Genomic DNA, 72,089 nt, shown 5'->3' on the forward strand with positions numbered 1-72,089 from the left:
GGGGAAAAATTGCCGCCAAACTTCAGACGTCCGATCCGGGCGCGTCCGGCGGCTGTTCGCCGTGAAATTTGGAGGTTTTGCCGGAAATGAGGTGGGCAATCTGGCTGGCCGGCGCGTGTACAGTAACTAGGCCGGAAAAACGTGAAAATGACCGGCGGCCGGCGGGTCCTCTCTCTCTCTTTCTCTCTCCTCTCTCTTTCTCTCTCTTCTCTCTCTTTCTCTCTCTTCCCCGAGAGTTTTTCAAAATTAAAACCCTGTGTGACACTGTTCATGCCACGTGGACCACTCAGAAGCTGACACGTGGCATTTCACTGTTCACGACCCAAAAACATTAAAATAATACGGTATCCGGTAAACTTCAAACGTCCATAACTTTTTAACCACATGTCCGATTTAAGCGTGCCGCTAGTCTATGAACTCGTATCGACGAGTACTTTACAACCATACAAGAGTCAACTCACAATTACATCACAAGAAAAAGTCAACTCCCGGCACCTTTTAGACAGTTTACACTTCAACTTGTTTTGCCCATAACTTTCAAACCGTAGCTCCGTTTTCGACGTGCTACTAGTCTACGAACTCAGGGCGTCATGCACTTCGCCACGGTACCCTGGTCAACTCGAAATTCCCACCGAGTCAAAAAGTCAACTTTTGACCCCCTTCGGTCAACGGTCAACGGTCAACCTCGGTCAACGTGCACGGATTCCGGTGCGATTCGGGACGGGGTGTTACACTTGCAATGCTTGAAATTTATTTCTCCTTACTTGACAATATCTTGTATTAAGTGATATCGAATCCTAATATTTCTGCTTGTCCTATGGAAAACTGGATTTTTTGACAATGCAATTGCTGACTTTTTAGTCAGAAAATAACACAGTTCCTTCCTTATAGATGCTTGAGTTCATTCATTATCCACCTAAGCCATTGAGCTCGACATCCAGCAATAGAGAATGATATGTAATATGCTTCATTTGAGAAGAGTACAACAACATATTGTTTTTTTGTTGCCCAAGAAGCAACATTCGAACCAAGGCTGAAAACATAACCTGCATAACTTTGACTTTCGTTCCAATCACACTCACTTTAACCAATGAAATTTGTTGATTTATTTTTCTTGTAATGAATTTCATAATCAGTTGTTCCCTTCACATAGTGCAAAACTCTCTTTCTAGCTTCCTAGTGACTTTTTTTCAGTGTTGACATAAACCTGCTTAAAAAATTAAAAGCAAATATAAGATGTAACACCCCGTCCCAAAGTACAACGGAAAATTTTCAAGTTTGACCGAGGTTAACCGTTGACCGTTGACTTTGACTTTGACCGTTGACCGAAGGGGTCAAAAGTTGACTTTTTGACTTGGATGGAATTCTAGGTCGAATGAGGTACCATTACGAAGTACACTTTGGTACAAGTTCGTAGACTAGTAGCACATCGAAAACGGAGCTACGGTTTGAAAGTTATGAGCAAAACAAGTTGAGGTCCAAACTGTCCAAGGGATGCCGGAGTTGAATTTTTATTCCTGCGAAGTTGAGCTTTGGCTCATGCATGGTTGTGAAGTACTAGTCGATACGAGTCTGTAGACTAGCAGCACGTCCGATTTGGACATGTGGTTTGGAAGTTATGAACCTGTACAGTTTTTCAAATACTGTATTATTTTAATATTATTTTTTAAACGTATAACAATGTGCCACATGTGACTTAATAAATGTGACCATGTGTCACCATGTTGAGATGCCACACATCAACCATGCTTAATACCATATTATTTTATTATTGTTATTTTATATAATAATATTATTTTGTTATTATTTAATTATTTTTAATTTATTTCTTTTTATTTCTTTTTCTTTCCTTTTCTTTTTCTTTTCTTTTCTTTTTTCTTTTTTTTCTTTTCCCCCACATGGAAAAAATGCCCAGCCACCCGAAGCTCTCTTCTTCTTCTTCCTCCTTCCTTTCCTTTCCTTCTTCCTCTCGGACCGTCGCCGTTTCTTCATTTCCGGCCACCACCTTACTACACGCGCCGGCCAGAGATGGGCGGGGGACGGAGGCGAGCTCGGCCTCAAAATTTCACGGCCACCAGTCGCCGGACGCGCCCAGATCTGGCAGGAGAAGCCGCTGGTTGGAAATTTTCTCTCGCCTCTTTTCTTGTGTTTTCCGGCCAGCCCAGTCCAAATTGCCGCCCCTCTCCCCCTATTTTAGGTCTTCTGATCCCAAATATGGCCTCCAATTTCCAAAATTCGAAGCGGTTTGCGAGATACGAGGAGTTGAATTTCAGCCCATGCTTTACGGGTAAATTCCGGCCACCGCCGGTTGAATTGAGCCCAATAGAGGTCGGTAATGTGATCTTCATCTCACAAGCTTTCCATAGACATATAATTTGTCAATTTTTGTTAACGTTTGTGTTAGACCCCCCGGGTACCCGGTATTATTTACCTGCATAAAATATTAATTTATTTGACTGTGTGTGAATCGTTGTTCTAGGAGCACGTGTGCATTGTGGAATCGATCCTATGGTGGATCGTGGTTTAATTGCGTGTATTAGGTGAGTGACCCACCTTTAAAAATGTTTTGGGTTAATTAATTATATTTATTTGGTGTTAAATTGGTATCTGGAATTATACTCATGTGGTGGAATTTAAATATAATCAGGAAAAAATATTATTTTATATATATATATTTACCCATTGATGCTAAACGGAATTTTGGGTCATTAAGAAATTTCCGATTATTATTTTATTGTGATTTAATTGTATTTATTACGCATGAGCAAGGTATTTTCATTAATTAATTGTGTGTGGTTTATATATTATTTTTGGGCATAATTGGTTTAAATATTTTAAAGAAATTATTTGTTTAAATTGGTGGTTTCGAATTTGATAATTATGCTCATGGAATATTATTCGTGGAACCTCGTGTTACGAGAAAAAATTATTTGTATATCATTATCAATGGTTTCGTACCGGGTATGTTAAAGAAAAATATGTGGGATGGTGAAATTGAAAACTCGTATATTTTCCACGGTAATTTTTGGAAAATCGGTACGGTAATAATTAATTTAATAATTATTTTAGATGCACTCATACAGTATTGGTGTTCCGGTGTATATGTGGTTAGCGCGCAAGTTATTATGTCTCCCGTGAGTTGCCATTGAACCAAGGGCAGGCAAGTTTGATATTGGCCACAGCCGCCCCCCTCCTTGGCCGGGATGACGGTTTCAGCAGTGGTACTGTCGGGACGCCGAAGTGCCGTATGCAAGTTTCTCTCTTTAATCTCCCGCCAGTCGGTGCTCGGGACGCTGGGTATCGGAGGGCATCACTTGTATATGGTGTGGTGCGTCAAGTATAAATTTTCGGATAAAGAAATTTCAAACCCCAAAGTATTCAAAATTTATTTATTATATTTTATTACATTTTATTTATAATTGGGGTATTTATCTATTATTTATTAAATTAATTGATCCCTTGGTTTTCAGGAAGTACGAATATCGGGTTTTGTGAAAATGTTTTAAAAGGGGAACATTTCCAACGGAGTGAATAGTTGGGGTTTTGAGAGAAAGTATTACCTTCAAATGTTTATTTATTTATTTACTTAATTGTTCGGTATTGATTAATTAAATCCCTTTATTTGTTATATTATTAATATTAAAAGTGTTCAGTAGATAGGGTCACTCACTGAGATGATTAGCATCTCATATTTTTAAATTCTATTCCCCTAAGTCCAGGTTAGGAGACGTTGATCGTCCGGGGCGAACTCGACGTCTCGGTTCATTGCCGAAAGTCCAAGAAGTATTTCTTCCCTTTTTCCTCTCCATCTTGTATTACTTCTTTATCTGTCATTGTATAAATTCCACATTCATTTGTATAATGCTCTGTATACTGTATTGGACGCATTTTATTAAATACTGCATTAATTCCCTGTTATTCTTTTGGAGTGCTGCAAATTGTGGAATTATATTGTAGTAATGCGGGAGGAATAAGGGGATGAATATAGAAGTGTGTTTTCAGTGCAGGAAATTTTTGGTTAGTCCTACCCTTAGGGGAGGTGCTACCGGATTTTCCGTTGGAAGGTTCAATGGTATTTCCCTGGGATCAAGGCTTGTCTAGGGTTCCGGTGAGGAATTTTGGACGGGTCCTGACAGTTGGTATCAGAGCTCTAGGTTCTAGTATTCCTAAGGGACTGTGCATTGTTGTGCATCCCATCCGCGTCTATTCTCTCATTTTACCCGTCTTAAAGCGTTCTTTCCCTTTGTCTCGAAGCAAATACGTTGCCCGAGTTTGAATAACTCTAATCTTCGAGGGTGTCAATTTGAATCATCTATCCTAACTAGGAATTCCTATGGCCTAGTCGATGGTCGAGGATTGCCTTTCCTTTTTGAAGGTCAAGTAATGGGGGCAGATCCAATTCTGTGAATCTTTTGGGATTTGAAGCGACCCTAGATATGGATCGAGTAGTTATGCATCTTATGTTTATGGACCGCTAGCATAAAGGAGTAAAGTTAAAGTGTTTCAGCTTATTTGAAATGGTTCTTCGTGGAGGAGTTAGGAAGCCTTTACGGAGGTTAATTTCTGCTGTCATTGTAAGGAGCTATCGGAGAATGGTGGTTAAGGGTCTATGGCCCAGGTGGTTGATGCCAAAGAAGATGGTGAGCGTTGGAACCGCTAATAGTGGGAAGCAATTCGAAAGCGTTTTCTCCACAAGTTATCTGGATTACGACCGTAAAAAGGATATCAAATCATTATTGATTTGGCTTTGGACATCGATCTATTTCAGTACCGCCATGCCATGTGACTCTATCAAAGTTAAAGGACTTAAAAACTCAACTACAAGATTTGGTGAATAAAGGTTTCACTAGATCAAGCTTATCATCGTGAATGACATCCGTTTCGTTCATGGAGAAGAAGGATGATTGCCTAAGGGTGTGTATCGGCTATCAACAATTTAGCAAGGTCACCATCCATAATCGATACTTGTTGTCGAGTATGAATGTGTGTCGATCAACCTCAAGGTGTCAAAATATTTTTCCCGATCGATTATAAAAAAAAAATGATAAATACTTTTCAAAGTGATATTTGAAATTAGAGGTGTTTTATTCAAGTATTTTTCGTTTATGTTCGTACATGTATTTGTATGTTATATTATTTGATATTATACTGCATATACTGCACCATATGGAGGCGGCGAACCAATATAGTCCATGTAGAGCTAGCCCCATAATCATGTTGCCTACGAGTCCAGGGGATCGAACGGCCAATATAGGCAACCACCCTGGTTTGTATTGGTAGCAGAGTGCCGACGACAACTGGAATCATGGATCACGTGGCATGTTAGAAGGTATTGTACGTACCTCCATTACGAGCGTGCATATTTCATTTTATGCTACGGATTTTAAAATATGATTTTATGCATTTATCCATGTTTTTATTATTGTTCCAATGTGAAGTTTTAACAATTGCCTATGCAAGTTAAGATACTTTACACTAATTAAAATAATTTTCGTATTATTTATTAGTTCATTGATTTAATTAGTAAATTTCATAAATTAAATTTCGATTTTTGAAGAAGTTTGGAAATTTAATTTGGGTTGATAAGTTGTGTACATTTTATGTTGGTGGTATATTTGAAAAATATATTTTATTATTTGTTTTATGTTATGGTTTTTCCAAGAGCTACTTAAGGTTTAAGTATCGCCAATTGAGAATCCAAAGTAGGATATTGTTGAGTTCAAAAAGGAGATCCTAAAGGGAGCACGTGATTCGATGTATGTGATACACCCCAAAGGTATAAGGATATATTGAATACTCACTAGATGACATTATGGTTTGGCACGATAAAGGAAGTTGCAGGATTCGAATAAAGGTACTTAAGTTACCGACAAGTAAAAGTGGGGAGTAGAAACGTTTGAAGTAGTTTCAATCCTTGCCCATTTCCGCGTCGGGTGGGGAGATGTAAACATGGATTTCGTGCTTAAACTATCGTTCACAAAGAGAAGGTACGACAGCGTTTAGAGAATCAAACAAGGTCCAGATAGCGATTAAAGTTCTACTTGGTTGTTGATATGAGGATGCATGCTTCAGAAGCACTTTATGGTTAGCGTTCGACTATGACCAAGACTTGTAGATCGTGTTCTCGTGGCCTAGTTTGAATATCCTTAATTAGTGGGCATGAGAAGGAAAGTTAAAAGTTCACTATTAGGCGTGATGGTAGTGCAGTGAGAGTGGATGAGGTCTCTATTATACTTGCTAAGTTAAGCTGCTTAGGTTCGGAAGAAGAGCTATACAGTTGTGTGTATACAGATACACTTGGAGCGAGACTTAACGACTGCATCGCCTTTCACCATAGGCCAATGGACAAGCAAAGTGCAGAATTCACACTTGGAAGTTATGTTGAGACCGTGCATTACGCAATGTCGAAAGAAGCTGGATTGAGCAATTGGCATCGACAGAATTCGTTACGACATTAGATACCAAGCGAGCATCGAGGTGTCTTCGTATGAGATTCTATATGGAAGGCGCCGAACTCCACAGTGTTGGAGTGAAGTGGGTGAGGAGAAGCACCATAGGACGACCAACTTGAATTGGATACGAACACCTACGAATGACTATGAATAAGGTGAAGGCCATTCGAGAGAGTTTGAAAGCTGCTCAAGATCGACAAAAGAGTTAAGCCGACGTGTATGGAAAAGATGTTGAGTTCGAAGTCCGAGATTAAGTTTTTGAGATTATCTCCATAGAAGAAAGTCGTACGCTTTGGTTGACAGAGAGAGCTAAGTTCTCGTTACCTTAGTTTCTACAAGGTTATTGGAAGAATTGGTTTTGTGGCATGCAAGTTAGTGTTTTCGGTAAAGCAGACATGGGTATGCAGTGTAATTCACGTATTGTTGCTACGAAAGGACATCGAAGACCTATCATGTAAGGAGCGACCAGTGCAAATTTTTAAGTTATGAAGAATGCGTATGGGTCAATAAGACTATTTTCTCAGATCAAAGTCTCGTGGTGAATTAATCTAGTCGAGGAAGCGACGTGGAAGCTCGAGGCATAAATCCGCAATCAATATTCTTATACGTTTCAGCGACGTAAGAAATTTCGAGGATGAAATTTTTACAAGGGGGAAAGATTGTAACACCCCGTCCCAAAGTACAATGGAAATTTTCCAACTTTGACCGAGGTTGACCGTTGACCATTGACTTTGACTTTGACCGTTGACCGAAGGGGTCAAAAGTTGACTTTTTGACTTGGATGGAATTCTAGATCAAATGAGGTACCGTTACGAAGTACACATTGGCACGAGTTTGTAGACTAGTAGCACGTCGAAAACAGAGCTACGGTTTGAAAGTTATGAGCAAAACAAGTTGAGGTCCGAACTGTCCAAGGGATGCCAGAGTTGACTTTTTATTCATGCAAAGTTGAGCTTTGACTCATGCATGGTTGTAAAGTACTCATCGATACGAGTCCACAGACTAGCGGCACGTCCGATTTGGACATGTGGTTTGGAAGTTATGAACCTGTAGAGTTTTTCAAATACTGTATTATTTTAATATTATCTTTTAAACGTGTAACAATGTGCCATGTGTGACTTAATAAATGTGACCATGTGTCACCATGTTGAGATGCCACATGTCAACCATGCTTAATGGCATATTATTTTATTATTGTTATTTTATATAATAATATTATTTTGTTATTATTTAATTATTTTTAATTTATTTCTTTTTATTTCTTTTTCTTTCCTTTTCTTTTTCTTTTCTTTTCTTTTTTCTTTTTTTTCTTTTCCCCCACATGGAAAAAATGCCCAGCCACCCAAAGCTCTCTTCTTCTTCTTCCTCCTTCTTCTTCCTTTCCTTTCCTTCTTCCTCTCAGACCATCGCCGTTTCTTCGTTTCCGGCCACCACCTTGCTACACGCGCCGGCCAGAGATGAGTGGGGGATGGAGGCGAGCTCGGCTGCAAAATTTCATGGCCACCAGTCGTCGGACGCGCCCAGATCCGGCTGGAGAAGTCGCCTGCTAGAAATTTTCTCTCCTTTTTTCTTGTGTTTTCCGGCCAACCCAGTCCAAATTCCCGCCCCTTTCCCCTTATTTTGGGTCTTCTGATCCCAAATATGGCCTCCAATTTCCAAAATTCAAAGCGGTTTAGGAGATACTAGGAGTTGAATTTCGGCCGGTGCTTTACTGGTAAATTCCGGCCACCGCCGGTTGAATTAAGCCCAATGGAGGTTGGTTGTCAGTACCCATCCAAGATTCCTCACCGGAACCCTAGACAAACCCTGATCCCAGGGAAATACCACCAAACCTTCCAACAGAAAATCCAGCAGCACCTCCCCTAAGGGTAGGACTAACCAAAAATTTCCTGCACTGAAAACACACTTCTATATTCATCCCCTTATTCCTCCCACATTACTATAAGTTGATTCCACAAATTTACAGCACTCCAAAAGAATAACAGTAACTCAGTGCATAAATAATACATAAGTGTCCAATACAGTATACAAAGCATTATACAAATAAATATGAAATTAATACAATGACCGACAAGGAAGTAATACAGGATGGAGAGGAAAAAGGAAAGGAGATGCTCCTTGAACTTTCGGCAATGAACTGAGACGTCGGGCTCGTCCTGGATGATGGACGTCACCCAACCTGGACCTAGGGGAACGGAATTTAAAAATATGAGATGCTAATCATCTCAGTGAGTGACCCTATCTCCTATACAATTATAATACCATGGTAGTAAAGTAGATAAATAATAATTAATTGGAAATAATAATTTCTTTCAAAACCCTTACAATTCTCTCGGTTGGAAAAGTTCCCCTTTTAAAACCTTTTCACAAAACCCTTTGTTCATATTCCCCGAAAACCAAGACATCAATTTATTCACTAAATATCAAATAAAATATAATAAGTCAAGCATCCAAAAATTATAACTAAAAGAAATCAATTTATTGAATAATTAAGTAAAGGGAAAATTAAACCAATTTAAAATCCCCACTCGAATAAATACCAAAAGCAGTATTAATTATATTTTTAATTCCAAAACAATTTCAAAATATTTATTTTAAAATCCCAGTTCTGAAATCACTCGATGCACCCACTATATACCAGTGGCGCCAACAATACCCAGCGTCCCAAGGTACCGCCAGACAGGAGGTTATAGAGAGAAACTGGCATACGGTCGTGTGGCGTCCCACCGCGCCGCTGCAAACAAGTGTCCCGGCCATGGAGGGGCGACCTACCCTAATCTGATGGCAACCACAGGACAACCCCATAAAATCACCTGCGCGCTACTCACACCCACCTGCGCGCTAATCACATCCGTGTGCACACTAACCATATCACATATAAACAGAACACCAGTACGTGTATGGTGCATCTAAAAATCATAAATCAATACATCTCAAATTTTCAAATTTTCCATAAACATACCGGGTTTATTCCATCCAATTAAACCCGAAAATTCTCCACAATTTTTTTATAATCAATGTCATAAATTCCATAATTTTCAAATCCACCAACTCCCAAATCCACCAATTTAAATATTCAATTTTTTCCAACAGCATAAATATTTTCGAAATATAATAAATTACATCACATAATATTCCATGGGCATACTTATAAAAATTGAAGTCACCAACATGAACAAATATTTTCCTTGAAATATTTGAAATCAAATCATGCCCAAAATAATGTTAAAACCACAAGAATTTCATATATAATTGAATTCCACAATTCTCAATACCATAAAATAATTTTCACATGGCATAAATTTATATAATGCATATTTTCTTTAATCAAAATAAATCCACCAATAATTTTCACAATAGAATATAAATTTCAAATATTCAATTCACACAAAATATTCACAAATTTAATTCCCGAAATTAATTTGAAGGTGGGTCACTCACCTGTAGCACGCAATTAAACCACGATCCACCACAAGATCGATTCCACAATTTACACATGCTCCTAAAACACAATTCACACACAGTCAAATAAATTAATATTTTATTCAGGTAAATAATACCCGGTACCCGGGGGGGTTAAACACAAAACGTTAACCAAAATTGTCGAATAATATACCGAATGGAAGCTTGTGGAACGAGGATTGCATTACCGGTCTCCATTGACCCCAATTCCGCCGGTGGTGGCCGGAATTTGGCCGGAAAGCTTCGGCCGGTTTTGATCTCCTCGTATCTCGCAAACCGCTTCGAATTTTGAAAATTGGATGCCATATTTGAAATCAGAGGATCCAAAATAGGGGAAGAGGGGTGGCAATTTGGACTGGTCTGGCCGGAAAACACAAGAAAAGAGGAGAGAGAAAATTTCCAGCCGGCGGCTTCTCCGGCCCGATCTGGGCGCGTCCGGCGGCCCGTGACGGTGAAATTTTACAGCCGAGCCCGCCTCCTCCCTCCGCTCATCACTGGCCAGCGCGTGTAGCAAGGTGGTGGCTGGAAACGAAGAAACGGCGACGGCCCGAGAGGAAGAAGGAAACGAAAGGAAGAAGAAGGAGGAAGAAGAAGAAGAAAAACGGGCCCGTGGCCCTTTTTTTCCCATGTGGGGGAAAAGAAAAGAAAAGAAAAAAAAAAGAACAAAGAAAAGAAAAAGAAAGAGAAAGAAAATAAAAAGAAAATAAAATTAAATAATTAAATAATATTAAAAATAATATTATTATATAAAATAACAATAAAATAATATGATATTAAACATGGTTGACATGTGGCATCTCAACATGGTGACACATTGTCACATTTATTAAGTCACACGTGGCACATCGTTACACGTTTAAAAATAATATTAAAATAATATAGTATTTGAAAAACTCTACAGGTCTATAACTTTCAAACCACATGTCCAAATCGGATGTGCCGCTAGTCTATGGACTCATATTGACGAGTACTTCACAACATGCATGAGTCAAAGCTTAACTTTGCATGAATAAAAAGTCAACTCCGGCACCCTTGGACAATTTGGACCCCAACTTGTTTTGCTCATAACTTTCAAACCGTAGCTCCGTTTTCAATGTGCTACTAGTCTACGAACTGGTGCCAACGTGTACTTCGTAACATTATCTCAGTCAAGCTAGAATTCCATCCGAGTCAAAAAGTCAACTTTTGACCCCCTGATCAACGGTCAACGGTCAACCTCCGTCAATGTGCACGAATTCCGATGTGATTTGGGACGGGGTGTCACATCGGTAATGTGATCCTCATCTCACAAGCTTTCCATAGACATATAATTTATCAATTTTGATTAACGTTTGTGTTAGATCCTCCGGATACCAGGTATTATTTACCCGAATAGAATATTAATTTATTTGACTGTGTGTGAATCGTTGTTCTAGGAGCACGTGTGCATTGTGGAATCGATCCTATGGTGGATCGTGGTTTAATTGCGTGTTCCAGGTGAGTGAACCACCTTTAAAAATGTTTTGGGGTAATTAATTATATTTATATGGTGTTAAATTGGTATCTGGAATTATGCGCATGTGGTGGAATTTAAATATAATCGGGAAAAAATATTATTTTATATATATATATTTACCCATTGATGCTAAACGGAATTTTGGGTCATTAAGAAATTTCCGATTATTATTTTATTATGATTTAATTGTATTTATTACGCATGAGCAAGGTATTTTCATTAATTAATTGTGTGTGGTTTATATATTATTTTTGGGCATAATTAGTTTAAATATTTTAAGGAAATTATTTGTTTAAATTGGTGGTTTCGAATTTGATAATTATGCCCGTGGAATATTATTTGTGGAACCTCGTGTTACGAGAAAAAATTATTTGTATATCATTATCAATGGTTTCGTACCGGGTATGTTAAAGAAAAATATGTGGGATGGTGAAATTGAAAACTGGTATATTTTCCACGGTAATTTTTGGAAAATCGGTACGGTAATAATTAATTTAATAATTATGTTAGACGCACTCATACAGTATTGGTGTTCCGGTGTATATGTGGTTAGCGTGCAAGTTATTATGTCTCCCGTGAGTTGCCATTGGACCAAGGACAGGCAAGTTTGATATTGGCCACAGTCGCCCCCCTCCTTGGCCGGGATGACGGTTTCAGCAGCGGTACTATCGGGACGCCGAAGTGCCGTATGCAAGTTTCTCTCTTTAATCTCCCGCCAGTCAGTGCTCGGGACGCTGGGTATCGAAGGGCATCACTGGTATATGGTGTGGTGCGTCAAGTATAAATTTTCGGATAAAGAAATTTCAAACCCCAAAGTATTCAAAATTTATTTATTATATTTTATTACATTTTATTTATATTTGGGGTATTTATCTATTGTTTATTAAATTAATTGATCCCTTGGTTTTCGGGAAGTACGAATATCTGGTTTTGTGAAAATGTTTTAAAAGGGGAACATTTCCAACGGAGTAAATAGTGAGGGCTTTGAGAGAAAGTATTACCTTCAAATGTTTATTTATTTAATTGTTCGGTGTTGATTAATTAAATCCCTTTATTTGCTATATTATTAATATTAAAAGTGTTCAGTAGATAGGGTCACTCACTGAGATTATTAGCATATTATATTTTTAAATTCCGTTCCCTAGGTCCAGGTTGGGAGACGTTGATCGTCCGGGGCGAACTCGACGTCTCGGTTCATTGCCGAAAGTCCAAGAAGTATTTCCTCCCTTTTTCCTCTCCATTTTGTATTACTTCTTTATCTGTCATTGTATAAATTCCACATTCATTTGTATAATGCTCTGTATACTGTATTGGACGCATTTTATTAAATACTGCATTAATTCCCTGTTATTCTTTTGGAGTGCTGCAAATTGTGAAATTATATTGTAGTAATGCGGGAGGAATAAGGGGATGAATGTAGAAGTGTGTTTTCAGTGCAAGAAATTTTTGGTTAGTCCTACCCTTAGGGGAGGTGCTGCCGGATTTTCCGTTGGAAGGTTCGGTGGTATTTTCCTGGGATCAGGGCTTGTCTAGGGTTCCGGTGAGGAATTTTGGACGGGTCCTGACATAAGATTTGGCCTAGTTGTAATTAAATACATAAAACTTCCAACAAGACTTTTATATCCAGTTTTACTCATTGCTTTTCCTTCGTCATCTTTGCTCAATTTCAATCCAAACTGCATGGGGTGTCAATGGTTTTGCTTCATTCATATTGAATTTTAGGATCAGATGTCCTTCATATTTCCTTTGAGAAATCCCTACTCCTCTTTCACTTTATTCAACCTCAATATCAATAAAGTAATGAAGCAAATCCATATCTGTCATCTAAAGGGAAAAAGCACCTTTTACGGTTAAAATTAGAATGTCAATTATTAAGAGATTACCACCTTTGTCTTCTATGGTGTAAAGAGCATGATCATATGCGCTTATGACTGTACCAAGTTCTCCAGGCTTGTTTTAGTCCATATAGTGCTTCCTTTAGTTGACAAACTTCACCTTTCTTCTCATAGTCGTGTGGTTATTTGACATATACTTTTTCTTTAAGAAAACCATTTCAAAAATATTAATCTAACATCCATTCAATAAAGTTTCCAATCCTTTTGATTTTTAATGCTAAAATTTAATGCATTGTTTGAAGTCGGGTTACTGGAGCAAAAATTTCTCATAATCAATGCCATATTTTTAGCAAAAATTGCTCATAATCAATGCCATATTTTTACTTGTATCCTTTTATAAGAAATCAGTGCCTAGCTTACATTTTTCAATTTCACCTTTTGAATTCCGATTGGTTTTGAATACCCACTTCACACCAAGTGGTTTATTATCCTTTGGAAGATCGGTTAACTCCCAAAGTTACATTCTTCTTACTTGATTCCATTTCTTGGTCCATGGCAATCCTCCATTTTTCATCTTAGCTGGTTTCTTCAAAACTTAGTTGATCTACTCCGGCAAATTATGCAAAATATAATAAAAATGATAAATTTTAATGATAAAAATACACCACTTATAATATTATACATCATCAATAAATTTTATTCCGAACAAAACAAATTGGAAAATAATTTTTAAAAGACATTGTCAATGAAATAGATTTTCTATGACATAATTAACATTATTTTTCAATCTCCATACCATATAGATTTCATTAAACAAAACTATTAGAAATGCTCTAAAGTGAATATTTAAATGAATAAATACAAGATGGTAAAATCTAAATGTTAATTGATAAACAATTTAATGTCTCTAACATATTATTTTATTGCAAAATAATTTGGTTATGCGCAAAAGATATATACTAAAGTTCAATTAGGAAAATAAATAAATAAAGCCCATATAAAGTTTAGTCATCCATAGTGGTTCTCCTTCACTTTCTTTTATTGGCTCCCTGTGAAAAGGAACGAAAATTAAAATATTGTATGGAGTGAATGTTGACATATCTAAATTGTTTGGTGGGATGATTGGAAGTTAAAAGATTAGAATTAGAAAATGCAATACATAATATATATCAAACGTTGGATTTAGTCTATTATGTATATAGCATATGCAAGCAAATGTAATCGGCCCACACTTTAGCTAAGCCCATCTGCCCAGGTCCAAGTGAGAGTCCAATTCAAAACCAATTGGTTAAGGATTGAGAAGCCTATTCAAACCAAAGACCACATGACCATTCAAACCAAAGACCACATGACCTTCCATTTGGAATAATATCTCATTTGTATTGGTCCAAGTGAGGTTCCAACTCGTAATCAATTAGTTATGCATGAAGTAGTCTACTTGGGCTATATGGTGCATGCTCTTTGAATTTCTCACTGATTGGTGCCAATGCTTTTTCACTCATCCGAAAGATATCTCCATATCTCCACTGCAGCCTAATTTGGCACACCCCATACCCACAAATGCTTTTTCGTGCATATGGGCATATATCTCCACCGCAGCATCTCCTTAAGTTTTTTCGCCCATATTGCCATGGAGGTTGCTCTAATACCACTTTCAGGAGAGTGTAACCAGTTCACTTTCTAAGTAAGCCCACCTCCTCCTTATTGCCATGAAAGTTGCTCTAATACCACCTTTAGGAGAGTGTAACCGCGGCTCACTTTTTGAGTAAGCCCCCCTCCCCAAATCCAAGTGAGGTTTCAACCCAAAGGCAATCGATTTTGGTTAGAGTAGCCTAACTAGGTTATATGGTGCATGCTCTTTGAGTTTCAAACTGATATGGGACTTTGGTTTGCATTATCCCAACAGTATATATTCAGTGTTAGCCACAGTAGCACTCTGCCTCACAGTCATATATGTGAACATTTTTGGCTCCATATCTATCTATTACTCTGATATTAAATGTATTTTTGGCAAAAGATTCTCTCATTAATTTACAATACTTATACTCAATAGTATTCATTACACATGATATTTCTATTGTAAATCACCTAAACATCACCACTAGATATGTATAAAAATTGCTGATCATTGTAATTGTGGCTGGGATGCTACTAGTGGTATTAGAACATTAGAAGCTTCGTTTGAGTTTTCAGTCCCCTTTAACTCAATTTCTCTATTCCCATCCAAACGAGCTACTCTTCCACCCTCCTTCATTCTCTTATATAACCACCACCCGCCAGCAAGTACAAACAACAATCCAATGATGCTGCCAATACCTGCACAACAACACCACCCCAAAAGAAGTAAAAATCAAACTACAATATTACAACTTCCAAAAATTGAAACTGTTTGTTCATAAACAGAACTGATTCATGCATGCGGGATCAATACCAATACGGATGAGATTAAGCACAGAGTGTTCATTATGAGATGGATAGTAGCATCCGTAACCCCCAAAATCGTTTTGACAAACTCCACCGTACTGTGTACAGCTATTGCTATCTTCCTTGCATTCATCAATATCTGCCAGCAAAACAAACAAATTATTTTCAGACACCTCAGAAATTTAAAATTTTCAAGAATATTGAGAGTTTAAATGTGCAAATGGTGTAGAGTTTTACTTTAACATACCTTTACATCCTTCAATAAGATAAGGGTTTCCTTCAAATCCCCATCCACACCTACATTCAACCCTGGACTGATTGAATATTACTGAAGAAGAAGTGGCAATATCATTATAATATGTATAGCAAGTCGAATTTCTGTAGCATCCATACTCGGAGTTTACACTATCCCAATAGCATTTGGGATTTGACCAAGTTGATTTATTAGTCTCAAAAGAAGTTCCAAATACATCAAACGCTGAGTAATATAATTCCCATTCAAGCAACACAGGCACATCAACCATCTCTTTAAACGAATAAATATCGGTAAAATTGGACATAAACCAATCTTGATCCACAAGGAAAGCATACTTGCAAACCTTCTCTTTTTCGCCGTCAACGGCATGAAAACTGGTCTTGAAGGAATTTAGATTCAAGGGGATGTTTGTCTGGCAGCAATTTATCCCACTACAGCTGTGGTTTCCAGTCTTACCGCAAGTGGACATGCAGCCGGCAATATTCGTCGACAATTTCGACGAAATCAACAACCCGAATGCTCCACAACCTACAGCGGTGAATCTGTTCTTCTGTGAGAACACAAATGGGCTACCTTCCAAGCGGGGGCTCTGGCGGGTTTCTCTGTTGCAGTTCCAAAAGGTAATGGGGTTTCTAACCAGAATCGTGCCAGCTTCGACGGAAATCTCCATCACTTCCTGCTTGATGTGTCTTAAAAGTGGTATGGTGTTGTCTTTGATGCAAAGTACTTCAAACCATTCGTTGAGGAAACAGCCGGATCCGATTCCGAAAGGGTATGGGATGCTCACGTTTCCGCATTGCTTTTGACAGCCTGACTTGGCTGTGGGTGCTCCTGCTGCTACAATGATGAAAAAACAGAATAGAAGAACATGGGTTATCAATTTGCCAACCATGGTCCTCTGTTTTCTTGATCCTCTTGTCTGCATTGACTCCGTTATCTATGATAATCACCAGAATAAATAAATAAATAACAATAACAATAGCAACAAAATAAAATAGACTTCGGTTATCTACGATAATAACTATAACAAAAAAAATAAAAAACAATTATATGTACATATTTGTTTGAATGTGTTTGCTTGTTTGTTTGTTTTTTATTTTTTATTATATTGGATCTTGATTAAGGAAAGTTGAAAGTGGATTGTTAGTCAGAATACAGAATGTTCTATCAGCTGCTCTGTTTGACTGTTTAGTTTTTTGCATTACCGAGTCAGCGTGACTAGGCAGGGAAAAGAAAATGAGACAGAAAAAAAGAAAGAAAGGATAAAAAGTCTAAGCTGTTGCTCACTATCATTAATTGATTATTTGAATATTATGACTCAATTGGTCGATTAGACTACATCATAACGAATATTAGTACAGTTTCGAATATTCTATGACGCCAATTATCGAATTCTTCCACATGAGACAAACAAAGGGTAATTTCTATGAAATGTTGAGGTGTCGAAAACCACAAAAAGAAAGCTTTCGCAATTAATGCATAGGTTTGGTAGAAAAATCAATTCAAACCGAGTTTCAACTTTTAATTAATGGTCATTGTGTTATATATATATATATATATAAATAATTAGATATTGGATAAAAATGGAAAGAGCAAAAAACAAAAGAAATTCGTCTATAGGTCACTTTAGTAATTAAATTAAGAAGGATTTGGTCATGGAACGAGTCTGCTAGCATTCGACACTCCTTACATGGTAACTTTTCTATGTGATGATGTTGAAGAAATTCATCAAAGCAAATGTGCATTTTTCAATCTGCTAATATGCTCCATATATTACTATCTTTACTGATGATTACCAAAAAAATGGAAAAGGAAATTACTTATAAGTAACCATATGTTTCTCATTTAGAGGTGCTTCCATATCTGATGAGGAAGCAATACCACCATAGGAAGCTGACCATGTCGATATAGAAACATCATCCCAAGGTGCTGTCATTTCATTTCGGTCATATTCGACCACTTCAACATTTTGCACGACATAATCAGAAGCTTTAACTAATTTTTGAATTCTCTCCAGCTCCATTGCCACTTCTTTCATCGAAGGCCTTTTCCTACCACTCAAATCCAAGCATCTTTTCGCAAGTTTAGCAACTGCCATTATTGCTTCTTTTTCGCCAGTTGCTTCCTTCAAAATTGGAGGATCGACATGTCAAACAAACAATTCTCTTCCATGGAAAGAATGAAAGAAGCTGCTAGACTTCCTCCTTCCTCTGCCTGCATAAAAACTGGTTTCCGTCCTGTCAATAGCTCAGCAAGAACCACCCCAAAGCTATATACGTCACTCTTATCGGTAAACTGGCTTGACTGGAAGTATTCAGGGTCCAAGTATCCAAATGTGCCATATACTATGGTGGTGAGGTGTGTTTGCTCAATGGTAACAGATCTTGAAGTTCCAAAATCTGCTATTTTTGCCCTGTACTTTTCGTCGAGCAGAATGTTTGAAGACTTTATGTCACGGTGATAAATGGGAAAGGAAGCGGCAGAATGCAAGTAGGAAAGAGTTCCTGCAATTTCCTTTGCAATTCGTAAGCGCGTTTCCCATGTTAGTTGAAAGTCCTCATTTTGATCATGTATATACCGGAACAATGTTCCGTTTGGTATAAACTCATAAACTAGCAGAGGAACTTCAGTCTCTAAACAACATCCTAATAGTTTAACAACATTCCTGTGATTAATTTGTGAGAGAATGACAATTTCATTAATGAACTCTGTAACTTTGACTGTATCAACTTTTTTAGACTTCTTGATAGCAACAATTTTTCCATCTGCCAACATTCCTTTGTAAACAGTACCTTGACCTCCCTTGCCAAGAACTCTGTTCATGTTGAACTGGTCAGTTGCCTTCTCTAACTCATCTGATTTAAACAACTTGGTTTTCTCAATATTGGCTTTCCCTGAAGATAATTGTTGTTGTAACAACAATCCACCATTTTGTTTGAAAAACTTTTCTCTGCGTCTTTTTTTTAATACATTTGGTTAGCAACCATGCTGAAGCTGATAGAAATAACAATCCAAGGACGCCGCTGCCAACACCTGCATTCATCGATCAGAAAGGAAAAATAACTTCAATCGTCAATTGCATGAATTTGACCACATAAAAGACAATTTGTGCCATATGTGTTGGATTACAACCCTTATGAATTCAGCAAAAAATGTCCATGTTTTGTGGTACATTGGGAAATGACAAGGTAATAGAGGAAATTGTTAATTTGCTCAATATATAATACTTTATTCTCAAATCCAGACACAATTCATAGCCTCATATATATATATATATATACTTGATGAATTAATTAATAATTCATTAATTAGAGCATACCGATTAAAATCGCTCTCAGTGGAGACTTTTTGCGTTCGGGAAGGCTGCAGCCAACGCCTCCAGGATAGTCAGTACAAATATAGCCTTCGCCACAATAATTAGGATCTTTCTTGCAAACTTTAATATCTGAAATGCATTAACAAATTAACATATGTGAAAAACTAGAAAACTTCCCCAAAAAAAAAAAAAAAAAAAAGGCATTGTGAAACAAAAAAAATAATAATAAGGATTTGTTGTTTTGTCACATTACTTTGCAAAACAAATTGCTTCAACATCTTCTAAAACTATTACCAAAGCTTAAAATAGAGAGTTTATCATTACGCATGATATTGATAATCACAAAAATAATTTACAGTTCACATAATAATAATTAAAGAATTTTATTTTATATATATATATATATATATATATTAAATGTTTGAAAAAATAATGCCTTTGCACTGAAATAATAAATTCAGCTTAACCTAAAGTATAGTCGTTTGATTGTGTCGTACAATTAAAATTGAAACTCATAAAAAAAAAGGATACATTTTTCATGTATGTAAATTTTCCAAATCGAAATCTTTGTTTAGGCAAGTGAAAGAGTTTTTTTTTTAATATTTTACCTTTACATCCTCCAAGAAGATACGGGTTTCCTTCGAAGCTCCATTGCCCGCATGAGCACTGAAGCCTTGGCTGATTTACATTTACAATATAAACATTGCAAGACGAATTTCTATAACAACCATATTCGGATGTTGCAATGTCTGTATAGCAATTGTATTCTAAAAAACCAGAGCTATTGGTCTCCACAAAAGTTCCAAATATATCATAGGTTGAATAATGATACAGCTCCCAATTAAGCTCCACAGGAACATCAACCATCTCATGGATTGCAGAAATATTCGTCGAACCGGACTCCAACCACCGTTGGTCTGCCATGAATGCAAACTTACATTGATTTCCGCTACCCTCTGCGGGAAGGTCGAGAAAACTGGTGTTGAATGATTTGAGATTTGATGGTATGGTTGTCTGGCAGCAATTTATACCATTGCAGCTATTACCATAAGCTGTGTCATTACAAATGGAGGAGCATCCACCAATGGATGCTTCCCCGGAATTCATCAAAGCAATGGCTCCGCAACCAACGGCTGCGAACTTGTTGTTTTTAGAGTACTTAAAAGGGCTTCCTTCTAAGTTGGTGCTTTCGCGCATTTGCTTACCACTGCAATTCCAGAAGGTGATTGGGTTCCTCACCTGAAAAGTGCCTTCGACAGAGATTTCAATCACTTCTAGCTTTGTTCTGTTCAAGATGGGTTTCGGAACGGTGTTCGATGAGTTGTTGTTTTGGCAAATGATTTCGAACCTTTCGTCCAGGAAACAGCCCGGTTTGATCCCAAAAGAGAATGGGATGCTAACATTTCCACAGTGTGAAGGACAGCCATTCCTGGCTGTTGGTATTTCTGATGCTACTTGATTCATCATGAGCCATGAAAACAACAGAAGAAGATAAAATGTAAATTGTTTTCCCATCATTTTTTCTTTTTCTTTATTTGTTTTCTTTGTTTTTGTTTGTTGTCCTCGTTCTAGTTCTTAATCAGTATATATCTAATTCGGTCTAAAATGAAAAAGAAAAGTATTGAAATTTCTCTGCAACTTCGTGCTTAGACTATGTCGTATATTATGTGATCGATCATTTTTCTTCATTTTTTTTATTTTTTTAATTCTCTGACCGATAATTCTTCGTTTAGACTTCACGATTCTATTTTTTCCGTCTGGCGCACTATACCGACACATGTAGTTTTTCTCGTTAAATTGTAAAATTTTCTATAGCTTTAAAGTTAGTATTAATTTTTTGGAATATAAATTAATGACATGTGGTATCTAATTTAATTTAATTTTTTCCTAGTGCCTAGCCAATTACTGTCATCTTCTTCTTTATTTTAACAAAAGTTTGGCTATTTTTATTTTAACAAAAGCCAATTACTATATTATTTGAATGTTTTATAAATTAACAAAAGTTTGGCTATTTTTGCTATTGGTATTGATTGATTATTATTTTTTGGATAATAACATGACAATTAATATTAATTTGATACATTTGACTTAATTTTGTATATTAAATTTTTAATTTTTTTTTTTACAAAATTCAAATTTTAATATGAAAAAGTGAATGAGTAGTAGATTAAAATATCATGTGAATCTTCAGTAATCATTTGCTTATTTTCTTTACATATATATATATATATATATATATTTTTAATGAAGCCCTTTTTTGTACTCTTACTTTTAAGCTATGTATTTCACTAATGTACTCTCATTTTTTACATTAATTTACTCTCACTTGAATAAATAAATTGTATTTATGATATGCTTAATACCTCTTTATAATTACAAATCAACTTTTTTCCCTCTTAAGAAAAATGAGTGCGATAATTGCTATTTTGGTTGCATTCATCAATAACTACAATCGAATTTGTCAGAGACCTGGGAATGATAAAGTTCTTCTTATAAATTAATTAATTTTAATGATTTGAATATTTAAAATATGTTGAGCTTTAAATTAAACCTTCCACTGATTGAGTAGTGGATTTCTTGGTCTCAAACTCAATTATTCTCAATTAAAGTACATATACATAAATCAATACTTAATAAAATAACTCCCATTCAAGTACCATTGGCACATTAGCCGGATTTGTTTTTATAAAAAAAGCATATTCTTTTTAATAAAGAACATTTTTATGTATAATTAAAGGTTTGAGATGACATATAATCCATATTTAAATAAAAATAAAGACTATTCAATAATTGACCCATGTTGACAAAAATACCCTTTATATTGTAGATGCTATAGGTTAGACTTTCTCCATACCTCTTAGTTTTTCTTTCTTCCTCTACATGAAGTTTTAAAATTCCAATAACTTTGGCATATATAATAAGTATTTATTTATTTTTTTTCTACATAAAAAATGAACATGGAAGAACTAAATCCGGAAAAAACTTGAAGATTTTTTTTTTTTCCAATTTGCAGCAAGAATGGAGATTTTTGCATGTTGCTTCGTCTATATCTTCCCTTATTCTATCTAATTTTCTCCTTCTTGCTTTTCTCAATCTCTACAGTCGGTTTAAAAAGCATATAAAAAGGGTGTTAAGGTCCATCCAACTGTATATTTCAACAAGATTTAATTTTTACCAAAACATGTACATTTTTCGTTTAAAGGCCTTTTGGAGGGTTATTTAAGCAACAAATTATCCAACAATATTCTTTATATTATATATATATTTTTTTATTTTTTCAATAAATATTTATTATTATATTTATTTGCCTTTTTTTTTTAAATTAGAATTCTCTCTCAATTATTTTATTATTTCCCTCTTCTTTTTTTTTTTTTTTTTGAACCTATACATTGATAACTAAAATAGATAGTGTTTTGGAAATTTGGTTAACATTAAATTACATTAATTTAATATTAAAAGAATTTAACTCTCCAAATATGAAGAATCAAATCAATTTTATATTTTAAAAAGTCAAATTACAAAATAAAAAGTATGCACAAGATAAAAGAGCCCCATGGATGCACTTTCTAGTCAATGACTTCTAGTAGCTACATCAATTTAGATAAGAAAATTCTAACAGCTACATCAATTTAGGCAAGAAACTTCTAAGTTAGGTTGTAGGGGACTTTAATGATATGACCAATTGTGGTAAAATAAGGATTTAGACTTTTAAAAAGATTGGAGACACCATTTCCTGGCCATCACGAATTTACTGGGAAAGTTTGTCTCTTTTATTAATACCTATAAACTCATAAACTATTTAATGATCAAGTAATGACAAGAAGCTTCATTTCAAGCAATTTTCTGGTATCAGCAAAAAAATACTGATGATATAACTTGAGATAAAATGAAATAAAGTCGATCTGTTGGCCATTAATTAGGGCATAGATTTTCGAATACAGTGGATTTATTAATTTCCCCTCTAAGTAGGAAACTCCTCATTTAGTTGACTTGTTTTTCTTTTGTTCTACAAGTTTTTTGCCATAACTTCACCATTTTGAGCTTACATATATATATAAATACATATTTAATATTTTTGGATTGAGACAAGGTTTTCAATTGGGTTCCTTATTAAAACAATAATTTCTTAAAACTAGCTGTTTTTGTAAATATTTGCATGGAAACAGTAATATAATCTTATTAAATATAATAGAGGATGCAAGGCTGAAAACAGAGTCCTTGGAGGTAAAATCCTTTTGTAAATTCTTTCAAATTTAACGCTTGCCTTGTCAGCATTCGGTCAGACTAACTTCTGTTATCCAAGTCAGCATTTTTAATCTTCTTCTTCTTCTAGCTTTACATACTTTTCTTGCTGTTTTTCTATCTCTAGTAAATTGTAAGATGTCATAGGACCTTGCTATGACCCTGTCTATTTTCTATTACTTTAAAAAAATAAAAATAAAAAACAAAGGACAAAGAGAAAGAAAAATTAATAGAAAAAGAGAAATAAAATGAAAGATTACCAAAATTGAAGAAACAATTCACTTTGTTTTCCAACAACGAAGGCAATTAAAGTACAGATATATAATATTTCTAATAACCATTACTTGGAAACTAATAGTGGCATTGCATCTATTGGTGAAACAATATTATTACCAGTGTTTATGTGTGAACCAATTGGTGTGGAAACATCCCAAGGCTCTGTTATTTCTGGCCTTAGATATTCATCTTCTTTATGAGTCTCTTCATTCAAAAAAGTTATGGTTGATTTCTGAATTGCCTCCAACTCCATTGTCACTTCTTTCATTGTGGGTCGATGCCTTCAATTCAAATTCAAGCATCCTCTTGCAACATTAGCAACTTCCATGATCTGTTCCTTACTTCCTTTATTACCAATTTGAGGATCAACTACATCAAACAAACGATTTTCCTCCATGCACATGAAGAAAAAATTTGCTAGGCTTCTTCCTTCTTTCAACCTCTTTATACAAACTGGTTTTTGTCCCATCAAGAGCTCAACGGTTACCACACCGAAGCTATAGACATCACCTTTCTCTGTAAATTGGCTTGATTGGAAATACTCAGGATCCAAATAGCCAAATGTACCATGTACCCGTGTAGCAACATGTGTTTGGTCAATGGTAACTGATTTTGAACTTCCAAAATCAGCAATTTTCGCTCTGTACTTGTCATAAAAAAGTATGTTCGAAGACTTGATGTCGCAAATGGTGCAAGGGAAAGGAAGGTGCAGAGTGTAAGTAGGACAAAGCACCTGCAATTTCCAATGCAACTCGTGAACGCATTTCCCATGTAAAAGGAAATTCCTCATTTTGGTCATGTATATGCTCGGAAAGTGTATCAATGATTATGAATTCATAATCATGAAGCAGAACTTCGGTCTCTAAACAGCATCCTAATAGTTTAACCACGTTCCTGTGGTTAATTTGTGAAAGAATGATAACCTCATTAATGAATTCCGTAAGTTACTCTTCGGCTACTATTTTAGATTTTTTTTAGATTTTTTCACCGCAATGATTTTTCCATTCGCCGACATTTCTTTGTAAACACGACCTTGGCCACCTTGGCCTAAAATTCTTTTTTTTTTTTTGGTAAGAATCCCACAACCCCGGATCGAACTTGGGTGGAGATCGAAAGGAGGCATGGCTAATGCCAGCCCAGCTGCGACCTCTGTCGCTGGCCTAAAATTGAACACCTTGATTTTAGTGCCAAATTGTACTGCCCCTGAATATAAATATTTAATTTTATTATTTTTATATTATAATTTTAAAATTAAATTATTTAAAAATAATTATTTAAATTACAATTTAATATATAAATCTCACAAATAATTTTTCACCAACTACAGCAAATAGCATTTTTCTTTCCGTGTTCTCTTTTCTTAATTTGTCCATGCTTTCTTTATGCAAACGGAGCCAAACCCAAAAAAAAAAAAAAAAAAAAAAAAAAAAAAAAAAAAAAAAGAAAAAGTGGCCATCGAAGTATTATACTCTTCTTACATTCATGTGGGAACCACATATAAGCAATTTATATTTGTTCTAATACCTTTAGTGATTTGATACATTTGATTTAATTTTGTATATTGAGTTTTTAATTTTTTTTTAGCAAAAGCTTTATAAAATTTAAAAGTTTTTGAAATATTTAATTTTGTTATTGCTTATTTTTCTTTAACTTTCTCTTTTTTTATTTTTTTTTTATCATTAAGACGTTGTATTTCACTAAAAGCTTTATAAAATTTAAAATTTTTTGAAATATTTAATTTTGTTATTGCTTATTTTCCTTTAACTTTTTCCTTTTTTATTTTTTTTATCATTAAGACGTTGTATTTCATCAATTTATTCTCACTTCAATAAAGTAATTGTATTTATGATATGCTTAATACCTTTTTACACTTACAAATCTAACTTTTTTTTTTTTTTCCCTATTGACAAAAGTGAACGGGATATTTACTATCTTAGTTGCATTAATCAATAACTGCAATCAAATTTGTTAGAGACCTGAAAAATGATCAATTTCTACTTACAAATGAATTAATTTTAATGATTTGAATATTCAAAATGGTGTTGAGCATTACACTGAATCTTCGATCGATTGAATAATGGATTTGTTTGTCTCAAACTAAATTATTCTCAGTAAAATGCAAATATATCAATACTTGAATAATATATATATATATATATTCTATTGGAGTACCATTGGCACATCAACCTTCTCTTTCGAAGAGAAAAAAGAAAAAGAAAAAGTCCATTAACTTAGATAAGAAATTATGGCAGCCACATCAATTTAAATAAGAAATTTCCTACATGGATGGAGGTCCAAGGGCACGTGACCCCTCAAATTTTTTCGACTTTTAGCTTTTTTTAATTTTTGTTGTTTATTAAATTAACTTTCCTCACAAAATCTCCCACATACTAATTTTTTTTTGTCATTTTGTATTTTTGTTTTCTATTTTAATATATTCTTACCCGTAGCATACTTTTTTTTTTGCTATAATAACTATTTAATGTAATGGAAAAATATTTTCTTGGAGTAAATATAATCGACGTATACTTTTTTTCCGTTTAACAACCAGGCTTGCCTAAGGTTAGTGCAAATGATGGTAGTGCATTTTTAGTGATCAACCATGAAAATCCAACCACTTGAACAAGCACCACCAGTCTCCTCACCCCCATTCTTTTTTCCTTCTTGGCTTTTTGACTCCTTATAATTAACTTGTTCTGGCCTATCTATTTAGAAGCAGTATATATACAAGTTTGACATATATAAAAGAGCAAACAAGAAGATCAAAGAAGTCAATCAATATTCCTAATCCATAATTGATAAGTCTATGCATGAATCAAATTTTCGTAGTAGTTGCTTAATTAATGTTGAGAACAGTTAGCGGGTCTCAAAGCAATTTGGAATCTTGGAAAAAAAAGATTTCCAAAGGTAATTGCGTGTTGTACACGACGTGCCGTATCCATCTTCTACTGAAAACTTGACGCGCTGTCCGCTTTAAAATTGTTTGATATCTGTTTTCCTCTTCTCGACAAGTCTTTCCCCACTTCAGTATCTCTAATTTATCTCTGCGTTCTACCTGCAAACGAAGCCAACCTCCCAAAGGAAATAATAATAATAATAATAATAATAAATAAATAAATAAAATAAATGAATAAAGTTCAGCTATTTCCGAACTTTCCAGTCACATTCATGTGGGGCCCACGTAAAAGAAATTTTATTTTATTTATATATATATATATATATATATATATTTTTTAATTTTTTTTCTAATGCGGATGGTGATTCAGTGAAAGGTCTTTTAAGCGCGGTCATAGCAACCACAAACAGGTTCATGACCTTAACTCTTATGTCCCTAAAATGAGTTTTTGTGTCCCCATTGGGTAGGTCCATATATATGCTGGATGTGTTCTTTTACTAGTTACAATAAAAGTTTTGCTATTTTTGCAATTGGTGATGATTTATTATTATTGTTTGGATAATAATATGGCAATTAGTATTAATTTGATACATTTGACTTAATTTTATATATTGATTTTTTTTTTGGCAAAAATTTTATAAAATTCAAATTTTAATATAAAAAAGTAAATGAGTAGTCAATTAAAATGTCATATAAACATATGGATTTTATTTATGATAGTCATATACAATAATATAAAGCATTTTTCATGCAATAATGGTTAACTCAGTAACCATTTGGTTATATTTTTTTTTACATTTTTTTTTTTTTTTTAGTTTGATGATGCCCTTTTTGCAATCTGACTACAAATCAACTTTTTTCCTCTTCAGAAAAATGAACGCCATAATTGCTATCTTGGTTCCATTGGTAAATAACTATAATCGAATTTCTAAGAGGCCTGGGAAATGATAAATGTTTTGTTACAAATTAATTAATTTTAATGATTTGAATATTTAAAATGGTGTTGAGCTTTACATTGAACCTTCGACTGATTGAGTAGTGGATTTATTGGTCTCAAACTCAATTATTGAGTAGTGGATTTATTGGTCTCAAACTCAATTATTCTCAGTTAAAGTACACATATATACACCAGTACTTAATAAAATAAAATAACTCCCATTCAAGTACCATTGGCACATCAGCTATCTCTTTTGATGAATTAAAAAAAAAAAAAATTCCATTTAGAGCATCCGGAATTTTTTTCTTTTTAAAAAAGCATGTAAAGAACATTTTTATATATGACTTAAAAGATCTCCAATGAGTATTTTTTTTTTCTTAAATAATTATATTAAAGGGTTGACATGAAATATAATCCATTTTTTAAAAAAACTACATATATAAAGAGTATTCAATAATTGATTTATGTTGATAAAAATATCTTTTATGTTGTAGACGCTATAGGTTCTACTTTCTTCACAGCTCTCACTTTTTCTTTATTCCTTTACAAGAAGTTTTAAAATTACAATAACCTCGACATTTATAATAACTATTTATTTACTTATTTATTTATTTATTTTCTTTATAAAAAATGGACATAGGAGAAATAAATCTTGAAAAAACTTGAGGATTTTTTTTTTTCAATTTGCAGATATAATGGAGATCTTTCTTCTTCTTCTTTTTTTATTTTTATTTTTTCTTCTTTTTTTTCTTTTCTGATTTTCATAAAAAATGAAAATCTTTGCGTGTGGTTTCGTCTATATCTTCCCTCAATATCCTATCTAGATTCTTTTCAATTTTCATAAAAAATGGAGATCTTTGCATGTGGTTTAGTCTATATCTTCCATCATTCTATCTAATTTTTTTCATTCTCGCTTTTTATGAACTTCTACACGTGGTTTTCATTTCTCACTTTGTATCTAGATTTGTTTTGTCTTTTAAGTGTTTTTTTTTTTCCCCTTTAAAAAACCATATAAAAAGGATATTGAGGTCCATCCAGCTGTATATTTTGACAAGATTTAATTTTTACCAAAACATGTGTATTTTTCGTTTAAAGGCTTTTTAGAGGATTATTTAAGTAAAAAATTATCAAAAAATACTCTTTACATTATATTATTTATTTTTATTTTTCAATAAACATTTATTACTATATTAATTTATTGCCTCATTTTTTTAATCAAAATACTCTCTCAATTATTTTATTATTTCCCTCTATTATTTTTTCCTAGAAACAATATATTGATAACTAAAATAGATAGTGTTTTGAAAATTTGGTTAACATGAAATCATATTAATTTAATATTAAATATATATATAAAGAATTTAACTCTCCAAATATGAAAACTCAAACCAATTTCATAGTTTTAAAAGTCAAAACTACAAAATAAAAAGTATGCAAAAGATGAAGAGCCCCGTGCATGGATGCTCTTACTAGTCAATGCCTTCTAGAAATAGCTACATCAATTTAGATAAGAAAATTTTATGTTAGGTTGTAGGGGACTTTAATGATATGACCAATTGTGGTAAAATGAAAAGTAAGGACTTAGACTTTTAAAAAGAGTGGACACACCGTTTCCTAAGTGGAAAATTTCATTCTGACCATCACGAATTTACTGGGAAAGTGTGTCTCTCTCATTAATACCTATAAAGCCATAAATTATTTAATGATCAAGCAATCACAAGAAGCTTGTTAGAAGCAAAAATTTGGCATCAACAAAAAAATATTAATGATATAACTTGAGATAAAATGAAATAAAGTCGATCTATCGGCCATTAATTAATTAGGGCATAGATTTTCGAATACAGTGGATTTATTAATTTCCCCTCTAAGTAGGAAACTCCTCATGTAGTTGACTTGTTTTTCTTTTGTTCTACAAGTTTTTTGCCATAACTTCACCATTTTTGAACTTATATATATATATATATATATATTTGGATTGAGACAAGGTTTTCAGTTGGGTTCCTTATTAAAAAAATAATTTCTTAAAACTAGCTGTTTTTGTAAATATTTTCATGGCAACAGTAATATAATCTTATTAAATATAATAGAGGATGTAAGGCTGAAAACAGAGTCCTTGGAGGTAAAATCCCTTTTGTAAATTCTTTCAAATTCAATTCTTGCCTTGTCAGCATTCGGTCAGACTAACTTCTCTTATCCATGTCATAGGACCTTGCTGTGACCCTGTCCATATTCTATTAATTTAAAAAAATAAAAATAAAAAACAAAGGAAAAAGAGAAAGAAAAATTAATAGAAAAAGAGAAATAAAATGAAAGACTACCAAAATTGGAGAAACAATTCAGTTTGTTTTCCAACAACGAAGGCAATTAAAGTACAAATATATAATATTTCTACTAACCATTACTTGGAAACTAATAGTTGTAATGCATCTATTGGTGAAACAATATTATTACCAGTGTTTATTTGTGAACCAGCTGTTGTGGAAACATCCTAAGGCTCCGTTATTTCAGGCCTTACATATTCAACTTCTTCATAAGTCTGTTCATTCAAAAAAGTTTTGGTTGAATTCTGAATTGCCTCCAACTCCATTGCCACTTTTTTCATTGTGGGTCGATGCCTTCCATTAAAATTCAAGCATCTTCTTGCATAATTAGCAACTTCCATGATCTGTTCCTTACTTCCTTTATTACCAATTTGAGGATCAACTACATCAAACAAACGATTTTCCTCCATGCACATGAAGAAAAAAAATTTGCTAGGCTTCTTCCTCTTTCAACCTCTTTATACAAACTGGTTTTTGTCCCATCAAGAGCTCAACGATTACCACACCGAAGCTATAGATATCGCCTTTCTCTGTAAATTGGCTTGATTGTAAATACTCAGGATCCAAATAGCCAAATGTACCATGTACCCGTGTAACAACATGTGTTTGGTCAATGGTAACTGATTTTGAACTTCCAAAATCAGCAATTTTCGCTCTGTACTTGTCATCTAAAAGTATGATCGAAGACTTGATTTCGCAATGGTACAAGGGAAAGGAAGTTGCAGAGTGTAAGTAGGACAAAGCACCTGCAATTTCCAATGCAATTCGTGAACGCATTTCACATGTAACAGGAAATTCCTCATTTTGGTCATGTATATACTCGGAAAGTGTATCAATGAGTATGAATTTGTAAACATGAAGCGGAACTTCGGTCTCTAAACAGCATCCTAATAGTTTAACCACGTTCCTGTGGTTAATTTGTGAAAGAATGATAACCTCATTAATGAATTCCACAAGTTATTCTTCATCTGCTATTTTAGATTTCTTCACCGCAACGATTTTTCCATCGCTAATGTTCCTTTGTAAACAGTACCTTGGCCACCTTGGCCTAAAATTCTATTTGAATTGGTTTTGGGTAGCTCCTTTGAATTGAACACCTTGGTTTTAGTATCAAATTGTACTGCCCCTGAATATGTGCTGCTGTAACAATAAACCACCATTTCGTTTGAGGAACTGTTTTCTACGTTTGATGGCTTTTCTTTTCTTTATGAACTTTTGTAGACACCATGCGCCAATAAGCAGAAACAACACTTCAAGACCAATGCTGAAACTTTACAGAACTCAAGTATATGAAATCGTAAAGCTAGTTCTTTGATGTTTCAAAATAATTTGTGGAAAAATGTGAATCACATCTAGAAAAATGGCACTCGGCAGCATCCGTTTGTAAAATTAATCATTCTTGACATACTTCCTCTAGCCTTCGTGAAAAGTAGTGCTATAAAATGATAAAAATACTAGGGGTTTTGTGTTTGAATATTGTTGAGATAAGTGTATATGTATATATTTTATTTTCATTCTCACTTGATATTTCATTGTTCATAATTTTCTTATAATCAGAAAATAAAAATTAAATTGTTTTATACATGAACATGTATAATACATTTCTATACATATATATTACCATTGGACTGACATACCAATAAGTACAATTTTAAACTTGATCTTTCGGCACTCATATGATCCAATAGTGTTCCCACAAGTTCCTGCTCCATGACATGTGGTAGAATTCGATTTCACACTCGTTGATATCTGATATGTAAAAGGTATAACAAGTAAATCTCTGATTATTTTTTCATATTAAAATGCAAAATAAAAGATAGTTCTGAAGCATTGGTACATAAAAAAACCTTTGGTTATATTGAAATCAAGCACTCAACAAAGGTATATATATATATATATATATAAGGAGGTAGAAATATATTAACTGCCCCGTCAATTATGTTTTACGTTTCATCCATCCAAAAGGTACTGCTTTCCTTCAAAACCGTAGCCACAGTAGCATTCCAGCGCCGTTGATTGATTAATGAAGAGATGGAAGCACTTCTGTAGTAACGGATTGATTGTTTCCCTAACAAGAAATCAAGTTGTTCATTGGATTTATTTGTTCCGAAAATTTGTTGTTTTGAATGTTATAAGCTCCATTTAGAGTTACAGGAACATATCCATATCGTCAATGGCAACGAAATCTGTATTTTTTGACATAAACCAATCTTGGTCTACCACAAATGCGTCTTTGCACATTTGATCTGTTTCGGGTTGAAACGTGGCAGTGAAGGCCATGATTGCATGAGAAGGAATGGTAGTTTGGCAGCAGTTCACTTCATTGCAAGTTCTGTTATAGTGGTTTGTTAAGCACTGGGACTTGCAGCATGCTGAAATCTCACTGCCATCTAAATTTGATGAAGACATTAAGGCTCGAACATTGCAACTTACCGCGATGGATATATTGTCCCTCACCTAGAAGGAAAAGGGGCCTCTTCTGAAGTTTAGAGATTCGTGGGTTTCTTTCCCTGTGCAACTCCAGAAAGTTACTGGATTTTTCACCTGAATCCGTTGGCAAGTCAATTCGTAATTTTAGTGGGTAGATATTTTATTTTATTTTTTTCATAAAATGTGTACACATTAGTTTTTATCGTATGATCGATTCTTCATATAGAGAAACCTATATGTCTAAAAGCTCCTGGAATTTCAAAAGAATATTCAACCAGGCGGTTAGCACTTTGCAACAATTTTTCACTATCCTTTTAACTGCTTCTATTTTGAAAGTAAATGTTATGATTTCTGTTGACGTAACTTAACAGGCATAATATTGAACCTACTTATTACTAACAGTTTTAAGTTTTTGGAAATCATAGTAATTTAATATGGTAACAAAGCTTAAAAATCATCAACATCTTCACTGGCCTACAAATCAGAAGGAATATTGACATAACTTAAAAATACATATTAAACTTACTTCCTAATGATAGTGATTTAGAATTCATTAAAATATATATAGGATTTCTACTTGATTCTTAATGAAATAAGAAATAATAATAATTGCAAGATACAATATTTATGTAATGAAATGGTGTTTATTTCATCCCTAATATTAGTATTAATTACTCACAACGTCATATGACAAGCCGTCGTAGTCTTCCAAATAAATTTTAAGGACATAGAGATTGGTGCGTTTAAGGTAAGGTGTATGAGGAAAGGTAGAGTTGTTGCAGACTATTTCGAATCATTCAACAACATAACAATCTCTGGATCCAATTCTGAAAGGAAATGGGATTCTTACGTTTCCGCATTCCGTTTCGCAACCAGGCTTGCCTATGCTTACTGCTACTGATGATACTGTAATAATATTAATGATCAGCCATGACAATCCAATCACTTGAACAAGCACCAGGACCAGCCTTCTGATCCCGGCCATTTATTTTCTTTGTTGGATTTCTCTGTCTCCTCCTGATCGGTTAACTTGGATTGGCGTTTATGTTTTATATGTAGTATTTTCTACTTCTTTAGATGAAACCAGAAAATTACAATATGTTTGGAATACTGATATGGAATATGGGTAGGAAAGGAAACTAGAGGATTTGATTCTTTATTTGGATTGTCAAAATAAGTAATCAAAGTAAAGGAAAAAGGATGAGGAAATGAATTGATTTTCCAACAGTCGTGTTCCTAAATTTCCTATTTTACCCTTTCAAATGAGAAGAAGAAAGGAGGAAAAAAAAAAAAAAAAAAGACAGACAATTAAGAGAAAGTAGGGTTATATCGGCCCACGTTCCCCACCTATATTTCTGCTGCATATCGCCATCTATTTCCCTCATCCACTTTCGTTCTATCCTGTTCTCTTTTTATCCTATCTATTTCGTTTTCCCTTTCTTAGCCATAATTGGCTAATAATTTTTAAAGCTTCTTAAGATTGTTTAGGCATTTTAAAAACAATTTAATGTAGGTTATTGGCATATTTAAAATGCGTTTGATAGGTTAAATGAAATGAAATTAAATAAAATTAAATTAGTTGATAAATTATTTATATTTATAATTACATAATTATAAATTTGAAATACTAGATAAATAAATAAAATTATTATGAATGATAATCCTTTGGTAAGTATTGCTGTATTGGTTTTCAAAATGCGCAGAAACAAATGCACTATTACTATGCTGGGCCCACAATTTTGAAAGGCATACGCAGCCTTCTTTGGGAGTTATATGGGAGGACGGAGAAGGTGTGTTTAGTGGGTTTCGCATTTTAGTTATGACAACTGTTGTCTTCTTTTGTCCTTTTCATTTTTCCCCTTTTGCTTTGTTTTTTATTTTAAATGTTTTGGTAAAAGAAGTCATATGCCTTTTCAGTTGGAAATAATAATTTCTCTCAAAACCCTTACAATTCTCTCAGTTGGAAAAGTTCCCCTTTTAAAACCTTTTCACAAAACCCTTGTTCGTAATCCCCAAAAACCAAGACATCAAATAAACAAATACCAGAAACAGTAATAATTATATTTTTAGTTCCAATACAGCTTTAAAACATTTTATTTTTAAAACACTGTCCTGAAAATCATTTGATGCACCCACTATATACCAGTGGCGCCAACAGTACCCAGCGTCCCAAGGTACCGCCAGACAGGAGGTTATAGAGAGAAACCGGCATACGATCGCGTGGCGTCCCACTGCGCCGCTGCTAACCTGGTGTCCCGGCCATGGGGGGGTGGCCTACCCTCATCCGATGGCAACCACAGGACAACCTCATAATATCAACCTCACGCTACTCACACCCACCTGCACGCTAATCACAACCGCACACTACTCACACCCACCTGTGCGCTAATCACAACCATGTGCACACTAACCATATCACATATAAACAGAACACCAGTACGTGCACGGTGCATCTAAAAATCATAAAATCCACAAATTTAATTTATATAACAAATTTCACATTTTGCATAAACACAGCGGGTATAGTCCATCCGCTTGAACCGGAAAATTCTCCAAAATTTCTTTATAATCAATACCATAATTTCCATGATTTTCAAATCCACCAACTCCCAAATCCACCAATTCAAATATTCACATTTTCCCAAGCATAAATAATTCTCGAAATATAATAATTAAATCTCATAATATTCCATGGGCATATTTTATAAAAATTGAAATCACCAACATAACCAAATATTTTCCTTGAATTATTTGAAAATCAAATCATGCCCAATTTACTATTAAAACCACACCAATTTCAAAATCCTCAAAACCATAAAATAATTTCACATGGCATAATTTTGTAAAATGCCCATTTTCTTATATCCGATAAATTCACAAATAATCCCACAATAAATCAAATAAATATTTGGCACATAGAAATTAAATTCCAAATATTTAAATCACACATAATATATTCACCAATTAAATTCCCAAAATTAATTTGAAGGTGGGTCACTCACCTGAAGCACGCAATTAACCCATGATCCACCACGGGATCAATTCTACGACTCACCGGTGCTCCTAGAACAAAAATCACAGACAGTCAAATAAATTAATATTTTAATCGGGTAAATAATACCCAGTACCCGGGGGGTCAAAACACAAACGTTAACCAAAATAGGCGAATGATATACCGAATCGAAGCTCGTGGGACGAGGATCACCAATCCGGTCTCCATCGACCCCAATTCCGCCGGAGGTGGCCGGAATTTGGTCGTGAAACTTCGGCCGGTTTTGATCTTGAGGGATCTTTCAAACGGTGGGGATTTTGGGCAAACTAACCCCGGAAATGGACTCAAAGGGGTCGAAAATAGTGGGATAGAGGTATGGGACGGGCTGGGTTGGTCGGAAACGGCGAGAATCGCCGGAAAAATTTCACCTCGTCGCCGCGACTTCGCCGGCCCGATCTGGGCTCGTCCGGCGGCTGGTCGGGAATTTTGGTGGCCGAGGTCGCGAGGTGGCGGGCTTGGACGGTGGCCGGCACGTGTAGCATTCTGGGGATTGAAATCCGGCGAAACACCGGTCAAACAGGGAAAGGGTGAGAGAGTCAAATGAGAGAGAAAGGGAGAAGAGAAATTCTGCGTTTTTTGTTGATGGGTCGGGGAAGAGAAGGAAGAAAAGGAAAAAAAGAAAAAGAAAAAGAAAAAAGAAAAGGGTGTTTCCACGTGGGGAAAAGAAAAGAAAAAGAAAAAGAAAAAGAAAAGGAAAAAGAAATAAAATAAAAATGATTAAATAATATTAATAATAATATTATTATTTAAAATAATAATAAAAATAATTTGATTTTTACACATGGTTGACATGTGGCTTTTTAACATGGTGACACATGGTCACCTTCAGTAAGTCACACGTGGCACATCGTTACGCGTTTAAAAATAATATTAAAATAATACGGTATTTGAAAAACTCTACCATAACTTTCAAACCACATGTCCAAATCGGACGTGCCGCTAGTCTACGGACTCGTATCGACGAGCAATTCACAACCATGCATGAGTCAAAGCTCAACCTTGCATGAATAAAAAGTCAACTCCGGCACCCCTTGGACAGTTTGGACCTCAACTTGTTTTGCTCAAAACTTTCAAACCGTAGCTCCGTTTTGAACGTGCTACTAGTCTACGAACTCGTGCCAACGTGTACTTCGTAACGATACCTCAGTCAACCTAAAATTCCAACCGGGTCAAAAAGTCAACTTTTGACCCCCTCGGTCAACGGTCAACCTCGGTCAACGTGCAAAAATTCCCGTCATGGTTCGGGACGGGGTGTTACACTTTACATGCTATAAACTCAGTCTAGGTAGTAGAGATTTACCTAACCATGTGCAATCCCCCAACACACAATACCATTTCATTCGAGCACATTGTGTATCGACAGAATACAACAATATACCCTAACTAGGTAGTAGGGACCTACCATGGCACCTGTGGATCAATATACACATATACAAGACTAATAGTCACAACAGACCTGTAAATATAGGAGCAATAATATGTGTAATAAATCATCTCATAAATAAATAATGATCCACATTCATTAATGTATCAAAATACTCAAAGAAATAAATAATACTTAACATGGATATTACTGCAGAATACATAATATACTCCCACTGACCCTCAGCAGGCTCAACTGCCTAACAATCCCATACGGGACACATGCTCCTCAAATATGCTTACTGGTAAGGCCTTGGTCAGTGGATATGCCACATGTTATAAGTAGGCATGTGAACAGCAGTAATGAGGCATTCTTCAATTTTCTCCTTTACCACAAAATACTTTACATTACCTTTTAAATTATTAGAGAAAGACACTGCTGCAGTATTGTCAGGACCCGTCCAGAATTCCTCCTCTGGAACCCTAGACAGCCCTGATCCCAGGGAAATACCACCGAACCTTCCAACGGAAAATCCGGCAGCACCTCCCCTAAGGGATTTACTTACCACAAATTTACCTGCACTGAAAACACACTTCAAAAATATCCCCTTATTCCTCCCACAAACTACAAATTGGTTCCACAAATTGCAGTACTTAAAAAAAATAAATACAGTAATCCAGTGCAAAATAAATACAACAAGAGTGAAAGAAATATTACAACTGCAATAAAAGAATAACAGGGTACTGCCGAACTAAAACAGCGAGGAAGATCAAGTCCGCTCCGACTGAACACCGACAACCTGGTACCTAGAGGAACGGAATTTAAGAGTGTGAGATGCTAATCATCTCAGTGAGCGACCCTACTACTATACCATATATTATCACAGTAATAAGTATAAATAATAATTATTTGGAAATAATATTTTCTCTCAAAACCCTTACAATTCTCTCAGTTGGAAAGGTTCCCCTTTTAAAACAATTTCACAAAACCCTTTATCCATATTCCCCGAAAACCAAGACATCAATTAAATACCAGAAGCGGTAACAATTATATTTTTAATTCCAATTCAGTTTCCAAACATTTTATTTTTAAAACACAGTTCTGAAAATCATTTGATGCACCCACTATATACCAGTGGCGCCAACAGTACCCAGCGTCCCAAGGTACCGCCAGACAGGAGGTTATAGAAAGAAACCGGCATACGGTCGCGTGGCGTCCCACTGCGCCGCTGCTAACCTGGTGTCCCGGCCAAAGGGGGGTGGCCGCCCTCTCCGATGGCATCCACAGGACACCCTCATAATATCAACCGCGCGCTACTCACACCCACCTGCGCGCTAATCACATCACCTGCGCGCTAATCACACCCACCTGCGCGCTAATCACAACCGTGTGCACACTAACCATATCACATATACCATATCACATAATCAGAACACCAGTACGTGCACGGTGCATCTAAAAATCATAAAATCCATAAATTTAAAACAAATTTCACATTTTTCATAAGCATAGCGGGCATAATCCATCCGCTTGAACCGGGAAATTCTCCACAACTTCCTTATAATTAATACCATAAATCCCATGATTTTCAAATCCACCAACTCCCAAATCCATCAATTCAAATATCCACATTTTTTCCAAGCATAAATAATTTCTCGAAATATCATAATCAAATCCCATAATATTTTATGGGCATATTTCATAAAAATTGAAATCACCAACATAACCAAATATTTTCCTTGAAATATTTGAAAATCGAATCGTGCCCAATTTACCATTAAAACCACACCAATTTCAAAATCCTCAAAACCATAAAATAATTCCACATGGCATAAATTGTAGAATTCATATTTTCTTAAATCCAATAAATTCATAAATAATTCTACAATAAATCCAATAAATATTTGGCACATAGAAATTAAATTCCAAATATTTAATTCACACATAATATATTCATCAATTAAATTCCCCAAAATTAATTTGAAGGTGGGTCACTCACCTGGAGCACGCAATTAACCCATGATCCACTACGGGATCAATTCTACGACTCACCGGTGCTCCTAGAACAAAATTCACAGACAGTCAAATAAATTAATATTTTATTCGGGTAAATAATACCCGGTACCCGGGGGGTCAAAACACAAACGATAACTAAAATTTACGAATCATATACCGAATCGAAGCTCGAGTGATGCTAATCACAGATCCGGTCTTAATTTTCGATGATCGTACCCGACGGGGTTTGAATTTTATCGGGAAGCTTTTCGGGTTTCGGCTCCGCAATTCTCCCAAACCGTCGCGAATTGGTGGAAACGGAAGTCGGATTTGGGTTCAGGAGGTCGAACACTGCAGACTGGAGCTGGCCGGAAATTTTCGGGTACTCGCCGGAACAGTAATTTCCGGTGGGCCGCCACGTCACCGGCAACCGTCGCCGGAACAGTAATTTCCGACGGTGGCCGTTTGCTGTGAAATTTTGCAGATTTGTAGATCGTGAGGAGAGCAATCCAACGGGACCGACGGTGAGAAAAACGGAGGTCGGACGGCGGAGAAATCACCGTTTGAAGATTTTCGACCCCTCGCCGGAAAACGCTCCGATCCCGGCGCGTCGGTGGTCCGATGGCCGTGATTTTTGGTGGGTAGGCCGGACTTGAGGAGAGGATGCTGGGTGTATGGCGCGTGTACTGTATATCGGCCGGAATAGTGCCGATTCGCGGTGGCCGGCGGTGGAGGGGAAAAATCGCCGCCAAACTTCGGACGTCCGATCCGGGCGCGTCCGGCGGCCGTTCGCCGTGAAATTTGGAGGTTTTGCCGGAAATGAGGTGGGAAATCTGGCTGGCCGGCGCGTGTACAGTAACTAGGCCGGAAAAACGTGAAAATGGCCGGCGGCCGGCGGGTCCTCTCTCTCTCTTTCTCTCTCCTCTCTCTCTTCTCTCTCTTTCTCTCTCTTCCCCGAGAGTTTTTCAAAATTAAAACCCTGCATGACACTGTTCATGCCACGTGGACCACTCAGAAGCTGACACGTGGCATTTCACTGTTCACGACCCAAAAACATTAAAATAATACGGTATCCGGTAAACTTCAAACGTCCATAACTTTTTAACCGGATGTCCGTTTTGAGCGTGCCGCTAGTCTGTGAACTCGTATCGACGAGCACTTCACAACCATGCATGAGTCAAAGCTCAATTCCCCATAAACAAAAAGTCAACTCCGGCACCCCTTGGACAGTTTCGACCGCAACTTGTTTCGTCCATAACTTTCAAACCGTAGCTCCGTTTTCGACGTGCTACCAGTCTACGAACTCGTGGCATCGTGCACTTCGCCACGGTGCCCTAGTCATCTCGAAATTCCCACCGAGTCAAAAAGTCAACTTTTGACCCCTCTGGTCAACGGTCAACAGTCAACCTCGGTCAACGTGCACGGATTCCGGTGCGATTTGGGACGGGGTGTTACAGCCTTCCCCCCTTACAAAAATTTCGTCCTCGAAATTTCCGCGCGTCACTGGAACAGATACGGGTACTGCTCACGCATCTGTGCTTCGGGTTCGCACGTTGCTTCCTCAACTAAGTAGTTCCTTGCCAACCAATCCATGCCCAACACTACTTCAAGTCCGGATAGATCCAACAGGATCAGGTCTGCTTCCATCCCTTGATCTGTGAAATCGTCGGGCGTAGTCCTCGCTCCCTGCTGCGTCATAGCAAACACCCGGCCTTGACTTGTCTGCTGGGTTCTCCTTCCTCTACCTCGACTCGATCCTGCAGACGGCTGTACTGATCCCGAAGAAACTCCTACTGGCTGACTCCCCTGGGAACTCTATCCTGGGAATACCCCCGTACGCTGTGTCCGTCGACCTGCTTCTAGCACACTGCTGCTACCATAAGGGCAATCCCTCCTTTTGTGGCCTAGCTGCCCACACCGAAAGCATAAACCATCCATCTGACACTGCCCAGAATGATTCCCCCTACAAAGTGGACAAATCCGCGGAGAACCAATGCGTGACTGCTGATACGAGCTTGCATCCACACTGATCGAATGGCGAGCTGGCTGGGGCATGCGATAACTATCTCTCCTCTGGAATCTGCCTCGTGGGCTTAACCCATCACTGTCTGAGCCTGAGCTATGGCTCTTCTTAGCTGCCCCCTGTCGAGGTACTCCGCTATACGAACCTTCGAATGATCTGCGCCTCGCGGGTCTGTGTATCTCCTCCTGTCTCTCTAGCTCGAGCGCTGCATCCCTGGCGGACTGATAGGTGGGATGTACTGATCCAGAAAGGGTGTAGCCGATGCTCTCTTTCAATCCGTCTATGAACCTCACCTTCTTCGTGTGATCGTCGGGAATCAGGTGCATGCAGAATTCTGTTAGTTCTCGGAATCTCCTCTCGTACTCGATCACTGTCATGTTCCCCTGTCGTAGTTCCTCGAACTCTCTCCTTCTTGCTTCACGGTAGGTAGGAGGACAAAACTCAGTAGAGAAGGCCATCTTGAACTGATCCCACGTATGCCTTGCACGAACAACTGGGCTAACTTCTCGGGTGAAAAACGTTCTCGTACCGGTAGGAAGTGTGCCGACTTGGTGAGACGATCAATGATTACCCAAATGCCGTCGTACCTTCTAGGTGTGGAAGGAAGCTTGAATACGAAGTCCATGTTGAGTTCTTCCCACTTCCGCACGGGAATCGGTAAAGATTGGAGTAGTTCCAAAGGCTTCTGTCTTTCTGCTTTCACTTGTTGACAAATCAAACACTTTGATACAAAGTCTGCCACTTCTCTCTTCATACCAATCCACCAATAATACTTAACAAGCGTCCGATACATCTTGGTACTCCCAGGATGCATCGCATACATCGAGCTATGCGCCTCCTCTAAAATCTCCTTCTTGAGTCCTGGGATATCCGGAACACAAAGTCGTCCTTTATACACGAGGGCTCCATCCCTCCTTATGGAAAATCCGGATCAAGACCTTCTTGTACCTTGCCCTTAATTGTCCTCAACTTAGGATCTTCCATTTGGGTCTCTACTATACGATCCACCAACACCGGTCGTACCTGGAAGCTAGCCATGAGAACTCCTGAAGGATGCATATGCATTAACACCCCCATCTTCTTCAACTCCACCATGAGAGGTAGTTGGATGACTTGGATGTGAGCAAGGGATCCAGTAGCCTTCTTACTCAAGGCATCTGCCACTACATTCGCCTAATAGTGACTTTAACTTCCCTCTTGTGCAACTTTCCTTCTCATGCCCACTAATTAAGGATATTCAAATTGGTCCACGAGAACACGATCTGCAAGTCTTGGTCATAGTCGAACGCTAACCATAAGGTGCTTCTAAAGCATGCATCCTTAAACCAACAACCAACTCTCGTGACTCGATCAGCACTTTAAAAGGTTAGATTAGAACTTAAGTCTAATTTCCTCAAATACTGGTATCACCAAGTTAAGGTTGAGATTAATTCACTTATCTTCGATTACCCTCCTAGTACTTACAATTATAAAACCCTTGCTCCTCATTGATTAACCAATAGTCTTAACCTCGACAAACATCAATCTTTCTTTTAACTAAATTCATCAAGGTCATGAATAAAATTCTCAACATCCAAATATCATTCTTGAAAACCCTAAGTTTCCCTTATTTCAAATAAATTCCATGAATCCACACCTCAAGCAATAAGGAATTTAAATCTTAATTCTAGCATCACCACCAATACTATGAACAAATCACTAGATCCTTAACCCAATAAAGTATTCCACACTTCTTAAATTCTAACTCCGTCCCAAAAATCATACTCCTGATCATTGTAAATTATCACCAACAATATCAACCACCTTGAATCGATAAAGCACCACCAATACGAACCTTAAATCTCCAAGGAAATAAGATATCAAGATCTTAGCTTCTAGAATGAAAAATAACCATGCTTAAACATCCAACCATGCCTAAGGAATCATCCTCATCTCATTAACCTCATCAACCACCAAGTAGAACTTTAGTCGCTATCCGGATCTTGCTTGATTCTCTAAACGCTGTCGTACCTTCTCTTTGTGAATGATAGTTTAAGCACGAAATCCATATTTACATCTCCCTACTTTTACTTATCGGTGACCTAAGTACCTTTATTCGGATCTTGCAACTTCCTTTATCGTGCCAAACCACCATGTCATCCAGTGAGCATTCCATACGTCTTGGTACCCTTGGGGTGTATCGCATACTTTGAATCACGTGCTTCCTTTAAGATCTCCTTTTTGAACTCAACGATACCCTGCTTTGGATTCTCAATTGGCGATACTTAACCTTAAGTCGCTTTTGGAAAAACCATAACAATAAACAAATAATAAAATATATTTTTCAAATATACCTAACTTGCATAGGCAATTGTTAAAACTCCACATTGAAAATCATATCTTAAAATCCATAGCATAAAATAAAATATGCACGCTTGTAATGGAGGTACGTACGACACCTTCTACATGTTACGTAATCCATGATTCCAACTGTCGCCGACACTCTGCTACCAATACAAACCAGGGTGGTTGCCTATATTGGCCGTCCAATCCCCTGGACTCGTAGGCAACATGATCATGAGGCTAGCTCTACATGGACCACATTGGTTCGCCGCCTCCATATGGTGCAGTATAATATCAAACAATATAACATACAGATACATGTATGAACACAAACCAAAAATACTTGAATAAAACACCTTGAAAAGCATTTAAATTTTGATAATCGATCGGGAAAATATTTTGACGCCTTGAAATCGATCGACACACATCCTTAGGCAATCATCATTCTTCTCCATGAACGAAACGGATACCATTCACGATGATAAGCTTGACCTTCAAAAAGAAAACGCATCCTCGACCATCGACTAGGCCATAGGAATTTCCCGTTAGGCTAGATGATCCTAATTGTCACCCTCGAAGATTAGAGTTATTCAAACTCGAGCAACGAATTTACTTCGAGACAAACAGAAAGAACGCTTTCACACGGGTAAAACGAGAGATTAAACACGGATAGGATGCACAACAATGCACAGTCCCTTAGGAATACTAGAACCTAGAGCTCTGATACCAACTGTCAGGACCCGTCCAGAATTCCTCCTCCGGAACCCTAGACAGCCCTGATCCCAGGGAAATACCACCGAACCTTCCAACGGAAAATCCGGCAGCACCTCCCCTAAGGGATTTACTTACCACAAATTTACCTGCACTGAAAACACACTTCAAAAATATCCCTTTATTCCTCCCACAAACTACAAATTGGTTCCACAAATTGCAGTACTTAAAAAAAATAAATACAGTAATCCAGTGCAAAATAAATACAACAAGAGTGAAAGAAATATTACAACTGCAATAAAAGAATAACAGGGTACTGCCGAACTAAAACAGCGAGGAAGATCAAGTCCGCTCCGACTGAACACCGACAACCTGGTACCTAGAGGAACAGAATTTAAGAGTGTGAGATGCTAATCATCTCAGTGAGCGACCCTACTACTATACCATATATTATCACAGTAATAAGTATAAATAATAATTATTTGGAAATAATATTTTCTCTCAAAACCCTTACAATTCTCTCAGTTGGAAAGGTTCCCCTTTTAAAACAATTTCACAAAACCCTTTATCCATATTCCCCGAAAACCAAGACATCAATTAAATACCAGAAGCGGTAACAATTATATTTTTAATTCCAATTCAGTTTCCAAACATTTTATTTTTAAAACACAGTTCTGAAAATCATTTGATGCACCCACTATATACCAGTGGCGCCAACAGTACCCAGCGTCCCAAGGTACCGCCAGACAGGAGGTTATAGAAAGAAACCGGCATACGGTCGCGTGGCGTCCCACTGCGCCGCTGCTAACCTGGTGTCCCGGCCAAAGGGGGGTGGCCGCCCTCTCCGATGGCATCCACAGGACACCCTCATAATATCAACCGCGCGCTACTCACACCCACCTGCGCGCTAATCACATCACCTGCGCGCTAATCACACCCACCTGCGCGCTAATCACAACCGTGTGCACACTAACCATATCACATATACCATATCACATAATCAGAACACCAGTACGTGCACGGTGCATCTAAAAATCATAAAATCCATAAATTTAAAACAAATTTCACATTTTTCATAAGCATAGCGGGCATAATCCATCCGCTTGAACCGGGAAATTCTCCACAACTTCCTTATAATTAATACCATAAATCCCATGATTTTCAAATCCACCAACTCCCAAATCCATCAATTCAAATATCCACATTTTTTCCAAGCATAAATAATTTCTCGAAATATCATAATCAAATCCCATAATATTTTATGGGCATATTTCATAAAAATTGAAATCACCAACATAACCAAATATTTTCCTTGAAATATTTGAAAATCGAATCGTGCCCAATTTACCATTAAAACCACACCAATTTCAAAATCCTCAAAACCATAAAATAATTCCACATGGCATAAATTGTAGAATTCATATTTTCTTAAATCCAATAAATTCATAAATAATTCTACAATAAATCCAATAAATATTTGGCACATAGAAATTAAATTCCAAATATTTAATTCACACATAATATATTCATCAATTAAATTCCCCAAAATTAATTTGAAGGTGGGTCACTCACCTGGAGCACGCAATTAACCCATGATCCACTACGGGATCAATTCTACGACTCACCGGTGCTCCTAGAACAAAATTCACAGACAGTCAAATAAATTAATATTTTATTCGGGTAAATAATACCCGGTACCCGGGGGGTCAAAACACAAACGATAACTAAAATTTACGAATCATATACCGAATCGAAGCTCGAGTGATGCTAATCACAGATCCGGTCTTAATTTTCGATGATCGTACCCGACGGGGTTTGAATTTTATCGGGAAGCTTTTCGGGTTTCGGCTCCGCAATTCTCCCAAACCGTCGCGAATTGGTGGAAACGGAAGTTGGATTTGGGTTCAGGAGGTCGAACACTGCAGACTGGAGCTGGCCGGAAATTTTCGGGTACTCGCCGGAACAGTAATTTCCGGTGGGCCGCCACGTCACCGGCAACCGTCGCCGGAACAGTAATTTCCGACGGTGGCCGTTTGCTGTGAAATTTTGCAGATTTGTAGATCGTGAGGAGAGCAATCCAACGGGACCGACGGTGAGAAAAACGGAGGTCGGACGGCGGAGAAATCACCGTTTGAAGATTTTCGACCCCTCGCCGGAAAACGCTCCGATCCCGGCGCGTCGGTGGTCCGATGGCCGTGATTTTTGGTGGGTAGGCCGGACTTGAGGAGAGGATGCTGGGTGTATGGCGCGTGTACTGTATATCGGCCGGAATAGTGCCGATTCGCGGTGGCCGGCGGTGGAGGGGAAAAATCGCCGCCAAACTTCGGACGTCCGATCCGGGCGCGTCCGGCGGCCGTTCGCCGTGAAATTTGGAGGTTTTGCCGGAAATGAGGTGGGAAATCTGGCTGGCCGGCGCGTGTACAGTAACTAGGCCGGAAAAACGTGAAAATGGCCGGCGGCCGGCGGGTCCTCTCTCTCTCTTTCTCTCTCCTCTCTCTCTTCTCTCTCTTTCTCTCTCTTCCCCGAGAGTTTTTCAAAATTAAAACCCTGCATGACACTGTTCATGCCACGTGGACCACTCAGAAGCTGACACGTGGCATTTCACTGTTCACGACCCAAAAACATTAAAATAATACGGTATCCGGTAAACTTCAAACGTCCATAACTTTTTAACCGGATGTCCGTTTTGAGCGTGCCGCTAGTCTGTGAACTCGTATCGACGAGCACTTCACAACCATGCATGAGTCAAAGCTCAATTCCCCATAAACAAAAAGTCAACTCCGGCACCCCTTGGACAGTTTCGACCGCAACTTGTTTCGTCCATAACTTTCAAACCGTAGCTCCGTTTTCGACGTGCTACCAGTCTACGAACTCGTGGCATCGTGCACTTCGCCACGGTGCCCTAGTCATCTCGAAATTCCCACCGAGTCAAAAAGTCAACTTTTGACCCCTCTGGTCAACGGTCAACAGTCAACCTCGGTCAACGTGCACGGATTCCGGTGCGATTTGGGACGGGGTGTTACAAGTATTGTCACAATACATCATAATAGATCTCTCAGTGGAGTCAACCACTCCCAAATCATGAATAAAATTTCGAAGCCAAACTGCATGACGAGTAGCCTCATAACACGCCACATACTCTGCCTCCATAGTCGAGGATGCTGTCACTGACTGCTTGGCACTCCTCCAAGATACAGCACCTCCTGCCATGATAAGTATATACCCAGTGGTAGATTTCTTATCATCCATACAGCCTTTATAATCTGCATCACTATAACCAACTACGTTAAGCGAATTTGTATGTCGATATGTCAACATATGATCTTTAGTACCCTGAAGATACCTAAAAACCTTCTTAATTGCATGGTAATGAATAAGACCATGATTACTCATAAATCTACCAAGCACACCCATAGAAAAAGCTATATCAGGCCGTGTACACACTTGAGCATACATCAAACTACCAACTGCTGAAGAATAGCGAACATTTTTCATCGACATCCTCTCTCTATCATTCTTGGAACATTGATCCTTAGAAAATCTTTTACCTTTTGTGATCGGTACACTTCCAGGAGAACAATTATGCATATTAAATCTCTTAAGGTTTCTATCAATATAGGCTCTCCGAGACAATTGCAACCTATCTCGCACAATCTTGATGCCCAAAACAAAAGAAGCCTCACCAAAATCTTTCATATCAAAATGGTTGCACAACATCTGCTTTGTCTCAGCCAATAGGTCTGTGTCATTAGTAGCTAGAAGTATGTCATCAACATACAATATTAGAAATGTAGAACTGCTTCCACTGACCTTCATATATATATGCACCTATCAACAACATTCTCCTTAAAGTCATTTTGGGTGACAAACTCATCAAACTTGAGATATCATTACCTTGAAGCTTGCTTAAGACCATAAATTGACTTCTTAAGCTTACAAAGTAAATTAGCATTCCCTATTTGTTGAAACCAATTGGTTGAACCATATACACATCCTCAAATAAATCACCATTCAGAAAAGCAGTTCTGACATCTATCTGGTACAACTCTAGGTTATAATGCGCCACAATTGCCATAATGATCTTAAAAGAATCTTTTATGGATACAGGAGAGAATGTCTCTATATAATCAATTCCTTCCTTCTGGCCAAACTCTTTAGCTACAAGTCTAGACTTATACTTGTCCACTTGACCATTAGAGTCTTTTATAGTTTTAAAGATCCATTTGCACCCAATAGATTTGCTATCCACTGGTAACTCAACCAATTCCCAAACTCTATTTAATGCCATGGATTTCATTTCATCTTCCATTGCATTCAACCAAAATTTTGAGTGCAAACTGCTTATGGCCTCCTCATAAGTGATTGGATCTGAATCATCACTTATGTCAAAATCATACTCCTACAAGTAAACCTCATAGTCATCTAGTATAGCTGATCTTTTAGTCCTTTGTGACCTTCTTAAAGGCACATTAGCATCTACAATAGCTGGAATATCTTGCTCCTCAATAATGGGTTCATCCTGACCAACCACTAGTTCATCAACTATTGGATTAATAATATCTCTATCAGGAACAACAACACTGGGAATAAATATATTTTCTTTTCTAAATTGAGGCTCCCTTGTACCATTACTATCATCAAATCCAAAATCATCTTCAAAATAAACAGCCTTGTCTGACTCTACAATTCTGGTAGTGTGAAATGGACAAAAGAATCTTGAACCCCTAGATCCTATACAATAGCCAACAAAATGTCCACTTATATTTTTAGGATCCAACTTCTTAATTTGGGGATTATAAATCCTTATTTCAGTTTTGCAACCCCATACTCGAAAATGGTGCAAATTAAGCTTTCTTCCTGACCACAACTCAAAAGGAGTCTTAGGAATGGATTTACTTGGAACTTGATTCAAAATATAAGCCACCATCCTTAAAGCCTCTCCCCACAAGTAATCTGGCAAACTAGAATTTGCCAACATAGATCGTATCATATCCAACAAAGTGCAATTTCTCCTCTCAGCTATGCCATTCTGTTAAGGTGTACCACACTCATGTAAATATATTGCAAAAGGCCCTGGGTTTCGTCCAGTCTCATCATATCTGCCATAAAATTCACCACCTCTATTAGACCTCATAGCTTTTATTTGCTTATTCTTTTGAAGCTCCATCTTTACCTTAAACTCCTTAAAAGCAACTAAAGAATCCGATTTCTCACGGATAAGCTCAACATGTCCATAACGAGAGAAATCATCAATAAAAGTAATAAAACACCTATAACCACCCAAAGCAGTTGGTGTAAAAGGTCCACATATATCAGTATGGATTAATTCCAAAACATCTCCACACTTTACTATCTTATCCTTTCTAACCTTAGAAGTTAATTTTCCTTTCACACATTCAACACAAGTCGACAAGTCCGAGAAATCAAGATTAGGAAGTATTTCATCATTCACTAACCTTTCCATTCTGTGACTAGAAATATGTCCCAAATGCTTATGCCATAACATTGAGGAATTATCATTAACTCTTGGATGTTTAGAAGCAACAATAGGGGCAACAATAGAATTAACAGAATAATTGGGACTATCATTAAATAAATCAAGTCTATATAAATTGCCACATAAAATTCCAAAACCAACAAGTTTATCATCCTTATACATCTCAACTTTATTATGCCCAAACAAAAAACTAAAATCTTGACTATCCAAAAGTAAAATAGATAACAAGTTCTTCCTAATTGAGAGTACATATAAAACTTCTTGTAATTCTAAAACATATCCAATGGTAAGCTTCAACTTGATTGTTACCATGATATCTACCTTTACTCTTGAGCTATCTCCTATATAAACATGCTACTCAAGATTGATTGGCCCCCTTTGGCTTATCATCCCCTGCAATGAATTAGTAACATGAATTGCTGCTCCAGTATCAAACCACCAAAGTATTCATTGGCACATCAATAATATCGGTCTCAATCATTAAAATATTACCTTATTTTCTTGGTTTCCCTTTAAATGCCAACAATCTATCTTCTTGTGTCTAACTTTATTGCAGTAGCCATACCTTCCATTAAAGTAGGCTTTCCTTTCTTCTATGTGATGAGCTCCATCCCTATGCCCTTTTGGCTTCATACCAGAAAACTTCTTCCGATTGGGCTTAAATCCTTGTCCAGACTTGAATCCTTATCTCTTCTTTTGGAAAAACCTCTTGGACTTATCTACCTGATGTGAAACTCTAGCAACAGATCTTGACCTGCTTAGCGTAATATCATCGTTCTCTTTTACAACAATAGCTGTCAATTCTTTCAAGCTACAACCTTCCTTCTTAGTATTCAAACTAGACCTTATATTATCAAACTGAGATGGAAGACTCTTCATTATAGAATAAGTCAAGAACTCCTCTCCAATGTCCATCTTAAAGTCTCTCAGCTTATTATAATAAGAAGAAAGTAACATAACATGGTCCCTTACTCCTTTAATTTTATCATACTTAGTATTATTCAAAAGGTCCAAATTGTAACAGTTCAGTCCATCCACATGAGATATTGTCCGCTTTGGGCCCCATCCGCACGGTTTTAAAAGGTCTCTCAAGGGAAAGGTATCCACAGCCCCTTATAACGCATGCTTCGTTCCCCTTTTCAACCAATGTGAGATCTCACAATCCACCCCCCTTGGGGTCAATGTCCTAGGTGGCACACCAATCCAGGTATTGGCTCTGATACCAACTGTAACAGCCCAGTCCACCCGCATGAGATATTGTTCGCTTTGGGCCCCACCTGCACGGATTTAAAAGCCCTTTCAAGGGAAAAGTATCCACAGCCTCTTATAAGGCATGCTTCGTTTTCTTTTCCAATCGATGTGGGATCTCACAATAAAACTGTAATAGCCCAGACCACCCGCATGCTATATTGTCCGCTTTGGGTCCAGCCCACACGGTTATAAAAGGCCTCACAAGGGAAATGTATGCACACCCTCTTATAAGGCATGCTTCGTTCCCTTTTCCAACCAATGTAGGATCTCACAATCTACCCCCCTTGGGGTCCAACGTCCTCGCTGGCACACCAATCCAAGTATTAGCTCTGATACCAACTATAACAGCCCAGACCACCCGCATGCAATATTGTCCGTTTTGGGCCCAGCTCGCACGGTTTAAAAGGCCTCACAAGGGAAAGATATCCACACCCTCTTATAAGACATGCTTCGTTTCCTTTTCCAACCGATATGGGATATCACACAAATAATGATGCTTCTCATTTATATCAAATTTGATAAATTTCTTTCCTATCTCTTCAAGAAGTTCCTTTACAGTTTCCACCTTTGGAATACTTGCATAAATTGATTCATCCATATAATTCTCCATCATCATCATGCAGCACTTATTAAAATGTCTCCAATCCTCATAAAGTTTCCTATCTGCTGCACTACTCTCATCAGTTGGTATCTTTGGTGGATCTATCTATAAAGTCAAATCCAATTTCATAAAGGTCAAATTCATAACTAAAGTCTTCTTCCATTTCTGATAATTTATCCCATCCAATTTCATCATGGCAGTTATAGGCAGAACAATCGGGATGCTACTAACTGTGAAAATAGTAAACATAACAAAGTATTTAATATCTATAAAATAATAACTATTTTCCAGCCTCTCAAAACAAAATATAAAATCAATATCGCTAAGGTCTTTGTAGCACTAAAGATACCTTTTCGCGGGCCAGGGACAGTCAACCAAATAACCACAATCAAATGCATTGAACTGCATCACTGACAGAGTAACTCAGAACCTGCGATTTATGGCATTTAATTAACTTCCACTGCCATTCCAGACGTCATACAAAACAACTAAAACCACCGACGGGGTAGCCTAGTTACCCGTATAAACCCTGGTTAATAAGTGGGAGAAATAATATATTGGCAATTTCATTAAATAGATAAATATAAAACATCCCATCCACTATGCCACTATATATTATATTGGTACACATAATGCAGACAAAATAAATCTCACGATAGGTGAGCACCTAAAACTCCACATTACTATACCAACTAGGCACAAAGCCTCTTTAGGGTAAGCTAACACAATCCAAATTTTCAAGCATAGATATTAAATTTAATTCCAGAAATAAAATAATTAAACAAATAAATAAATAAATAATTAACAAATAAATAAATAAATAAATTCTAACATTTACTAGCCAAGATTTTTAGTAGCAGCGACATCAATTAAGATAAGAAAGTTCTAAAATAGAGTATGGAGGACTTTAGTTATGGATATGATCGATTGAGTAAATATGGAAACTTAGTGCCTGGACTTTTAAAAATAGTAGATATATTGATTTTCCTTGTAAGTAGAGAACTATTCATTCTGGCCATTACAAATTTATTCAGAAAGTGTGTTTCCTTTGTTAATACGTATTAACTCATAAATTAGAAGAGGCACTTCATGAAAATGAAGTTAACTTGTTTTTCTTTTTATTTAAAACTTACTTCGACTTTGAGGCACAAACATGCTCCACCAAATTTGATCACAACATATTTTTTTTATTTGTGGATGGAGAAAATTTTTAATTAGGGTTCTCAAAAATCAGGAATATCCTTTAATTTCCAAATTATATGTAATAATACAACAAACTAGTTTTTTTTTTTTTAAATTATGTTCATGAAACAAAAATAGAAGGCTATCAAACATTACAGGGGATATGCAAGGCCGAAAAACGAGTCCGTGCAGATAATACCATTTTCTGCAAATTATTTGAAAATTCAAAATGAAACTTCATTAGCTTGAATAACGTTGGTGGATAGGGAAAAGGAAAGAAAAAATGGATGGGAAGATGCCAATCCTAGTGTTAGAAGATTTACGTGAAGTACAAAGATTGTCTCTTACAAATAATAATAATAAAAAATGTTAATATTATTTGCAAAGGTGAAATTGGCCCAATTACAAACAATAATACTAAAGTGATCATTAAATTGTTCACTAAATAATATGATGAATGATATGGTAATATTTAATTGATTTTTTTCTTAATTCACTTATGATCCATTTTTTATTACATAATATGTCAACCAATTATATAGTAACACGTTATTATGCAACATCATTTGATAAATAGTTTTAGTAAACAGTTTGATAACATATGTAGCATTACTGATGCAAAAATATCTTTTAGGAAAATCAGTTAAACCTAAAATTAATATTTAATATGGTTGAGGTATGATCACTTAGAGTGAACATAAAACTTAGATTGCTAAATTAGTAATTCATCTTATTCAAGGAGTTAAATATAATTCAAGGGACAAGCCAGATTGAGATCACAAACTCAAATAGGAGAAAAATTATTACAACACAATATGATAAAAAAAAATTATGCTATAATCATGACCAGTAACAAAAAAATTTTAAAACTAGTGAATAATTTTGGGATGTTGGATTACATTGAATTGGATTGGACTATTTTAAATTTGAATTCAATGTAATAGAGTCCAGTATTCCTTGTAGTCCAACATCTTAGGAATGCCAAAAACAACACATTTATACTAATGGTTGTAGTAGACGTGCAACATATATTTTGGTGACAAATTCTAATCAATATTTGGAAAGGGATTAAAACCCTCCTTCACCATTTTGTGCACAGGCCAAAAGAGTGGCTTTGGGAGGTTGTCCCATTCATACCAATCCCAACCATCACATTTAGTAGGCTCAAGATTTTCAGGCTCTTGAAGAGGATCTCTCAAATATGCACGTAGAAAGATGGCTACATAATGAGAAGGCTTTACTTCATCTAGGAAAAGGTTGTTTGTGACTGCGAGAAACTCTATCTTCTCAATGTCCAAACCAGTCTCTTCCTTTAGCTCCCTTGCTGCACACTCCTCAAAGCTCTCCCCTGAAATCATTGTAACATCCCACATCGGTTGGAGAGGGGCACGAAGCGGTCTTTATAAGGCTGTGGATACCTCTCCCTTCAGGACGCATTTTGTGAGCAAAACCTTGAGGCCAGGGGGGAGAGAGGGTGTGAACCCTGGGCCAAAGAGGACAATATCCTGATGCGGGTGGTCTGGGCTGTTACAGTGGTATCAGAGCCAGGACCCGGATCGGTGTGCCAGCGAGGACGCTGGGCCCCAAAGGGGGAGGATTGTAACATCCCACATCGGTTGGAGAGGGGCACGAAGCGGTCTTTATAAGGCTGTGAATACCTCTCCCTTCAGGACGCATTTTGTGAGCAAAACCTTGAGGCCAGGGGGGAGAGAGGGTGTGAACCCTGGGCCAAAGAGGACAATATCCTGATGCGGGTGGTCTGGGCTGTTACATCATACACACACAAAATTTGGAAAATCAATGCAAGGTTTTTTACCAAATAGTTACCAAAATTAGGAACTTGTAAATGCGATCCATTTATATTATATACATATTAACAAGAATGAATTTGGAGGGTATGAAAGAGGAGACAAACCAAAATCAAGATGGTCACTAGGGAGTGAAAATTTGGTGTCACCAACACCGGTGGAGCGTCGTCGGCCCAACAGCACAGTTTTCCCTCTTACCAAGAAGACCTCCACCCCCTACTTTCGGTGCCAGAGCCTACACCATCGATATCCGGTTATCCATTTCTATATGATTCTTCCCTTCTTTTTTTTTTTTTTTTTTTTTTCCTACCACCTTTTCAACCGTGTAATGTCTCCACTGGTTTGGTCCTATTTATACACACATTGGAAGGAGATGAAGACGGGCAAGTTGCACGCCAATGAGATCACATGTGTCAAATTGAAGCGGGCTTTTCTTACATTGGTCCACCCATGTGGTTAATTTATTTATTAAATTAATAATTTTGTTTTTATTTTTTGGTCGAAATATAAATTAATATATAGTTCGGCTTTTTACTTTTATAAATTATAGCCGGCTGTTGCTGATGAATAACATATAAATTAACAATAGTACAACAGGATAAAAAATTTCATCAAAATTCTAAATCAAATGACATGGCATATGATACATTATTTATTATTGGATGTAAATTAATAATATTTTATTATTATGAAAGATAAAAACTAATAAAAAAACAATTCAATAGTGATCAAAATTTTAATTTATAAATTTCGTGAGTACAAAATTATCCATAAATTAATAGTCCAACCATTGCTTAATTTACATGGGTTTTTTCAGATTAGAAAATTAAAAAAAATTAAATAGAATCAATTTATACTTGCCATATCGATATGTATTTAATTATCAATGAACGTTAATAATAATAAATAGCAATTTTTTTAAAATGCTATGTGTTATATATGCATAGTTAATGTCAACTAGGAGTCAACCTTTTTGTTGGTGAATAATTACGAGGCAATCTTGTTCTGAATTAACGAGTTAATTTCATCTTCGATATTATAAATAGACATACTGTCTTTTTGACTAACGAATCTCTTTTGGAGATCATTTTATTCTAATTACAAATTAATTTTTTTTTAAAATAGTAACTTCACCAAATTATAAATATATGTTACTCATTCAAAATCATTTGTATATAATACAAGAAATAGTTTATAACATTGAATCATGTTATGATCAAAATTTTCATTGAGCAAATATGTCAAATAATATAATTTTTTTGATAAATGAAATAATATAATCAATAAAGTCTTTTCTTTTTAAAAATTGTTTAGCAAAAGGTAGGATTCGTTAGAAAAATAAATAAAAAATTGTTTAGCAAAAGGTAGGATTCGTTAGAAAAATAAATATTGATAATTACTGATGATGAAAAAAATACCATATATAGCCTGTGGTCGTTTCCTTAACACACCATATATTGTATACGTGTTTTTGGGTCTTTATAGATAAGCAAATATCACTTATTTGTGGAGGACCGACCAGAAACCAAAAAAAAAAAAAATCGTTTATATTCATTGTTCCATGTTATCTTTTTATGGTTGGTTCAATTAAAATTTTTATATTTCAAAAATTTAATTTATTAAAAATTAAACAAAGTTTTTTTTTTTTTTGGTTTTTTTTTTTATTATCATTTTCCCGTCATCTCCGATGCAAGTCCAACAAGAGAGAATGACTTGTATTTTTTTTAAATTTTTTTCCCATTTCTACTGCCCAATACGAAAGTTTGTTGGGAGCAAAGAAGAAAGGATCCAAACTTCTGCTACCGAGCACTTCTCTTCTATTAGGTCCGCCCATGATGATTGGAATCCGCTCCCCCTCCCCAATCATGATGATTCCATATTTAGGTTAAAAAAACCCCCCAAAAAAAAAAAAAGATTATGCATTAGTCAATATTGACTTACTTTTGGTAATGAAACAATAGTTGACTTTTATCTCATAAAGTTATGGGGAAAATATCATATACATATGTAATATTAGGATAAATTTAGAGTAAGTAATTTTTTTATTAAAATTTTAGTATTTATGATTTGATAATTTTTAAATAATTTATCTAAAACAATATAAATTTAATACTATTAAAAAATTATCACATAATTAATTATCAAAATTTTGATAAAAAAATTTAGTATCTATAGTATTGTTTATAATATTATATTGTTTGCAATTCTATTTTAGACAATTTCATTAGGATTTTTTATTTTTTATTTTTTAGTTATATTGAAGATAGAGAGAATTGAATCATTGTCAAAAAAAAAAAAAAAATGACTTAGCAGTGGAATATGAAAGCCCTTTAATGTTCGATTTTCAAAAGGTGCACAAGTGGAACAGTGGAAGGGGGAGGGGGATGAATGTGCCCCTTAAGCTCATTTGGGTCCACCATGATGATTCCACTGCCACTCGTAAGTCCCAACCTCATGCTTTCCATAATTAGATCGGCATTTATTAGTCCTTGAGTTTAGAAAAAAAATAGTATGCATTTAGTCAATTGTTGACTTACTTTCGTATAGAGTTATACAGTAACAACATTCCAATTTTTCATATAATAAAAAAAATTTAAAACATGAAAAGTAAAATTTTTAAAATTTTTTCAATAATATTATATTTTTTATTTTTATTTTTTTAATAAATATTTATTATTATATTTATTTTATTTTTTATTTTTAACAATAAATATTTTTAAAATATATTAATATAATATAATAATTTTAAAATTTTATAAATATTAAATAATATTAATATAATATTAAAAATAAAAATATTTCTGGTCTTTTAAATTTGAAAAATCAAATTTATTTTATATTTTAAAAAACCAAAATATAGAACATGTTGGAATTTATTTTTAAAAATTAATTTTTCAAAATAAAAAATTTATAATAGATTAAGAACTTTTAGAATGCTCTAAATATCATTATCCCCTTTATTTTGAATTTTTCTTTTTTGTTTTCTATTTTAGAAAATTTCATCATAGCTTTCATCAAATGTTTTTTTGTCTTTTTTTTTTTTTTTTTTGGGGGAATAAAGAGCCCTCATGAAGTTGGTGAGAATAATAATCATCGTAAATTTGTTTTAGAATTCGAAGAACAAAAAACCTGTTAAAATAAGTCGTATCAACCACGTGCACGATGTAAAGTTGGTTACCAGAAAAAATCAGGATGTAAAGTTTGGTGGCTATGGTTTAGTTTGGCAAGTCTCCACAGACTCCACTATAGGCAGGACAATATTAAATAAAATCAATGGACCTTTTGGGACAATATTCAAGTAGTTCCCTTCACAATCCTCAATGCAAAATATATATAGAAATTTAAAAAATATATATACACGGAAAATTTCGTTCCCAAAGCAAATGCTAGCAGCTTTAGTGGCTTCGTCAGTCCATTTTAGGATCTACCATTTTAACTAGAATACAATTAAATTTGAGTATTTTAAATTTAATTTATTATAAATGGGTATAACTTTTTAATAGTTCAATCTAATATTGTCTTGTTTGGCAATTTAATCGATCCAAACAGTTATGAAGGAATCATTTTTCTCTATAAAAAATGCTTTTTCTAGATGTCACTAAATAAACTTAGACAAAGAGTATTTTCATTTTTATTTACCATATTTGTATTGCAAAAGAAGTTTACTATTTTTAGGTCTAAAGAATAACTATCCCTTAAGTTTGGATAAGGAATAAATATTCCTTAAAATAGGAGAATGATTAATACCTAAAAAAATACGTATTCCAATTCCACTGCTCGGTATAGATAGTTATTCGGTTTCTTCCCCTATTTCCACCTACAAAATATACCCTTAGGATTTTAGGAATCACTTTCAAATACACTGTTATTTTGAAAGTCCTAATTGAGGGCAATCTAGGCTGCAAATTCAGGAACCATTTCGAGTTCAACATGTGAACAAACGGTACATCTTTACACTAATTACAAATTAACTTTTTCCCCCATAAGGAAAAAAAAAAAAATCTTTAAAACAGAGGAAAAAAAACAAAACAGAAGAAGAAGAAGAAGAATAAGAAGGTGACATTTGCTATTTTTGTTGCGTTCATCAATACGATTAGTTAAATTTTTTTAGAGATTTTGAAATTATTAAAGCTACACATATTGGTTTTTTATTTGTTATTTGTTACTTTATTTTTTTACTTTAAATGCTAGCTAGATATTATATAAGCTACAAATTTAAAGGATTTCAAAAAAAAAAAAAGTGACCAACAAACAAAATACACCAAATCAAACACATCAGCCGTCTCTCTTGAAGGAAGAAAGTCGTTTTACTAATTTAGCAAGGAAAGTTCTGAGATAGGGTGTAGGGAACTATAATGACATGACCAATCGAGATAAAATGTAACAAATTCGGTCTATTACCGATTGAAAAGTGTGGGTCATCGACCAATCGAGAATAAATGAAACAATTAGGCCTGTTAGCCATTGAAAAGAGTGGGCCATTGAAACCATTGAAAAGAGTGGGTATAATGATTTCCCCTGCAAGTAGGAAACTTTGTCTTCATGAAGTTTTGTGGAACAAGCATGAAGAAAGCTTTGCCTTCATGAAGTTTGTGGAACAAGCATGAAGAAAGCTTTGCCTTCATGAAGTTTGTGGAACAAGCATGATTCACCAACTTTAAACCTAGTTTTTTTTTAATTTTTTTTATTATTCTTTATTTTTTTGTTTTTATTATCGTTATTAGTAGTATTACTATTTTTACTATTAGATTGAGACCAGGTCTTTATCTTGGGTTTTATATCATGAAGTTTTGTGGAACAAGCATGATTCACCAACTTTAAACCTAGTTTTTTTTTTATTATTATTCTTTATTTTTTTGTTTTTATTATCGTTATTAGTATTATTATTATTTTTACTATTAGATTGAGACCAGGTCTTTATCTTGGGTTTCTTATAAAACAGTAATATCAAGTAATTTCCTAAAACTATTTGTTTTTGTAAATATGCTCATGGAAAAGAGTAATATAATCTAGTCAAATATTACAAAGGAAGCACATGCTGAAAACAGAGTGCTTGAAGGTAAAACCCCTTTGTAAGTTCTTTGAAATTCAATTCCACCCGAATCTCTCTTCGTGTTGGCTGCAAATTAATTTCAAAATTGTAAAGAAAAAAAAATTCATGCCTGTAGGACCCCATATATATATATATATATATCAATAACAAATTTATGATTTTATTATGATCAAGTGAGGAAATACTACTCTTCATTCTTTTTTTTGGTTTTTGTTTTTGTTTTGTTAATACACTAATTCATTAGTCATGTTAAAGATAATGAACTGTTGGTCCATGTCAGCTAAAAACTTTTAATTTTTTAGCTTGCCTTGTCAACATTAAGAGACAATGAACTGTTGGTCATATAAGCTAAAGACCTTTTAACTTTTTAGCTTGTCTTGTCAGCATTCAGTTAAACTTCCCCTATCATTGTCAACTTCTTTTGTTTAAGCTTTGTTAAAATGGTTGTAAGTTATGTATTTCCCTGTAACACCTTGTTCCAAAGTGCATTGAAATTTTTTTCACGTTGGTTAAAAGTAATCGAGTTTGACCGTCATTGACCAAAAATGGATAAATTTTGACTTTTTGTTCTAGATAGAATTTTGCATTGACCGAGACACCGTTGCGAAGTATGTTTCGTCCCAAGTTTGTAGACGATAGCATGTCGAAAGCAGAACTACCGTTTGAAAGTTATGAGCAAAACAAGTTGCAGTTTGAATTGTCCGAAGGTATCAGATTTGACTTTTTCTTTTTATAAATTTTATCTTTGATTCATGTATGGTTGTAAAGTATTCATCGATACAAATTCATAGACTAGTAGCACGCCTAAGTTGGATATTTGGTTAGAAAGTTACGGACTTACAAAGTTTTTCTGAGACATCGTTTAATGTGCATTGATCTGTGTGCATAGTGTCCATTAACATTGTGCCACGTGTCATATTTTTGCCTAACTCATGAGTGCACAGTGGCACCCATGGGCATTTTGATTGGGCGAGAAAGGGAGAAAAGGAAGAGAGAGGAGAAGAAAGAGGAGAGAGAACGAGGAACCGGCCTTACACTGTTCACCATTTTCTAGCCACCACCGTGCAACACGCACCGGACCATCGTGAAGCCAACCTGAAAACCGACCGGCCACCCAAAATGCATGGCCAGATCACCGGTGATGTGCCCAGCTGAACCCTTTTTCGTCAATGGTGCCATTTCCTTCCACCACCGATTCTTCCAATCCAGCCACCCATTTTTGACACCGCTGGTCCCATTGGCTTACCCATCCTCCGATCTGCCTCCCCACCAAAAATCACAACCATTGGCCACCGAAGGCACCACCAACGGTGAGATTCTCCGGTGGGCACAGCGGTTCTCCATGAAACCTCATTGCGACGAGTTCTCGGTGATCCTACCTACCATTATCCGCTAATTTGACCTTCTTGAATCCAAATCCGAGGTCGGTTTCCTTCCATTCTTGACGGATTGTGAGATCCAAGGACATTAAGTCTGAGAGCTTTTCGGCGAGATTCCAACCACCACAAATCCGATCTCCGAAAGGTAAGACTTAATTCTTAATTCTTGCATTGTAAGCTTCATTTCGGTATATCATTTGTGAATTTTAGATATCGTTTGTGATGGCTTCTCTGGTTACCGTGTATAATTTATCATATTAAAATATTAATTTAATTGGTTTTATGTAATGTTGATATTTTAAGGGTACGTGTGAGTTGTGGGTTGAGGATCTTGATTGATACATGTGCTCGAGGTGAGTGATCCACCTTTAAATTTATTTTGGGGCTTTAAATTATATATATATATATATATATATATTGTGATAATTTAAAAAAATACGTAAATTGTTTTTGATATTTAAGAGAAATTGATCTTTAAAATTTATAATGCCAATTTATGATTAATCAATATATGTAATGCTACCGAATTATATTTTGGGGTTGTGAATATATATATATATATATATATATATATATGGTGTTAATTGAATTTCTGAAAAATGTGTTATGTATGTTTAATATTTAAGAATTTATTATTTAAATTTATAATGATGATTTATGTTGAAAAATTGTATTTTGGGTTTTCAAAGAAATTAAGTTTTAGAATTATTGTTTTAAATTATTGTTAAATTTATCATGAATTTATGATGCCAAAAGTTATTTGATTTAAGCATATATGGCATGGAATTCATATATTTGGTTTTAAAGAAGTTATGGATTTAAATTATTGTCAACTATTGTTAAATTTTTATTGTTTAATTTATCGCCTATAATAAATGTATTTATGTGGATTTAAGCAAAAGTAAAATTTATGTGATTTTGATACAAATTGATTTTAAGGTTTTGAGAAAAATAATTGTATTAAAATATTGAATTCATAATTTGTATTTATGCATTTGATTATTTATAGATATGGTTTTTATGGTGTTAAAAAAAAAAATTTGTATATTTATATTGATGGATTTTCATTCATGGGTTTTAAGTGATGAATTACGATGATGGTTTAAAGGAAATGTGGATTTATGGATTTGAAAAGAGATATTTAATCCCTGTATTTTTTGATGGAAGTGCTGAAATTATGGATTTAAATTGTAGTGAGGTGGAAGGAATAAAGTGTTGTTATTAGAAGTGTGCTTTTGTACAGAGAATTTTATGGTAAATCCAACATTTAGAGGAGATGCTTGCGGATTTTCTATTCGAAAATCCAATAGGGTTTTCTTGGGATCAAGATTTATCTAGGATTTCGATAAGGGATCTTGGATGGGTTATGACATCTCAGATTCTCTTTTTTTGTAAATCAGTGATTCTTTCCTCTTCCATATAAGCTAAGAGCTAAGCTGTTCTCCGATTTCAATTTATTCAAGAACATATATCAATTGCCTTGATGATTGTGTCAATTGAATTATCAACTAGCGATCTCTTCAAGAGTTTCAATTGGTGCTAAATTTAAAAAGAGGAAAGAATTAAATAGGATCGTGTCAAACAACCCAAACAACAATTCAACACATATATAAATGAAAATGGGGATACCAAGGGTTGAACACAAAATTACCAAGGCTTTGATAACTTTGTTAAATCACTATAATTATTTCAAAAGCTATAGGTGATAGGAAGCCGTTCAACAATAATATCAAGCTTGTTTTTGAATACCCTAATGATAATTACATGTCTACCGATAGGCTTATGCCTTGTGTTAGAAATAGATGGCAAATACTAGTTACCCTTTTCTAACTCTGTACTAAAGTAACCATATTAAAAATGATACAAAAGATAATGAAATGAAGATTTACCCTAATTTTGGGAAATATTTTGCTCCTAATAATAGTTTCGTGGAATGCATCTATGGATGAAGAAATTCTATCACTATTTTGGTTTGAACCAATCGATGTGGAAACATTAATCCAGGGCTTTGTTATTTCAGTCCTCACATATTCAGCTTCGATTCTTCATTCAAACAAATTTTGATTGATATTTTTCAATGGCCTCCAATTCTGCTCCAACTTTTTTCATTGTAGGTTGATAACTTCCATTCAAATTCAATAATCATTTTGCATGAAATTGACTATATTAATTAAACTTACTATATTAAAAAAACGCACTACGCGAAAAATAAGCTCTAGCGACACATTATTAGCGACGCTACGAGAAAAATGCGTCTAAAAAAATAATACCGCGACTCTGAGGTTAATACGTCAGTAAAAATTCGACCAATCGACGACGCATAAAAAAAAAGGTGTCGTCGAGAAGTCGCGAGAAACAAACACACACGACGCATAATATTTAGAGTCGCTGAATAAACATAGTTATGCGTCGCCTATTAGTGTAACATTGTTTTTTTCTTTTTTTTTTGTTTTGCGTTTTTTTAAGTATGTAATAGTTGATGTTCTTTCAAATTTAAATAACAAGTGAAAATGTTTAAATATTTGGGAAAATATTTTATTGATATAAGGCGACGTATACACTATTATGCGTCGCCCATTAGGGAAAAAATTTATATTTTTTGTTGTTTTTTCTAAGTATTAAACAGTTGATATTCTTTTAACTTTAAATAACAAGTGAAAATGTTTAAGCAGCATGACATTTTTTTTTTTGAAAAAAATATTTTAAAAGATTTATTAATGATATCAGGAGACAAGAAGAATTGCGGGTCGCCTATTAGTCTATTATCATAAATTTTTTTTGAAATTTTTAGTAAGTATTAAACAGTTGATTTCTTTCAACTTTAAATAACAAGTGAAAATGTTATAGCTGCTTCACAGTGATTTTTTTTTTTTTTTTGTTTTCTCAAATACATTTTTAGCAAATATGTTATTGATATATGGCGACGCATAAATACCATTATGCGTCGCCTATTATGGTGAAATTTTTTTTTTTTTTTGGTGTTTTTCTGATTTCTTTCAACTTTAAATAACAAGTGAAAATGTTATAGCTGCTTCACAGTGCTGTTTTTTTGTTTTTTCAAATAAATTTATAGAAAATATGTTATTGATTTATGGCGACGCATAAATACCATTATGCGTCGCCTATTATTGTGAAATTTTTTTTTTTTTGTGTCTTTTTGATTTGTTTCAACTTTAAATAAAAAGTGAAAATGTTATAGCTGCTTCACAGTGATTTTTTTTTTGTTTTGTCAAATAAATTTTTAGCAAATATTTTATTTATATATGGCGACGCATAAATACCATTATGCGTCGCCTAATATTGTGAAAAACTTTTTTTTTGGTGTTTTTCTGATTTGTTTCCACTTTAAATAAAAAGTGAAAATGTTATAGCTGCTTCACAGTGATTTAATTTTTTTGATTTTTTTAATAAATTTTTACCAAAAAGTTTCTTGATATATGGCGACGTCTAGTATTGTGAAACAGGAAGATTTTAAAAAAAACACCTTCTCTAACTAGTTTAAATCTTTTAACTGGTTATTTGATGCAGGGATAAAATCAGATTGATTAAAAAAATAAAAAAATAAAACTCATTTATGTTGTTTAAATATTTTCACTGCTTATTTGATGATGTAAGAAAATCAAATTGTTAAAAACCGTGGTTTTTTTGAAAGAAAAAAAAAAAAAAGAGTATTAGGCGACGCATAATACTGCTTATGCGTCGCCTAAACCCTAAATTTAAAAAAAAAAAAAAAAAAAAAAAAAAACCTCTCTTTATATTATTTCAATATCTTCACTAGTTATTTCATGCTCAGCTAAAATCCAATTGTTAAAAATGAAGGTTTAAAAAATATATATATATAGGGTATTAGGCGACGCATAATCATGGTTATGCGTCGCCTATTACTAAAATTCAAAAAAAAAAAAAACAAACTCTGTTTATCATCTTTAAATATTTTCACTGGTCATTTGATGCTGGAAGAAAATCAAATTGTTAAACAGGAAGATTTTAAAAAAACCACCTTCTCTAACTAGTTTAAATCTTTTAACTCGTTATTTGATGCAGGGATAAAATCAGATTGATTAAAAAAATAAAAAAACAAAACTCATTTATGTTGTTTAAATATTTTCACTGCTTATTTGATGATGGAAGAAAATCAAATTGTTAAAAACCATGGTTTTTTTGAAAGAAGAAAAAAAAAAAAAAAGGTATTAGGCGACGCATAATACTGCTTATGCGTCGCCTAAACCCTAAATTTAAAAAAAAAAAAAAAAAAAAAAAAAAAAACCTCTCTTTATATTGTTTCAATATCTTCACTGGTTATTTCATGCTCAGCTAAAATCCAATTGTTAAAAATGAAGGTTTAAAAAAAATATATATATAGGGTATTAGGCGACGCATAATCATGGTTATGCGTCGCCTATTACTAAAATTCAAAAAAAAAAAAACAAACTCTGTTTATCATCTTTAAATATTTTCACTGGTCATTTGATGCTGGAAGAAAATCAAATTGTTAAACAGGAAGATTTTAAAAAAAACACCTTCTCTAACTAGTTTAAATCTTTTAACTGGTTATTTGATGCAGGGATAAAATCAGATTGATTAAAAAAATAAAAAAACAAAACTCATTTATGTTGTTTAAATATTTTCACTGCTTATTTGATGATGGAAGAAAATCAAATTGTTAAAAACCATGGTATTTTTGAAAGAAGAAAAAAAAATGGGGTATTAGGCGACGCATAATACTGCTTATGCGTCGCCTAAACCCTAAATTTATAAAAAAAAAAAAAAAAAAAAAAAAAAAAAAAAAAAACCTCTCTTTATATTGTTTCAATATCTTCACTGATTATTTCATGCTCAACTAAAATCCAATTGTTAAAAATGAAGGTTTAAAAAAAATATATATAGATAGGGTATTAGGCGACGCATAATCATGATTATGCGTCGCCTATTACTAAAATACAAAAAAAAAAAAAAACTCTCTTTATCTTGTTTAAATATCTTCACTGGTTATTTGATGCTCCAACAAAATCAAATTGTTAAAAATGAAGGTTTAAAAAAAATATATATAGGGTATTAGACGACGCATAAGAATGGTTATGCGTCGCCTATTACTAAAATTAAAAAAAAAAAAACAAACTCTGTTTATCATCTTTAAATATTTTCACTGGTCATTTGATGCTGGAAGAAAATCAAATTGCTAAACAGGAAGATTTAAAAAAAAACACATTTTCTAACTAGTTTAAATCTTTTAACTGGTTATTTGATGCAGGGATAAAATCAGATTGATTAAAAAAATAAAAAAATAAAGCTCATTTATGTTGTTTAAATATTTTCACTGCTTATTTGATGATGGAAGAAAATCAAATTGTTAAAAACCATGGTTTTTTTGAAAGAAGAAAAAAAAAATGGGGTATTAGGCGACGCATAATACTGATTATGCGTCGCCTAAACCCTAAATTAAAAAAAAAAAACCTCTCTTTATATTGTTTCAATATATTCACTGGTTATTTCATGCTCAACTAAAATCCAATTGTTAAAAATGAAGGTTTAAAAAAATATATATATAGATAGGGTATTAGGCGACGCATAATCATGATTATGCGTCGCCTATTACTAAAATTCAAAAAAAAAAAAACTCTCTTTATCTTGTTTAAATATCTTCACTGGTTATTTGATGCTCCAACAAAATCAAATTGTTAAAAATGAAGGTTTAAAAAAAATATATATAGGGTATTAGGTGACGCATAAGCATGGTTATACGGCGCCTATTACTAAAATTCAAACAAAAAAAAAAAACTCTCTTGATCTTGTTTAAATATCTTCACTGGTTATTTGATGCTCAACTAAAATCCAACTGTTAAAAATGAAGGTTTAAAAAAAAAATAGGGTATTAGGCGACGCATAATCATGCTTATGCGTCGCCTATTACTAAAATAACAAGTGAAAATGTTATAGCTGCTTCACAGTGCTGTTTTTTTGTTTTTTCAAATAAAGTTTTAGAAAATATGTTATAGATTTATGGCGACGCATAAATACCATTATGCGTCGCCTATTATTGTGAAAATTTTGTTTTTGTGTTTTTTCTGATTTGTTTCAACTTTAAATAAAAAGTGAAAATGTTATAGCTGCTTCACAGTGATTTTATTTTTTTGTTTTTTTAAATAAATTTTTAGCAAAATTTTTTTTGAATTATGGCGACGCATAAATACCATTATGCGTCGCCTATTATTGTGAATATTTTTTTTCCTTTGGTTTTGTGAAAATATTTATCAATCTGTTTTACTTTTGGCATCATATAATCTGTTAAAATATTGAAGCACATAACTGTGATGGTTTTTTTTTTTTTTTTCTGCATTATTTGTATCAGGCGACTCTGAAGCATATTGTGCGTCGCCTGTTCATCGTTTATTTTAATTATTTTTAATATTGTTTGAAATTTTGTAAAATTGGTATGTTTGAAACCAAAGTTCATGCAAAACAAATACTACCTTATGAGCGATTTTCACAAATTTGTCTACGATATTTTATATGTACAAACAAAAGCTATTAACAAAATCTAGCTATTTCACTACCATGCATATATATATATTCATTGGTTTGAGATACTTGTGATCATCGCTGTTGCCCATTCATCTCTAAATTCGTTGACATTTTCAGCTTGTAACCAAGTGACACCTTCGTACTGAACATGAGAAACTTATGTTAATACATATAAAAATAATCATAAATATTAATTATTACATAATAGAAATATGATGAAATCATTAAATTAATAATAATTTACCATTCCTCTTAAGTCCCGGGGAGGAACTTTGCGCCTAATGATATCTCGCATTATCATCATCATATAGTAACCGCATTCCGTATTCCCGGGCTGCATCGGTGTCTAAATTTGCAAACAGTAAATTATGTGTAATATTAGATACGAATATATACAAGTATTTAAATTAACTAACAACTAATAATGCTAAGTTTTTATATATAATAATTACCTTAGTATTTTGCCACCGAAGTTTCTTTTCAAATGTCTTTCCTTGGTTCCATGCAACGAAGGAACTATATAGAAATATAAATATTGTATACGATTATACAATAGCTTCAAAAGTACAAATCCAATATATATAAGAACAATTAAGTAAAAATATTAGAGTTATTAATTAACTTACTCGTCGATCAAAGATTTTAGATCCTTATCAATTATATTCTTATGAGTCTTCAAAGAATCAAAAAACCATGCTACTGCTTTATATAAATCAACAACACATAGCATCCAATGATTCCTAAAAACACCAATAAATATTTTAGTTAATATGATGTTTCTCGAAATGAATATTTTCATAACATAATTCAATAAAACTAACACAATATTACCTTGCACAGTAGGGAAATAACCATAGTTGATTATTTCTTGCATCTTGCCATCTACTCAATATATTTGATATCCGTTCATGAGGGTTTTGATGACCAACCGAAGCAATAATATCCGGATGAACAAAGCAATATTTCCCTTCGAAGGAGCCCGTCAATCCCTCACATAAATGCCTACATAATCCGATTACCAATAATTATAGTGTTTAATTAATTAAATTAAAGAATTAGTTATAAAGACATCCAAATTTAGTTTACCTTATGTAGAATGAGATGCATTCGGACGATAATTCTTGCATGTAACAAAAATCGTTTATATCGCTACTCGCTATGGCCAACTGTTGTTCTTCCCCAAAGATCTCTTTTTTCATATTAAAAAACCATAAATGATCGCTATCGACGTCCTTGATCCGACGTAGCAACTCTCGGATCGTTGGGGTAACGATTAAGGGATCAACATTATCATCTTCATCATTCTCAACATTTGACCTGTTCGAGCTTCCCTACAAAATATCAACAAACAACATTTAAAATAGAACAAAAATGAAATTATTTTAAACTTCATTAATATATATAGCTGCATCGAACAATACCTCCTCAGATGGCAAGATAACAAGATCTCTTGGCCATGCAACAAATGCACCTTCAGCATCACCGACACGTATGATGTCAAATGACGGAATAGGCAAAGGTGCAAATCCATCAATAACATCATCAACAGTTACCTTATAATTTGCTGCACCTAGCTTCACACCATGGCACATATCCGTTGGCAGCGAAGGTACCAAAGTGCCACGTGCTACTATATGGCCAACATTGCCTTGTGCAAGATTGCATTTTACACCCTGCAAAGTTAAAAAAAAAATAATAATAATATATATATGTTCACATGACAATATTCCTTCAACTTAAAGACTCGATCCCATGACCTCATGGCGGTAGGTAAGACCCTTCAACCATGGGAGCTATATAGATAGTAATAACCTACTTAAACATGCATACATAAATATATATAAATAAATAAATAAATAAATAAATCAATCAATAATCACCTCAGGATAGATCCGAGGAGCATCAATCCAAGATGTAGATTGGGTCCGATGAGCAGCAACATCATCGAATTGGGTGCCCGGAGCATCAACATCATCGGCTGGGGGGGTCCCATGAGCAGCAACATCATCGACTTGGGTCCCACGAGCATTAACATCATCGGCTGGAGGGGTCCCTAGACCAGCAACATCATCGACTTGGGTCCCAGGAGCAGCAACAGTATCGGCTAGATGAGCGAGTGACGGAATCTGAATACCACATGCCGATATGAGCGCATCAACTTGGGCAGCGCTGCTGCTGCTTGAATTTCTGACGATCGCCATTAGACCTTTGAGCAGCGTCTCATACATTGAATTGTTTCCACTTCCCTCCGACTTGGTCTTTTTTTGTGAACTCGGCTTAGGAGTATGGAAAAAGTTATTCACCGTGTATCCTTTGCCTCGACCCCTAAGCCTACCTCCATACTCCTCTTTTCCCAAAGCTTGTGTTAGGATATCCACAGGAGGTGAAGGCCCAATTTCTCCTTCTGTTGCCTTCTTCTTTAAGTCATTCTACAATATATTGTTGAAATGATTGAATATATCAGTTTATATAATAATGAACTAAATAATAATATATGCAACAAATATTCATATAAAATACAATACTCACAATTTTTTCCGCTACATGTTCAGTTTCTTCATTTGCATATTTTCCATCCTTCCCCATACGTGCCCGTATCCACAGGTCATCTCGGTCTACATAATCTTCAGTGCCTCTTTCAAGTTGCTTCAAAATTACAAATAAATTAATTTTAATAATGCATGCAACTGATCAAGTAACAATGACAAAATTATTATGGTTAAATGTAAATAAAAATAAATTGCATACAATGGCTCTTTCTAATCTCGCGTAGCCCATTGCACCCATCCTATGCGGATACTTGTTTAATTGCCGTTTTTCCGAATATTTTTGACTTAATGCCTACAAAAGTTATAAACAAACATATTAGAAAACCCAAATAACATAAGTCACCATAACAAATTTTAATTTTTATATAAATAATGCCAGCGCAATTTAATACAACAGTACCGTGCGTTAAATAAACTATACCTGGAATTTATCCGACAACCTTTGTTGTACAAAATCATCCCACACCTCTTGGCTTATGAATTCATAAATTGAGGGTCGATGCTTCAACTTTTCGGGTGTGTCAATATATGGTCGAACAAAAGATCTATACAAGTAATTCTTGAATTTTCTCCATTTGTCACAACAATCTTTTAAAGTTGCCTTCCTAAAACTATCATCCTTACCCGTATATTGCTGCAAAATTAAAATATATATATATATATATATATATTTAGTAAAATTGATTGACAAGTAAATGCGGTAAGTTAGAAATGCAAGTAAAATGCATATATACAAGCTGCAAATGCAAAAAAAGAATTATAAAATCTCCATCAATTAAATATTATTTATAATAAACAATATCTAACAATAATGCACTCCGTACCTTTATTGATGCCCATAGGTTATCTTTTAACCTATCGGACACATCTCTCCAATTAGGTATATTAATTGGTATTGTGCTCCTAGCCAACGAGCCCTCCAAATTGTTTAGTCGAACGGCCTCAGAGTTAATAGCAACTCCAACCTCATTATATTGAGGTTCCAAGCTTTTGTTTCCCGCCAAATGCTTCCTAAGGCCTTTCATTGTTGTGGCCCCTCGTTTTCTACGCCTTGGGGATGATGTATTCGGCCTTTCCATATCACTAGATGGTGATCCAGCGCCATCCCCATCCGAGAGGACATGTTCATTAAAAGAATCCATAATTCTACATACAAAAAACATAAACACAAATTAATATTACTAACAATATAGGGTGTAGTATAATGAATAAACCAATAATAACAATAATAAACGATAAATTCATGTAATTTATTTACCAAGTGATGCAGTAATAGTATCTTCTCTTAACATCTATCCTCTTTAACAGTCATTAACATTTTCAAACTTTGCAACCGGCGACTAAATCACTATGGATTTTGAGTCGCACAAACGACGTCGTTTTAAGACCCAAAACAGAGCACCTCTGACATTTCCCACGCAAATTTAACCATATAAACACATAATACAAATAATAGCATATAATTTTGCTTTACATACAATCGAACCCCACTTAATAAATATAGCTATTTTTCCAAACAAAATTTAGCTAACCCATTGTCGACAACAAGCCATGATTTTGACAACATAAAACCCCACCAAAATTACAGTAACGAACAAATATTTAAAAAAAAAAAACAAAAACACCAGCAAACATAATTTTCTTTCCAGCAAACACATACACAACCGAACCCCAAAAGGGATGAAAAACAGCACACAAAAACAGCACACATACACCACCGAACCCCAAAAGGGATGAAAAACAGCACACAAAAACAGCACACCTTTACAAATCCAGCAATCAAGAGGAAGTTCAAGCCACCACAGCAGCGACGGCGACGGCACGGCAGCAACCCAGCAACCAAATCCCGGCGACGAGACGGCAAAAACCCCAGCCACCCAGTGCCACGGCGACGGCGACGGCGACGGAGAGAAGGTGAAGTTCTTGCAACCCAACCACCGGCAAGAAGGAAGAAGAAGGAACTTTGGGTATTTAGGAAAGAAACCCACAAAATCCTTCAAACCCTTGAAAGAAACAAGAATGCATAATGAGAGTGATCCTTCAAAATCTTCTCATACCCTCTAGATTGCTTCCAACTCTCTAGTTCCCGTACTAATGGTTAATGGTTGAAAAGAAAGCCCATAGATTAACGTGCCATTTTATTTATAATATTTCATTAATATTGGGGAATAAAAAAAATGTTATTAAAAATATTTTAGGGGCAAAAAAAATATTTAAAGACACTTACAAAGGAAAAAATGGAAATACAAAAAAAATAAATAAATAAAAATAAATCAAACAAAGCGACGTATAAAGAATAAAATACGTCGCCTATAATAATTAAAAATAATATAAATTTTAAGAGTTTTGAAAATCAAATTAAAAATAATATAAATATTTTCACTGCTTATTTGATGATGGAAGAAAATCAAATTGTTAAAAACCATGATTTTTTTGAGA

The 72,089-nt window shown here is 35.0% G+C and overlaps 2 protein-coding genes and 2 pseudogenes across 2 annotated transcripts; all 4 read right to left on the reverse strand.

Annotated features, from left to right (window-relative positions):
* Positions 1 to 15,216: 15,216 nt before the first annotated feature.
* LOC125422071 (wall-associated receptor kinase-like 10) lies at positions 15,217 to 16,975 on the reverse strand. The gene is made up of 3 exons (XM_060816867.1): positions 15,916 to 16,975; positions 15,676 to 15,807; positions 15,217 to 15,560 (listed from the first exon to the last, which is right to left on the reverse strand). Exons 1-3 carry the CDS (start codon positions 16,847 to 16,849, stop codon positions 15,370 to 15,372), a joined length of 1,257 nt encoding a protein of 418 aa, XP_060672850.1. The 5' UTR covers positions 16,850 to 16,975; the 3' UTR covers positions 15,217 to 15,369.
* A 765-nt stretch (positions 16,976 to 17,740) lies between these two features.
* LOC132803520 (wall-associated receptor kinase-like 1) lies at positions 17,741 to 20,704 on the reverse strand (annotated as a pseudogene).
* A 3,337-nt stretch (positions 20,705 to 24,041) lies between these two features.
* Positions 24,042 to 24,557, reverse strand: LOC125422078 (wall-associated receptor kinase-like 1). Its single transcript, XM_060816722.1, has one exon. It carries the CDS (start codon positions 24,555 to 24,557, stop codon positions 24,042 to 24,044), a length of 516 nt encoding a protein of 171 aa, XP_060672705.1.
* Positions 24,558 to 30,079: 5,522 nt separating this feature from the next.
* Positions 30,080 to 32,321, reverse strand: LOC125422079 (wall-associated receptor kinase-like 1; annotated as a pseudogene).
* Positions 32,322 to 72,089: the final 39,768 nt, after the last annotated feature.

Source organism: Ziziphus jujuba, chromosome 4 (genome assembly GCF_031755915.1).
Source record: "Ziziphus jujuba cultivar Dongzao chromosome 4, ASM3175591v1".
Classification (NCBI taxonomy): domain Eukaryota; kingdom Viridiplantae; phylum Streptophyta; class Magnoliopsida; order Rosales; family Rhamnaceae; genus Ziziphus; species Ziziphus jujuba.

Coding starts and splice junctions, on each gene's coding strand:
- LOC125422078 (XM_060816722.1), bottom strand. CDS start 24,557: ATGACCAAAATGAGGAATTTCCTTTTACATGGGAAATGCGTTCACGAG.
- LOC125422071 (XM_060816867.1), bottom strand. CDS start 16,849: ATGCAGACAAGAGGATCAAGAAAACAGAGGACCATGGTTGGCAAATTG. Junction 15,808..15,915: donor TCTTATTGAAGGATGTAAAG/GTATGTTAAAGT, acceptor TTTTGCTGGCAG/ATATTGATGAATGCAAGGAA. Junction 15,561..15,675: donor GCTTAATCTCATCCGTATTG/GTATTGATCCCG, acceptor GTTGTTGTGCAG/GTATTGGCAGCATCATTGGA.